Source organism: Protobothrops mucrosquamatus, unplaced genomic scaffold (genome assembly GCF_001527695.2).
Source record: "Protobothrops mucrosquamatus isolate PMUCROS unplaced genomic scaffold, P.Mucros_1.0 scaffold415, whole genome shotgun sequence".
In the NCBI taxonomy this organism is placed as follows: domain Eukaryota; kingdom Metazoa; phylum Chordata; class Lepidosauria; order Squamata; family Viperidae; genus Protobothrops; species Protobothrops mucrosquamatus.
This window is the reverse complement of record NW_015386744.1, coordinates 203731-271951: the sequence shown is the minus strand read 5'-3', so window position 1 is coordinate 271951 and position 68221 is coordinate 203731. Positions and strand designations below refer to the sequence as shown.

The following is a 68221-nucleotide window of genomic DNA, read 5'->3' as shown; positions in this document are numbered from 1 at the left end:
CAGTATTGCAAGCTTAATTCTGCCCACAGCCTGGAGTTCGATCCTGACGGGATTCAAGGTTGAACTCAGCCTTCCACCCTTCCCAGGTTGGTAAAATGAGGGCCCAGATTGTTGGGAGAAATAGGCCAATAACGCTTGGACTGTAAACCACCCAGAAATTTCTGAATTGCACTGTGGAGCGGTATATAAGTCTAAGTGCTATTGTTATTGCTATGGGTCTGGAGGCTTAGGAGGGAACTGGGGCTTCAGAAAGACTGTCCAGTCTGTAGGCCATGCAAAATATTGAGACTATCAAGCCAGGAAGACATTTCCACAGACGCACCCTTTGTCCTTGTCTGATAAACACCTCCACCGGGTATCTTTTTAAGTTCCAACTCATGTTTCCAACTTTTCTTAGGCTTTTCCCTAGAGGTAGAAAGGATTTATTTTGTGTCTGGAATCCCGCAGGGCCTCATAGCCTTTCCTGGCCTTGAAAGAGAGTGTTTTGTCTCAAAACAGGAATAAAAAACTTAATTTCAAATACAGTAATTGGTGAGGTGCTCAGAAGAGAAATTTTCTTCTTGTCTTATATCAACGTGGACAACCTGTGGGTTATTGCCCTAATGGGAGCAGCGTCTTGAAGAAAGAGGCTCAGAAAAAGGAGCAGATGTGGGCCAGTGTGAATAAAAAATGACAATAAAGCTTATCTATCTCTTCTCTTCTTCATCATCTCCTCTTTTCATCTCATCATCTCTTCTCTTCATTTCATCATCTCTTCTCTTCTCTTCTCTTCATCTCTTCTCTTCATCTCATCAACTCTTCTCTTCATCTCATCAACTCTTCTCTTCTTCATCTCATCATCTCTTCTCTTCTTCATCTCATCATCTCTTCTCTTCATCTCATCATCTCTCCATCTCATCATCTCTTCTCTTCTCTTCTCTTCTCTTCTCTTCTCTTCTCTTCTCTTCTCTTCTCTTCTCTTCTCTTCTCTTCACATCTTCCTATCCAATTTAATCTTAATCTTAATCTTAATAACTCTATGTCAGAATTTCTTTAAGCAGGCTAACCACCTATTTCCTATTCATAGCTGAATTCTTTCTACACAGGTCGAAATAGGTTTAAGGCTGCCTTTTTATTTAATCACATCTGTTCTACTAGGCTGCAGTTCCACACAGGAACAAAAAACACGGGTCGTCCTTAACTTATGACCACAATTAAACCCTAATTTCTGTTGCTAAGTGAGACAGTTGTGAAGTGAGTTTTGCCCCGTTTTACGTCCTTTCTTGGCCCAGCCGTCAAGTGAATCACTGCAGTTGTTAAGTTAGTCACAAGCTTGTGAAATGAATCCGACTTCCCCCATTGACTTGGTTTGTCAGAAGGTTGCAAAAGGGGATCGCGTGACCCTGGGACACTGCAATGGTCATCAGTGTGAAAAATGATCATAAGTCATTTTTTTCAGTGTTGTTGTTCAGTCACTAAAAGAACATTGTACAGTAAGTCAAGGGCTAGCTGTAATGAGAGTGATGTGTGTAAGGGATTTATATAATAATAATAATAATAATAATAATAATAATAATAATAATAATAATAATAATAATAATAATAATAATAATAATAAAGTTGGAAGGGACCTTGGAGGTCTTCTAGTCCAACCCCCTGCTCAGGCAGGACACCCTATACCATTTCAGACAAATGGCTGTCCAGTCTCTTCTTAAAAACTTCCAGTGTTGGAGCATTCACAACTTCTGGAGGCAGGTTGTTCCACTGGTTAATTGTTCTAACTGTCAGGAAGTTTCTCCTTAGTTCTAGGCTGCTTCTCTCCTTGATTAGTTTCTATCCATTGTCCTGTCTTCAGGTGCTTTGGAGAATAGCTTGACTCCCTCTTCTTTGTGGCAGCCCCTGAGATATTGGAATACTGCTATCATGTCACCCCTCGTCCTTCTTTTCATTTAAAATACGTTGACAGTAGCACTCTGAATATGAATGCAAATGGGTTGGTTTCTTACCTGCACAGATTGCAACTCCTATGTAAGCAATGGTGGTGATCAGAATGGCAAGCATTGTTCCTTTAGGTATGGCTTCTTGGGGATCCTGGGATATTACAGTAAAAAGATTACAATGAATGGAACTATGGCCAGAACAGAAGAGAGGGTTAGAACAAAGACAAGATTTAATGCAATTTAATTTATATCTAATTCAAATGCTTACTTGTCAGGTATTTAATTCCTGCACCCTTTAGTAGGCTTCCAATTGTAACTGGGTGGTAATTTTTAGAAGAGTTTTGGGCCAGGTGCAGAACCTTTGGTGGCCACTTATGGCATGGGGGGCAATGATTCTGCACCACTAGTATAGACATTGGACTCCGAATCCCATCATCTTTTACCATTATTATAATGGATTGGGACTCGGAGTTCAACAATGTCTGATTGTCCACAGATTCCCTACCTCTACCATCGAATCCCGACTGTTGGAAAGCAAGAACGGAATGTAAAGTAATAAATTAGGTGAAAAGATGAAAGTACATCCAGAAGGATTTCTCGGGTGGCATCTACTAATTATACACTTGACAAGTTCTTGCAAAAAGCATTTTCCAAATCAATACGAAATGTTCTCCTTGCAGAAAGGATTCTTTGAATCTCGCTCTTTGTTCCAGTGTTAAAAATATTTTTAATATTCAACTCTTCCTGCTCTTCCCCAGAAGACATGAGGTTATCTAAGGCTACATTATTGTGACAGCGTTGTGGTTTTATGGTTAACTGTTCAAATGTACACACCTCTAAGTCTCCAGAGATGTTGGCTCCTGCCAGAATGCCAGTGGCCGCTGGGAAAAAAATGGCAAACACCGAGAAAAATCCTTCATCCCCTCTGAATTCTGGCCCGAGGTTTTCTGCAAATATGGATGCTGCAAACAAACACACAAGAAGTAAGGGAAGATGTGAACTTTTCAAGTTCCAGAGATGCCAGAGATCTTAATCATTGTGACTGATTTTATATTTCTCTCCCTCTCTTCTATAGACTCCTTCACCAAAATCCATTCTAGGGAATAACAAGAGTTGGAAGGGACCTTGGAGGTTGTCTAGTCCAACCCCCCGCTCAAACAAGAGACCCTGTACCACTCCAGACAAATGGCTGTCCAGCCTCTTCTTAAAAGCCTCTAGTTGGGAGGAGTAGAACTAAGATTATTCAGTGGAAAGTTATTGGCTATTTGTCATAAAATCTTCTTGTCCAATTCTGCAAAGGTCTGAAGAAGATATCTCTGTCAAGCACGGGAAAATCAGAAAATCTGGGCGGTTCAAAAGAATGCAAAGGTTTATTGGAAGCTTATGCTCTCTATAAGAATCTGAACTACCAACGGTTAAAGCAAATTAGCAGTAGATAAGAGTCAGTGGAAATCAAGGTGGGCTGGACTTAGATCTCTTGTGAGCGCGAAGCGACTTGAGACTGATAACACATTTGACCCCTCCCACAGGCTGAACCTGGTCATCTCCTACAGCAGTGGTGGCGAACCTATGGCACAGGTGGCAGAGGCTGCATTCAGAGCCCTCTCTGTGGGCACACGTGCCATTGCCCCAGCCTTGCCTCCCCCCCATGACCCCCTCCTCACCAGCAGCCCCCCTGGAGGAGAGTCGCCCCTGAGCGTGGCCCATGCGGAGCAGCACAGCCAAGGACATGGCAGCCAGGCAGCATAGACAAGACTCTGCCCTCACACAACATCATGCACAGTTGATGCTGCAGGGTGCGGGCAGAGGGCGTGGCCGCCATGGCACTGCTGGGCTGCCTGGGCGATGGGCCCTGGAGGTGGTGAGTGGCCCTGTGGGCAGGCGGGGTGGAGGCGGAGTGGGGGCAGGGCAGGGGGTAGAGTGGGGGTGGGGGCAGTTTTTGGGCACTCAGTCTCTAAAAGGTTCGCCATCACTGTCCTACAGTATCCATCGTAACTTCGAACAGTCACTAAGCAAACGGTCGTAAGTTGAGGACTACCTGTAACGGCTTGCTTTTCTTATTGTTATTTACAGCAGCTCTCCCTTGCAAGTTGCCACTTCGTATTAATGTGAGTCTTGTTTAGCGTGACAGATTTTTGACTTCTGAAGCCCCGTAGCACTTAGAAGCACTTGCCTTGATAATTGAAAAAACCTCTCGCCCTCTTTTCTGCATTGCTAGGGATAACAGTCCCAATGAAAAAATTTACGATGGCAATCAGAAGGATAATTAGAAGAATCACCTGGGCCTGTAAGGAAAGAAAAAGAACATTTTCATAATAGATTTGTTTGGGATAATTCTTTAGTCGGGGCCTATATATCCGAGTGAAAAATAAGTGAAAAATAAATGCTCACATCCAACAATAGTCTCGCCAGAAGACAGAGTGGCTTTTTATTTGTTTTTTTTCTAAACTCTTATGCTTAAAAAAAAAATTACCTTTGCTTCCCATTCCATACCAGCCACCGAAATGCCCAATAAAAGTATAACTGTTATGACGCCAATTATCCGGATGTCATTGGTTGCATCAACCATGATGGCATTACTGTTCTGGAAAAAAAAACCAGCGAGAAAGTAATGATTAAGAATATACTTTTTGTAAGACGATTCAAGTAAGCCTCATAAAATACAAGGGAGTTTCTACATTTCATGGGTAAGGAGTCTTGGGTTTCATATCCTGCCTGGACCTCAGTTGTCAAGGTTATGGGCTGTCTATTTTGAGCCTAATTCCCTTTAGCGGTTTTTGAAACATTTACAGTACTTTCAGAAGCAAATAATAATAATAATAATAATAATAATAATAATAATAATAATAATAATAATAATAATAATAATAATAAAAACAAAACAATAAAATAAAAAAAAAGTTGGAAGGGACCTTGGAGGTCTTCTAGTCCAACCCCCTGCTCAGGCAGGAAACCCTATACCATTTCAGACAAATGGCCGTCCAGTCTCTTCTTAAAAACTTCCAGTGTTGGAACATTCACCGCTTCTGGAGGCAGGTTGTTCCACTGGTTAATTGTTCTAACTGTCAGGAAGTTTCTCCTTAGTTCTAGGTTGCTTCTCTCCTTGATGAGTTTCCACCCGTTGCTTCTTGTCCTGACTTCAGGTGCTTTGGAGAATAGCTTGACTCCCTCTTCTTTGGGGCAACCCCTGAGATATTAGAACACTACTATTGTGTCCCCCCTCGTCCTTCTCTTCACTAAACTAGACATACCCAATTCCAGCAACCGTTCCTTTCCTTTAGAACATGGGATACATTTTACCAATGGCTAGAAAAACGAGGTGGAGAGAAAGGAGTTTAATTGGTAAGCTAAATACTGAAACCCAGACAATACGTTGCTGATAAAATATTAAGGATTTGTGATTATGAAAAATTAATAAAATATTGGGGGAAAAAAGAAGAAGAAGCATTTCCTTGAAAGCAAAACTGTACGAATCAGAACAAACAACGTGGTGAAGGAACTCCGGTCTTGTCTTTTATGAGACTTCTGATCGTCGCAGTAGGCAAAGAAAAGCTACGGACCAGTTTTCCTTAAATTCAGCCGCCTCCAAACCAGGATGCTCACCTTCAGGAGTTCCACAACGGTTTCGGCAAAGCCCACCACATACATGGCCACTGCCACAGCGTTGGCAAAGGCAAAGATGAGACCGATGGAGCCCCCAAATTCAGGCCCTAAGCTCCGTGAGATCAGGTAATAAGCACCACCTGCCAGCACAATAAAAAGAAGCTTCAGCTGATGGACACACCTGCACGGGACTTTATGTTTTCCCTAGGACCGTATGCGATCCAAAGTTCTTTGCCTTAATGCAAGGGTCTTCAAACATGGCCCTTTTATGACTTGTGGACTTCAACTCCCAGAATTCCTCGTGCCTGGCTGAGGAATTCTGGGAGTTGAAGTCCACAAGTCATAAAAGGGCCAAGTTTGAAGACCCCAGGTATAAAGCTTCAGTGGACCACAGTTGTCCTGAGTGATGGAGGTCAACAACTATGGACCCATCTAATGGCAGCTACAACATAGCATTTAACAGCATCTTTTTTTTCTCATATCTTATGTCTTTGACATGCTGGCTGAGGAATTCTGGGAGTTGAAGTCCACAAGTCATAAAAGGGCCACCTTTGAAGACCCCTGCCTTAATGTGAAGTACAAGGTAGTCCTCGGCTTACAACTGTTCATTTAATGACCGTTCAAAGTTAACAACGGCACTGGAAAAAAGTGACTTCTGACCGTTTTTCACAGTTAACGACCTTTGCGGCCTCCCCAGGGTCACGCGATCCAAATTCAGACGCTCGGCAACGGATTCGTACTTACGACGGACGGCAGTGTCCCGGGGTCCCGTGATCCCCTTTTGTGACTTTCTGATGAGCAAAGTCAATGGGGGAAGCCAGATTCACTTAACAGCCGGGTGACTAACTTATCAACTGCAGTGATCCGCTTAACAACGGTGTCAAGAAAAGTCGTAAAATGGGGCAACCTTCACTTAGCTGTTTCACTTGGCAAGATCAATTTTGGGGTCGCGAGTTGATGGGCAGCCTTTTAAACCGCATGTGACTAGGATTATCCTCTGCTATGACATTACAAAGCCTTCTTTGGGGTTTTGAGATGCATCGTGGCTTCTCCTCAGAATATGCGGAAAGTTAACGAAATCTGCTCGACCTTTTAAAAGTTTTCGCTATTTTAATTTTAACGCGTTCCGTATAAAGCGTAACGAGCTTCAGATGAATGGGAACATATGTCAAAACATAGGAAAGCATTCCCCATCTGTCTTCTCAAGGTGGCTCCATAGAATTTCTGTATGTAAATTGTTCACAATCATCTCTTTATGTTCAATAGAATTACAACACTAGATTTAGGAAAGACAAAGAGATGAGATAGAAAGTAATTCTCTGCGCGTCTGCAGGAGCACAATCTCCTGTGCAAATCCTTGCATTTCAGCATGCAACAGGCCATGTCAGATTCTTTGGATTTCATAAGGTACGGTGTTGAAAAACATTTAAAGACGTAGTAGTCACTCATGATTTCAATGCTCGAGCATCTTCATGCTGGTTAAAGATAATGAGAACTAAGCCAGGGCAGCAGATAAGAAAGTAATTTAAACCTCTTCCTATACAGTACACTTCAGACAGGAGCAATTTCCCTTAATTTAATTTATTTTTCAACATATTATTCAGCTACATCATCTAAGCCTGCTTTTTTGCAATGGAAAGTAATTTCACCATTACTTTAAACAGACGTTTAAACCCTCACCGATTCAGCTCATTTAAAGATTTGGAGAGTATTCGCTGTTCTTTTTTTTTTTTTTTTTTTACTTTTTGCTTCTACAGGCCTTCTAAGTTGCCATCCTCCTCTTTATATCAGAAATGTTTCTTTATGACTCATATGGCTTTCTACTATATTTTAGTTCTGTGCCCATCTATTGGGTGATAGTTCGTCCAGAAGGAACCATAATTTCTATTCTAACAGCAAATGTACCTACCTCCTTGATGCTCTGAGCTGGGTGATTTTCTTGCAGACTTTTCAGTAGCACTGATGATGTTACCTAGTTGGGTAATAAAATGTCTGCAAGAAAACCACCAAGCTCAGAGAGCACCAAGGACCCCACAGCTCTCCTCCTCCTCCTCCTCCTCCTCCTCCTCCTCCCACTGATGATGTTACTAGTTTGCGTAATGAAATGTCTGCAAGAAAACAACCAAGCTTAGAGATCACCAAGGACCCACAGTTGTCTTCCTCCTCCTCCTCCTCCTCCTCCTCCTCTCCCTCCTAACACTGATGATGTTACCTAGTTTGGGTAATGAAACGTCTGCAAGAAAACCACCAAGCTCAGAGAGCACCAAGGACCCCTCATTTCAACCCTGAGCTACAAATATTCTCCTTTATTGGGACTTACCTCCTCTTACCACTCCATTGGTACATATGGCAGACATGGAAATACCTGTTAAGGTTGTAACAACCACACTCAGGGAAATAACGACAACTCCAAGACCTGAAAAAGTCCCAAAAGAGATCTTTGACCCAAGTACCTTGGTTATATCATTTACTTTAAAATCCACGAATAGGTTTCCTTGGATAAGAAGCCATCACTCAAGGGGAAAGGCGACTGGAGCTGACAATTAGCCGATAACACACTCTTGATTCATCAGAATTTAAAGAAATACCTGTCAAGAACTGTGGATCCTGCTTCCATCAGCGCAGACTGCCTGTGTTCTCGTGGATAGTGTATAAACAGATATTTTTTAAAAAAGCAGAAGAATGAATTAATACCTTTTAGGGAACTTGAATAAGTGTTAGCGGGAAAGGAATAATGGTCTTCGCGTCCAGTCCACTCCAGGAAATGCAACCTGTAATTTTTAAGTCTGATTTTTTTTTAAATAAAATAAAATAAATCTAGAAAAAAAAATGGATTTTGTTCTTCCATCAGTCTGAGACCTTCGTGAACTGAACCTGGCTTTGTCTTTGCAAATTAATTGTAGAAGGTTAATTGAGTTGCAGGTATGACTCACCTGTTGGTTCTAGGGATGACCGCGACCTAGGCTGCTTATTACAGCAGAGAACCTTTGACTTATATGACAATAAACAGGGAGCTAATTCAGATGTTTGTGAGCACTGTGGAAAAGGGAAAAAAACCCTAAAGAATTTATTTTATTTTTTTACCTCCACGGACAAAACCATTAGTTGCTATTGCAGAAGTTGATAAGCCAGTAATGGAAGTAACCATGGTAGCAAGAAGGATTATGATAACTCCAAGACCTGTCAGCAAGGAGAAGATGACAAAATATAATTGATGGTCTGCAACTTTTCAAAAAACGCTTCTCTGAGGGAGCAGTTTAAATGAGAAGGAATCCGCTTTTCACTCAGAAAGTATCTTTATCCCTGCTGCTGGAGGAACTCCTCTCTCGTCTTTACTGTAGATCCATTTATATCCATGTAATATAAATGTTAAATAAGCTACTGGGACAAGGATTAAGAGCCTTGATAATCTGCAAAGCGCTGGGACAGTGGGATTACATTTCTAAATTGTAATAAAAATGGGCATCTCTACACGCCAGGATATTTATATCTCTATTCATCAATTGAACCCCCTGGGTTCATTCATTCATTTCTCTCTTCCTCCAGTTCCCATCAGTTCTGACCAGCAAGGCCAATGGTTGCACTTAAAAATAATTGTAGTGTAGCCCTAGATTCTCCATCTATAAACCCTGCTCATTCATTATAAATTTCTAATCGATTTACTTCTTTCTGAAGTTACTTAACAATATATTAGAACAGAGTTTCCCCAATTCTGGGGAGGGGGGGGAAAGAGAGGCTGTAACTTTGTTGTAACTTTGAATAGTCACTAGACCAGTGGTGGCGAACCTATGGCACGGGTGCCAGAGGCGGCACTCAGAGCCTTCTCTGTGGGCACACGCGCCATCGCCCCAGTCCTAGGCCTTCAGCTGGGTTTTATAAAACCTTTTCACTTTAGGCCTCCGCTGCCATGTGCAAAAAAAAAAAAAAAAGATTCAATCAGTCAATTTCAACTTCTCGCGGGGGAAAAAAAAGATCTTGCAAAGTTGGAATTGATTGATTGAACTTTTTAGTCCCACCCAGTCTGCCGTTACCACCGCAGCCACGCCCACCCAATGGGCCACACCCAGCCAATGGGCCACACCCACCCGGCACTCGACGATGCATAAGTGGGTTTTGGGTTGCAGTTTGGGCACTCGGTCTCTAAAAGGTTCGCCATCACTGCACTAGACGAATGGTTTTAAATCAAGGACTACCTGTACTTAATATATTTATATGGTCTGAAAAGAAAAAACAACAAAAAGCTGTTTTACCTATTTTCTCCTATCCCTCCCCCCCCCCAAGAAGATGAGACTGCATTTTAAAATTTGATGACTGGCAAATCATAATTTTAGAATGAAATGTGCCGTGTTGACTCATTGCAACTGCTCTTATTACCGACTGAGGCTGAGCTCTGATTAAAGTTTAGATTAAAAACCCAGTTGCAAGGTCATTAAATAACATTTAAATGAATTACTCTTGCCCTTAGCTATTTTCATACCTAAGAACAAATTTAATGCTCCTTGATGATGGTAATAAGTTACTAAGCTACTATTCAAAAAACCAACAACCCCAGAGCCCAATTTTGCATGACACCCCAGAGCAAAGTCTTGGCAATGTTAATATGCAGAATCGCATGGCGAGGCACATACTTCTATGGATTTCCAGCAGCAAGGCTTCATTTGCTATGCATCATAAACTCCCTAAGCATCCGCTTGTCGGGCGTATTGCCAAATGTGTAGAGTTGTGTGGACGGGCAAAAGTTCCCCACTTTTCATCTGCTTATTTCCTGCCTGTTCCTTGTGCTCTAAAATGGATGGACAGCCCTTTAAACTAGCGTCCATGACTAGGGACACAGAACATTTTCAAAGACCTCTAAGAAACATTCTAGAAAATCCCTCTAAAATCTGTTTGCGAGAGAAATTAAATAGTGCTTGGATGAAATTCTGTTCATTTTAGGAGAAAATCTGTATCACTGATGCTAGTTTTTATAGTACAAGCCCATCTTAGTTAGATGCTTGGAATGAACTGTTTTTGAGGAGACCATTTTAATCTTGAATTTCGGAAAATTATGGCTCACCGAGAAGATTCTTCTTTTCTCTTTGAAAACCGGTGAGCACTGATGACAGAAAATAGGCCAGGATTTACCCAGAATTATCAGACATTTTTTATGGTAGAAAACTAATGGAAACATTCTTTACATTTCAGGAATAGTCATATCTATACCTATATATCTATATCTATGTATGTGAGAGGCATACACGATTCTACGACAGTTTTCTGTCCAATTCATTAAAAATAATTATATATATATATATATTTCAATTATATACTTTTTGCTAATATTTTACAATTCTTTTGTAGAACTTGCCCAGGCCATAAACTAGACAATATAGTAACCTCGATCCCCATGGTAGCTATTATTCAAGACTATAACATGTAAGCAATTTAAAGTAACTGTTTCTCCTGGCCATAATAAAAATTTATACCTTACTTTTTTAAAAAACAAAACAAAAAACCACCTACCAATTCCAGCTTGGCCAATGATCCAGGAAAGACGAATAAATAGCATTACACCCCAGATGTTCAACATGCATCTCACCTAAATATTAATAAAAAATAATCATATCAACATATCACCACAGAACGCAACAGGTTTAGAATGGAGAAAAAATACTTCTGTGAAAAAAGAACGAATGCCTTGAAAAGTTAAAATGCATCTCACCTAAATATTAAACAAAAAGAATTATATCGACTTATAACCGCAGAACGCAACAGGTTTAAAATGGGCAAAAATAGTCCTGTTGAAAAAAAAAGAGAATGAATGCATTAAAAATGCATTGAAAAGTTTAAAAGCTGTCACAGCTTGAAATAAAAAAGAACCCAAATTCTATAAAATATCTTTAGAATCGAATTGTTCTGATAGAACAGTCATTACCTGGTTAAAGTAGAAATTTTGATGTAAAAATTAAAATGTTAATGTTTGAACGTTGTTTTTTTTTTAAAAAAAGAAGAAGAACAGAGATGTGAAGAACTCAGTCATACGAAAGGATTACTTCAAATCACCCTCATGCATATGGATGATGTGAAAATCTCGTAACAAAAATCCCCAGTGGAAGTATCTGTCTGCTTTGTCTGCAGTGTGGAATTACCAACTTTTTTAAACTTTAAAAGCAGATGTTCTGTACTTGTACAGTCACAAGGTAAATGCTGCTGCTTACCAGAACACCCTTCATCCATCCAAATTTCACTATGCCTTTAGTTTCTTCTTCCTTGCGGCATTCAGCTTCTTCTGCGTTGCCATCTGCTTTACTGAATTTGTCCACTGAAGTCACCGTGATATTCTAATCAGACAGTTTAAAACAAAATAGCTTGTTTTACTGGGATTCAATACAAAGGGGTGGTGTTGTCTATAGGTGGGAATTCCGTAGGAGCAGAGCAACCCGCAGCATGTATCAAGTGTAAAATTATGTCTTTTCATTTTTTAAAAAAAATAATAGCTACAGGTTCAAATACATCAAGTGTAAAGAGACGAGCAGTGTCAGTTCATACGTTTGACTACCTCTCTTTGTCCCTTCTCATAAGAAGTACAGACAAAAGAAACAAGAGGAAACTAAAAAGGATATTGTGCAACTAAGACAAGATATAAAGTACAGAATGCATAAAGCCAATTTGGTCTAGTGGTTAAAGCGCCAGACTAGAAACTGGGAGATTTGCCAGTTCTAGTCTTGCCTTAGCCATGAAAACCATCTGGGTGAACTTGGGCCAATCGCTCTTTCTCAGCCCAACCCACCTCACAGGGTTGTTGAGGGGAAAATAAGAGGAGGCAGGTGCATTGGAGATGTTCGCCCCCCGGAGTTATTTGTAAAAATAATAAATAGATAAATAGAAATAGATAAATACATAGATAAATAAATAGCAAATATTTGAGGGCATTGGGGTCAGCCTCATCTCAAAGGGCAACTACAGCAGCAGGAAAGGCTACACATACATATACTGTACACATAGACACATATATATATGTTTATACACATAAAATAGAAGACCTCCAAGGTCCCTTCCAGATTCTATTCTATTCTATTCTATTCTATTCTATTCTATTCTATTCTATTCTATTCTAAAACAATGTATATGTATATATACCCATACATACACACCAACACATAATTATATAAAATGTCTATACTGAGCAGGCATATTCTAAAAATTGCTAATTCGTGTCCTGCTAAACTGGCATAACCCTACATCTCTGAATACAGAAGGCTGCAATTTTATGTGCCTCCATTTGGCAACCTTGAACAATGAGTTCCTTTTGAACAAACATGATTTCAGGAGGCAAAATGTAAATGTTTTTAACTTCCTTGTCTTGGGGCTGAATGTAGGGTGTTTTCCATAATTGATTAAGACATCACGAGGACGAACGCCAAGAGTGGGGCATCAAATACAGCAAATGTTTGGAAGAAAAAAAATCAATCTTAGATGGTTTATGTTCCATAATTATACTTGTGCAAGTTACAAGTATCCTGGAAGAAGGAACCCTTAGGTCTTTACACATTTGTAGGACTCCTAAGAATGCTTTTCCTTCTGTCTGTTTAGGGAAGGCCAACTCATGTTTTCCTTAATTTCTTTTGACATACCTTTGCCATGTGTTCGTGAATATCCATCAGACTTGGCCGGCTCATTTTGACCCCTCTGATGCTTCCAGTATTCTGGTAATAATCAATCTTGGGCACAACATCCATGGTATTATGGCCAAACGTTTTTAGATAATAGGTGTTACTTTGCGTGTCATAGGGATGAAAGCTTCCATCTGTTTTAGCAGTGTCACCATTTTGGAACAAACGGTCGTAGGTTTCTTGAGTTCCAGACTTGTAGCTGATGCGGAGTCTCTTGGTGACATCTTTAGCGAAAGAAGTCTCTTCGTAATGTGGATCGGGGTCTCCTTGAGATTGAATTGAGTTCTCATGGCTTTCATTAATGACATTCACCTGAAATCTATTCAAACGTGGGTCCAAAAATATGTTTGGAGAATTATTCATAGACATATTTTGTGGATAACTGGTCTTTACTTCGCCGATATCGCTATTCTGTGTTGTCAGATATTTTCAGCAGGCAGTTGTTGAGTTGTCTAGGTGACCCGCTGTGTTTCACTCAGGAGCCACGTCTACACACGTTCTCTGCTGTACGTGAAAATAAGCTGTTCACTCTGCCTTCAAACACAGGATATTTTTTTTTTTAAAAAGAGCTAATTTATCTCTAAACATTAAGCTAAATTATAATGGCTAACAACAATAGCAATAGTACTTAGCACTTTACAGCCCTCTCTAAGTGGTTTACAGAGTCGGCATATTGCCCCCCAAAATCCGGGTTCTCATTTTACCGACCTCGGAAGGATGGAAAGATGAGTCAACCTTGAGCCGGTCCGGATCGAACGGCTGGCAGTGAGCAGAGTTAGCCCACAATGCTGTGTTCTAAGCACTGCACCACCACGGCTCTTCCATTTTACAGTAGTAAAAGACTATGAAAAATTTTACCTGCTGACTGTTTAAAACCAAGAACTCATTTTGTACTTCTTTTACAATATGTTCTTGTTTTATAATGATAGTGAAATACGCAAAGGGGGTGATTGCACCTTGAAATACATGAAATAGAAGCCTGGATCCATTACTGATTAATGTTAGTCAACAGTTAACGAGTAGCATTCTGGTATTATAAAATTAGATGACTAGCAATTAAAATAGGAGGGGAACAGCATTTTTTTTAGAGTGCTATGATCTTCAACATTGGGTTTAGTTAATGCTTGAGCCGTTTTAATTTGAGGGGTCAGTTTATTTCTTCCAGTCCCAAAATAATTTCTAAAGCACCGTAATAATAATAAAAAAGGACAGAAGCTAAAGCTTGAATTTCTCACCCAAATATTACTTTTCATTATTTTTTTCTCCTAAGGACTTTTTTTTTTTTTGCAATAGAAACTAACTAGAAGAAATAGCATGGAGAGAAAAGGTATTTTGCATTATAGGAACGAATGTAGATTTAGGTTTAAAACAGAGAAGACAGGAAGTGCTAATTGGGGAGAATTTTTCAGTGATCGTTTGTCTAAACTACGGATGGAAACTCATCAAGGAGAGAAGCAATCTAGAACTAAGGAGAAACTTCCTGACAGAACAATTAACCAATGGAAAACCTGCCTCCAGAAGTTGTAAGTGCTCCAACATTGGAAGTTTTTAAGAAGAGACTGGACAGCCATTTGTCTGAAATGGTATAGGGTTTCCTGCCTGAGCAGGGGGTTGGACTAGATGACCTCCAAGGTCCCTTCCAACTATTATTATTATTATTATTATTATTATTATTATTATTATTATTATTATTATTATTATTATTTATATATATATATATAAATCCCTTACACACATCAGTCTCATTACAGGTAGCCCTTGACTTACAATGTTCTTTTATTACTTCCTTCCATTTTCTGTCTCAGTTTAGTGTCAAGGGGTTAGTACACATTAGTGAGTCCCACTTTGTGCTGATTGCTTCAGTCAAATGTACTCAGTCACTGAGAGCAATCTGTACCCTCCACAGTTACAACCCACGTAGATTACCTGATTATTTTTATTAAAATGATGAAACTGGTTAAGGAGGAAAGAACAGCTGTATTTTTCAGCTTCTCGCGATCTGGATGTTCCTAAATTGTACGGTAAATGCTTATGAATGAATCCGGAAGAAGTCCAAGACTTTGGGGAAGCAGTTTTAAAAATTAATTGATGTTGTTTTAACTGAATTTAAAACTGAAAGATGGTCCATTCACCTGTCCATCCAGCGTTCCCACCCTCTGTTTATCCAGACGACAGTTTCCTTGAAATTCAAATACATGTAATAATGTTGTTTTTCCCCCAAAAAAATTATTATTGACAATGTAAAACAGAGAAGATGTGATAAAGAAAGTGATGAAAGGATGTGGGTATCCATTTTTCCCACTCAAAATGAATTTAAAGAGCAAAAAACGCTGGTAGCAAATGCTGACTATCAGTTGTTCTGCACAATATTTCTACTGCTGCTCTTAATTAAAAAGAGATTTAATTTTCTTCCATACCTTCTTCTGTAAAATGAAATTTATGTCTGATTTGTAAGCTATTAAGCTGAAGACTATAAGCAACCATTGGAAACAGAAGATTGAGAAGAAAAATATAAGAGGGTATCAATCTTATATTTTAATCTGACACCCAAGCAGTGGGGGGGGGAAGGAATATAAAACTTACACTAGTTTGCTTGTTATAAACTTACTACCACACACAAATGCCCACATTCATATTTCTAGAACATGTGTGAATATTCAAACATCCAGCTTGTCTCTGAACATATGGTGCAAATTTAAACATGATAAAAATTGTACTTTAGCAACAGCCTATGCATCAGTGAAGCCATTTTCTCAAGATGTTGATTGGTATAACTTATACTAATTCAATTGTTACTAATTCAATTGTTGGGATTTTTTAAAATGCGAAAACGTGGTCTGGCTCTCCCTGTAAAAAGTTTATTTGTTATGGATGAGCTGTTTTCCCGAATAGGGAACAGATTTTCAAACATAAATTAGGAACAACTTGTAATCCTAGCTAGAAATTAAATACATTAAAAACCTTACCTCTTAACCAACTATTGGCAGAAAGTGTATTTTCAGGCGCCTGTTTGCTTCAGCTGTTCTTCTTGAAGTATATTCAAACTAGGCATAAAGTCAGTTACCATATCCAAGGTAGTTTTAGCTGCTACTGGTGCTCTGTTAAATGAAGCAGCCGTTTGTTTCTTATTTTGGGGTGAAATTTAAGCATCTTTCACTGTGGACCATATTTTACTGGTTTCTCTATAAATTAGCAAGGGAATCAGCCAATCCCGGAATTCAGAAGACATCCGTCCTAGCCCTGTTCAGAGGAATATTTCAGTTTGTTAAATATTACCTTGTAATGAACTCAATAATACTTGAATGGTAGGAGCCAAAGCTAGCATTGGTCTCTAGCTGAAAGCCAGTGGCTCTAATGAAAGTCATTTACATACTCATCAAAATCTTAACTGCCACTGTTTTAAGTTTATAAATGACAGATGAAACAGCAACAGCATATTCCCAAGCAGTCATGCGCTACTGAAATAACTTTGATGCAGCAGTGTGAAAAAGTCCTTAAATATTCATGCCAATACATTTGATTTTTATTTTTACCCTTGAAGCACAGAGCAAGGTCGTTGCTAACCATTATTCTCCAGGCTCGGTTTAGCAATGTGTTTTGAATCAAAAAATGTTTGCTTCAGTAAAAATTTGATTTTTATTTTTTTTGCAGATAATTCCAATTGGGCGTACCAATGCAATGTTAAATTCCTTCTGACAGATGGGTGACCATACACATTTGTTTAATAAATAAATGAAAAATGGACAGCAATAGAGCAAATGTTGCCTCAACAATAGGACAGAATAATTATGATTGCAAACGCTTCATATTTTGACTCTCAAATATTGCTATTGATTTGAACTTTGCTGATAAATGGCAAGTTTAAAAATGATCAAATATAACTAAATAGTTTAAATTTAGCCAGCCAGGCACCATTTAAATCATGTAATATAAAATGTTAAAAATATTTGAACAGAGATGACAGTAATTAAAAAGCAGCAGAATCAAATTTATTTTTATGGTTGTTTCAATTAGGAGATACGTCTATGGCCATCGTGACAATGCTGGATATTTATAGGTTCTTTTTAGTATCACACAAATGCAAGGTCAAATCTAGAATCAATGATCAGAAAGAGAATCATACTGCAATCCTGTGCCAGTTAATTCACTACTACAATTAGTTCAGTGACTTTTGCTCTTTAAATTCATGTGCACAAAGAATTATAACTATTATTCTTGCATTAGATTTGAAAAATAGATAGTGAAGAAGGATTTCCTGTTGCTCCAAAGTTTCATTTACAGATTATTGTCACAATTGTCTTCTGACATCTCAAATATTATGTAAAATAATTTTGTCTTATATTATAAATGTTGTGGATTCAAATCCTGAAACATAGTTCTTCAACTTAAAAAATGTGTACGAAAATGCAGTTAACTAGTTGCAAATCCACACAAAATCGTTCTTATTTGATTATTTATATATAAAAAAGATGTTTTCTAGCTCCTCCTTAAATTCTAGGTTGTTTACATTAGTTGAGAAAGATTAGACAAAACATATTCAAGGAAGTTGCTTGTCAAATGCATATATTACTAAAATCCCATTCAGAAATCTAAGCATTTGTAGGAATGGGCAGACAAATAGGTGTACATTTTGTGTGTGCTGTGAAAGAGAACCACGTTCCACTGTATCCATATTTCTGGCTTCATCTGACTCTATTTTTGGAACTATACGTTCTTCTTGGCTTTTCTTGTAAATTCTGGTTCGATTTGAGTGGCGTTTCATTTAGCTGACAGAATCACAATTGCCTTAGTGTGTCACATCTGTCTAGACTATAAAGCAAATGGCACAATATTAAATTATAGAGATGAGGAGTGATTTGTCTGAGTTGATTGGCCTTATCTGAATAGTTCTTACAGCACACTTTAACAGGGTTAAAATGAAATGTTGGTTCCAGCGGTCCTTAAAATGGAATAGAAGGGCTGTCAAAAGCGGTATTGTCACTTCTGCTCCTCATCTCTGTGAGCAAAGAGGTGACCTTGAAGTTGGACGCGTTAATGTCTCTCTGTGCCTTACTTGGAAAAAGTTGTGTCTGTCTTAACGATTCCAGAAGAGTTCTTTCTACATCTCATGCTTCTTTGTGTTTTATATTTCTTGGAAAGGATTTGTATGTTCCTATCGTGATGGGATGACTTACAACAGTCCATTTAGTGACCGTCTGAAGTTACAACAGCACTGAAAAAAGTGACTTATGACTGTTTTCACACGGTTATTGCAGCATCCCCGTGGTCACATGATCAAAATTTGTTCATTTAGCAGAGTCCTGGGGTCATCCAATCCTTTTGTGACCTTCTGACAAGCAAAGTCAACAAAGTCAGATTCACTTAACAACTGTGTTACTAATTTAATAACTGAAGGGATTCGCTTAACAACTGTGGCAAGAAAGGTCGTAAAATGGGACAAAAATCCACTTAAACAACTGTTTCACTTAGCAACAGAAATTTTGGGCTCAGTTGTGGTCGCTAAGGCGAGGACTATCGGTGTAGGCAAAGAGAATACAATCTTTTTCAGATCAAGGATCGTCTTGTTGGGTTATGTTCTGCAAAGTAAGGGCAGGAAGAAGTAGGAGAGGCTAAGTTCAAGTTAAAATGAAACTTAAACCAAATTAATCCCAGTTAATGACACACAATATGCCAAATACGATATTTGGTCCTTGACTGGCAAACCTTCGTTTAGCAACCGTTTAAAGTTACAATGGCGCTGAAAAAAGGGACTTGCAATTGTTTTTGCACTTAGGACCACTGCAGCATCCCCATGGTCATGTGATCAAAATTTGGGGGCTTGGCAACTGGAATGTGTTGCTATGGTTACAGCATCCCGGGATCCCGGGATTGCCGTTTGTGACCTTTCCATCCGGCTTCCGACTGGGAGAAGCTGGATTTGCTTAACGACTGCATGATTCACATGACGGCTGCCGTGATTCGGTTAAGACCTGTGACGAAAAACAACCAGGCACAACTCATTTCACAACTGCCTTCCTTAACAACGGAATATCTGCTCTCAATTGCGATCGTTAAGTCGATGACTACCTCTAAGGTGGAGGTGTAAGAGAAACTCTTCTGGTGACTAAATAATATTCTTCAACTAAATGGGGAGATTTGACTCTACCCAATAAAGGGTAATAAAATCAGTTGTAAGGCCTGCTTTCCATCCCTTGAGCTCTAAGCTTGGATGTGTCTTAAGAAGCAGCTCTATGCTGGAATTAAACTATTAAATTCTCCAAGGCGCCTGAAGGCAGGACAAGAAGCAACGGATGGAAACTAATTGAGGAGAGAGGCAACCTAGAACTAAGGAGAGATTTCCTGACAGTGAGAACAATTAACCAGTGGAACAACCTGCCTCTAGAAGTTATGGGTGCTTCATCCCTGATTTTTTTTATGAAGAGACTGGACAGCCACTTGTCTGGAGCAATATAGGGTTTCCTGCCTGAGCAGGGGGTTGGACTAGATGACCTCCAAGGTACCTTCCCACCCTCTTATTCTGTTAAATTCTGTTATTTTGTGTGTTTCTACTCATAGCGAATTTGCAAATGATTTCTCTTCTTCCCTTTTTGTTCTCCAAGTGAAGACCCCCCGGAACCGTCTCCCGGTCAAAAAACAAAACAAAACACATCGAATGATGTAAGAGTCTGCCACAAAGCTTTATTTAACCCAAAAAAAGGCTGCCGCCACAGCTTCCGAACATGGGTGTCAATTACAAAAGGCCTCCTGTTTCGAATTCCACCGCTTCAGAGGGGGGAAAAATAAATCAGGATTAAGGCAGGACACGCTTGGAGGGATTCTGTCTCATGCAAGAGCATATTCAAATGTCCCTTTATCCAGTCCTTCAACCTCCCCCTCCCAAGTGGAGGAGGGCATACTGCTGTAGGGGTCCAATAAGATTTTGAAACACCGGATGATCAAAAGCCCCAGAAAGATGCACAGGATCCCCACAAAGGCGAAACCGGTTTTCTGCTCCAGGGTCAGTGGGAAACCGGACACCTCGTTGACACTCATGCTCACTGAAACGTTGTTGCAGTAGCTACTGCTCATCTCCGGGCTTCACATTCTGCTGAGCCAGGATTTGCACTTCATCTGTATACAAAAACACCAAAACAACAACAAGAAGAGAACAGAGATCGTTTTGGATCTGAGGAAGGGATCTCAGAGGTCCTCTGGTCTAGCCACCCCCCACCCAGAAGGTAAGGCTAGTAGGGGCAGGCTATTTTTGAGGTGATTACATGGTCTCCTAGGATTGGGCTTGTGAGAAGGTGACGTAGGATGGGTTCACAAAATGGCCACCAAGATGTCTATGATCAGACATCTCAACATCATCCAGACACAGATGACTTCTCTTGACCCTTGTGAGTTCTTGGTGTGGCCCAAAGGCATTCTGGGAAATATATATGAAGCTAGAGACGGGTGCTTTATTTTGCAATATACTAGCTTCCATTTTTAAAAAAATGAATTTTTCTTTAACAAGTCAGATGAGGCAGGAAGTCCAGGACACACCAAGGAAGGTCTCTGAGGACCCATTATACCTCCAAGCCCATCTGCCTTCCTCCGTGTTGCAGGAACTCTGCACTTTCCACACATCTGTTCAAATCCTGCACTCCAACATGTCTGAAGGAAGCTGACATGTCTCTTCTTAATTTTATCCTCCCTCAGGTGCCTCTCAGACACATTGGTTTCCATTTCTTGTGTGGCCACTGAGGCGCCTCTGTCTTACCAACTACCCTATTCATTTTTTCCCTATATCGAAATTAGATATAAATGCTAATCCAGAATGGCATAACCCACGACAAATCTATGACAGCCCCAATGATGGAATTTGGCACTTAAGTACCAGCTGAGACCTAGCTTCAGAGTAAACTTGATCTATTGGTGGCAGCTTATTACGAGCTGCCTTCATCTCTTCAAAAATTTCATTCCTGCAATAATTTTGCTAATCTAAATCCTCTACTGGATTTCTTTCTCAAGAATGTGCTAGTTTTGCATTCTTGCTTTCTATTTTTTCCTGGAATCCTACTTTATTTTTCATTTCATCCCGAACAGGGCTCAATCCTACTGACCCATATCAAAAAAATCCTCCTCCTCCTCCTCCTCCTCCTCCTCCTCCTCCTGTTTTTTTCTTAATCATTCTTCCTTTAAGAACTGAAAGGAACGGCTTATTTGTTTTTAGCTATGAGCTAGGAGTCCCAGTTAAAGGCAGTGATTAAGCCAACTAAATGTTGATATAATAAATACTACCTGATGCATTTGTGTAAGGCACAATTCCAGAGTTTTCTGAAGTTTGAACCGCTGTAGAGACATTAAAAAAAAAAAGTACTTTAAGTGCTGAGCTGAATTCCAGATAATAATTCAATGTACAAAATGAGAGCACAATAAATGATATAAAGAGATGACACACACTGTCTCTTTCAATCAACTGTTTATGACTTTGATATTCTATTCAACTCACATACCTGTGTCCTTTCCTCTCCTCTCCTCTCCCCACCTCACCTCACCTCACCTCACCTCACCTCACTTCACCTCACCTCACCTTTCTTTACAGCTATACTTCTAACCAATCTAGCCTCCATGTTCATCTAAACCAGTGTTTCCCAACCTTGACAACTTTTAAGATATGTGGACTTCAACTCCCAGAATTCTCATGGCTGGTTGGGGAATTATGGGAGTTGATGTCCACATATCTTAAAGCTGCCAAGGTTGGGATGCACTGATATAAACATTTTAGCTGACATGTTTTTCTTCCTTCTGCCCTTCAAGTATTGTCGTTTCAAACCCATGGTGGCTAGGCTTATATGACCCAGGGGGATTCACCAAGCTGTTAATACTGAGATGGCAGAATAGGCTTGGCAGGTCTCCAGGTGCCATCTGTGGCATGTTTTTCACAGCCAAGTTGCAGATGGACCTTCTCAGAACCCCCATTTCCTTTGTCTGCCTTTTGTGGGTTCAGAATTTTCCTTTTTAGCTATATTCCTTTCTCATGATTATTCAGTTGGAATAATCCAGTCCAAATATCAAGACATTGTCTTCCACAGTGTTTTTTCTTTCCTTTGAAAAATCATAAGCAAGCATAAAAATTCTGATCTGTGTCCCCAACATCCTTTAAACTTCCAGGTTATGGTCAACTGTGTTATTGTCTTGAGAAGTTAGAATAAGAGGTTCAGAGAAGCTAGAGTGTAGTACATGTTTTTCTGAGCAATTGCTGCTCTTGTGTTTGTGTAACACACAACACACAACTGACTTTGGAGGAGGACACACAAACACACACAAACACACACACAACTGACTTTGGAGGAGGACTTTTAGACACTCATCTCTTTTGACCAGACGTTATTACTCTAATTCATAGTTTAACCTGTTGCTCCATTGTCATCTCATTCAGTTTACCACTTAATAATTAGATTTCCTTTATTAAAAAAAATGTTGAAGTATCCAATTTTGGACTTTCCCCTACAATGAATTAATCCTGCAACTTCTTTTTCTGAAAGGAAAGGAGTGTCTAAAAGATGTGGAAGTATTTCATCCTGACTTGTCTCATCTTTCATCATTACTTGAGTTTGGAAGAGTGGTTTCGAAATGAAATTGCATGACTGTGAAGGTCAAAAGCAGCCTGTACTTCTTGCTCCAGTTCATTTGTTTATTATGGCACGGTTAAAAAACAACTGTGGACATTTTGAGAGAACAAAACATGCGCACACTTTTTTTTTCCCCCTTTAGCGAAAGCAGCGAACGGATGAAAATGGCAGCTCAGCCATGAAGTAATGAATTTCAATTCTTCAGCTTTACCCGTTATCCTAGGTTGGACATAACAATTGTAACCTATAACATGGGCCTCCGTGCCAGGTTTGGTAAAGATTTCAGTGGTTCAGTAGTTAAATAAGGAATACAGGAGGATAAATCCTGCATGGATTATCTTACTGTATTCGTAAATTAATGGAATTGGATGGGATGGTGAATAGATTAGTCCTATTAGTTTTTAAAAAGCTATTTGTATTATGCTTATCAGATTTTTGTGCTGCCCTTTAATTTTTTTGAAAAATATGTATCATTTCTCTCTCTTACACACATCTGTCTGTCTATCTATCATTTCTCTATCATCTATCTCTATATCATCTCTATCATCTCTCTCTATCATCTATCTATCATCTATCTATCATCTATCATCTCTATATCTCTCTATATCTCTATCATCTCTCTATATATCATATCTATCTATCTATCTATCTATCTATATCTATCTATATCATCTCTCTATCATCTCTCTATCTCTCTATCATCTATCTCTCTATCATCTATCTATCATCTCTATCTATCATCTCTATATCTCTCTCTCTATCATCTCTCTCTATATATATATATCATCTCTACCTATGATCGATCTATCTATCTATCTATCTATCTATCTATCTATCTATCTATCTATCTATCTATCTATCTATCTATCTATCTATCATCTCTCTATCTATCATCTATCTCTCTATCATCTATCTATTATCTCTATCTATCATCTCTATATATATCTCTATCATCTCTATGTATATATATATCATTTCTACCTATGATCTATCTATCTATCTATCTATCTATCTATCTATCTATCTATCTATCTATCTATCTATCTATCTATCATCTCTCTATCTATCATCTCTCTATCTATCATCTATCGCTCTATCATCTATCTATTATCTCTATCTATCATCTCTATATATATCTCTATCATCTCTATGTATATATATATCATCTCTACCTATGATCGATCGATCTATCTATCTATCTATCTATCTATCTATCTATCTATCTATCTATCTATCTATCTATCTATCATCTCTCTATCTATCATCTATCTCTCTATCATCTATCTATTATCTCTATCTATCATCTCTATATATATCTCTATCATCTCTATGTATATATATATCATCTCTACCTATGATCTATCTATCTATCTATCTATCTATCTATCTATCTATCTATCTATCTATCTATCTATCTATCTATCATCTATCTGTCTATCATCTATCTATTATCTCTATCTATCATCTCTATATATATCTCTATCATCTCTATGTATATATATATCATCTCTACCTATGATCTATCTATCTATCTATCTATCTATCTATCTATCTATCTATCTATCTATCTATCTATCTATCTATCTATCTATCTATCTATCTATCTATCTATCTATCTATCTATCTATCTATCTATCTATCATCTATCCTCTCTATCATCTCTCTCTCACGCTTACTCACTCGCTGAAAAGGATGAATATACCTAACACTCCTGCCTCCTATTTTCCCCACCACAACAGCCCTTTGAGGTGGGTTGGATAGAGAGAGCGGCTGGCCCAAAAGTTACCCCACTTTCAAGCCTAAGAAGTCGTAGTCTTTTTAAATTGAAATATACAGAGCTATTGTGCTGTGATGCACACAGCATATCTTCAAGGCCCAAAGGACAAGCATGGTTATTTGGATACGAACCCCACTAAATACAGTGGGAATTACACAAGATTGTAAAGCCCGAGCGTGGACACAATCAGGCAGCTAGGATTCTTAACCACAATTCCAGACAATCCAAGCAAGACACTTCCTGGTGAGCAAATCATGTTTTCCCAAAAGCAGACCACTGTGCTTGGAGTGTTGGGAAAATGCAATATTTGCCACAACTCAAATGCTAACATTTGAGCAAGTAATGAATAACAATTCTCCAACTCCTGCATGGAATGAATTAGTACCGATTCTCTGAAAAAGAGTTAAGATCCCACACTAACTATCTTCTCTATTGTGTTCCCTGTTGTTAGGATGTAAATAGCCACTGTGTCTTCAAGGAAACCCACTAAGTGGCTATTGTGTTGTAAGTTCTAAGTAGTAGAAGTCTCCTTTGAGCCCAGGTCAATTCTGACATTTCCAATCAGGCAACATCCATGTTGTTTTCATGATACCATTACCAAAAGAATTTGGTATTGCCACCTTTTGGGATCTTCAATTTCTCAAGGAGAGAAGCAACCTGGAATTAAGGAGAAACTTCCTGACAGTGAGGACAATCAACCAGTGGAACAGCTTGTCTCCAGAAATCATGGACGCTCCATCACTGGAGATTTTTAAGAAGAGGCTAGACAATCACCTGCCCGAGATGGTGTAGGTTCTCCTGCCCGAGATGGTGTAGGTTCTCCTGCTTGAGCAGGGGGCTGGACTAGAAGACGCCCAGGGTCCCTTCCAGCTCTATTCTATTCTATATTCTATTCTATTCTATTCTATTCCATTCCATCTAGTTACAGTCCTAGAATGTTTGGAGGTCTCCCTTCCAAGTACTAACCAAGCCTGATCCTGCTTAGCTTCTGAGCCAAGACAAAGTCAACTTGATGCCAACTGTTGTTTGTTCATCCAAACAAAGTCCATAGAAAACCAGACATTTGCCTCTTATTAACAGGTAGCAATTCCTGAACTTTTATTCCATGAATTATTTTGCCCAGTATACTTGGGAGATGGTTATGCCCTAAAACCATCTCGCTGCACCCAGCCTGGACTTCAACGTCAATAGGCTGCGGATGAATACACCAGTGGGTGCCACATCCCGGGCAGCGTGCAAAGCCGGGGAAAAAAACAAACCAATTGTTGATTCCCACTTCAACCAGATCCCCTCCTGGGATAACGACTCTTTCACAAATGCTGCAGTCGTCACCTGCACCCACATGGGGAAAGCCTCATGGAAACCACTAGGATTGGTTTTTCAAGTAAGCCTGGCGAGGAGACGGGTGGTTAAATCTCTCTGGATCGGCAGCGGGGTACAGTAGCTCCAGCCCCTGGCATTTAAAAATGCAAATATTTCCCAGAGCGTTGGGATCTGCTCCTGGTAACCCGATCCTCTCCCCTCCCTTCTTCAGCACTGCTGTCAGAGCCTACCTGGTCAGAACCAGACAGAGGCAGTCAACCAGGAAAACAACCACGATTCGGGGTTAGCCCCAATGAAAAATAGGGTTGCCAGGTCTGCTTCCCAAAAATAGCGGACAAGCGGGGTGGTGGTGGTGGTGTTAAGTAGTAAAAAAAGTAGACTGTACAGCTTTAGATTACGTACCATTTCATCATAAAGCTTTTGAATAAAAAAAATGTCCACTATTTTGTGAAAAAAAATAGTGAACATAATGTGAAAAAAGTGGACTGTCCACTCAAATAGTGGACACCTGGCAACCCAAAGCAAGGTCAGGGCACCCTGTTGCGTGAAGCAGGGCGCTGAGCAGCGACTCCAAAGCCGACCACCCCCTTTTCCTCCTCCTGGCCCATCTGGCTCTCCAGCCCTTCTCTCCCTCCCTCCAAGCCCCCCAAGCCCACTCACCCCGGGTCCAGCCAGACATCCTGGGCGCACAGCCCCCGCTCGCCTCCCGGGCTAAGGACCCGGCCGTAGTTCCAGGGTCTCCGATCGGGCTGCGAGCCCCGGCTCTCCGCTCACCCCCGCCCAGCCGCGGGACCATCTTCGGGGTTCATCTCCTTCCTTCTCCCGGGGGGCTGGGCTCCCGCGGCCGCCCGGGGCGTGCCTTCAGCCGGGTGACACGCGTGTCTGGAGGGTGGGGTGGGGCTGGGGGTCTCCCGCTCTGTCGAAGGCAAATCCTCGGGGGTGGATTTTTTTTGGGTGGGGGGGCGCAGCGTGGGGGTGATGGGCAGCGGGGGTGGGGGCGAGGTGAAGGTGAGACCCCCCCCCTGCGTCCCGCCCCAGCCCGCTTGGGACGCCGCCCAGCCGCCTCCCCGCAATTCTTCCGGCTCGCGTGGAAAGTTCCTGGCGGAGGCTACGTGCGAGGCATTCCCAAATTCTCTGCGGCGGAGGAGGCGGCCGGCCTGGCCGGCTCGTTCCTTGCGAAAGCTTCTTGGTCTGGAAGCGGCGCCAGCCCAGCCCCGGGGAGACTCGGCTTCCCGCCGGCTTCCCTGGGGACCCCTCGGAAGGAAAGCGTGTTTATTTATTTTATTCCTTTCTTTATTCCTTTCTTTATTCCTTCCTTCTTTCCTTCTTTCCTTCCTTCCTTCCTTCCTTCCTTCCTTCATTATTTATTTATTTATTTATTTATTTATTTATTTATTTATTTATTTATTTATTTCACTCGGGGGTCTTGAACCGGCCCTGGGAAACCCCCCCCCCCCGCCTTTGATTGGGGCTGCCGAGCCAAGAAGGTGAGGGAGGGGCTGAAACAGGGAGCCCCCCCCCGGGGGGGCTTAGTAGGGACGGTCGAAGGGGCTCGATTAGCCCCCCCCTCCCCCGGCCCTGCATCCCTGTGCTGGGAATGGCCGAGCTGGCTTTTGAAGCCACCTGGGATTCTTTACAGGTAGTTTTTCTCTGGAGGCTAAAACATACAAGGAACGGTTGCTGGAATTGGGTCTGTCTAGTTTAACGAAGAGAAGGACGAGGGGGGACATGATAGCAGCCTTCCAGTATCTCAGGGGCTGCCCCAAAGAAGAGGGAGTCAAGCTATTCTCCAAAGCACCGGAAGACAGGACAAGAAGCAAGGGATGGAAACTAACCAAGGAGAGAAACAACCTAGAACTAAGGAGAAACTTCCTGACAATGAGAACAATTAACCAGTGGAACAACCTGCCTCCAGAAGCGGTGAATGCTCCAACACTGGAAGTTTTTAAACAGAGACTGGACAGCCATTTGTCTGAAATGGTATAGGGTTTCCTGCCTGAGCAGGGGGTTGGACTAGATGACCTCCAAGGTCCCTTCCAACTTTATTATTATTATTGTTGTTGTTGTTATAACCGTCCGTTTAGTGACTGCTCAACAGCGGCTGTGAAAAAAGTGACTTATGACCCTTTTTCACACTTAACGACCCTTGCGCATCCCCCTGGCCACCGATTCAAAATCCAGCCCCCTTGGCAGCTGACTCGTATTTACCACGGGGGTCAGGTGATTATTCCCCTTTTGCAACCTCCCGACAAGCAAAGTCAATGGGGAAGCCCGATTCGCTTAGGAACCGTGTTACTAACTTAACAACGGCAGTGATTCACTTAACAACCGTGGAAAGAAAGGTTGTAAAATGAGGCAAAAATGGACTTAACCACTGCCTTGTTTAGCAACACAAATTTGGGGCTCTGTTGTGGTCGTAAATCAAAGATTACCTGTATTCCCATGAAAAGTTTGATATCAAAGCTTCATATCAAAGCTTCATCTCCCTTTAGGTTGGATTCTGATGTTCCAGTCCAGGGTGCAGCTGACCTGCGTTGTTTTGAATTTGGGCAAAGGTGCTGCCAGTATTTGATACTGCTGCCAGTATCAAATCTTTCCTGCACCTCCTTTCAATGGATGTTGTTTTCCTGCTTCCATTCTTTCCCTTGCAGGCCTATTTCCTTCCAGGAATTTAGGAACATAATAGTTGGGTTCCTACCAGGTTGGGTGCCGTTGCCAAGAAGAAACATTATTCCTGTAATAGACATTCATTGTCGGCTTATTTTGATGTTGCTATGTCCAGGGAATCAATGGGGATAGCTGAAAAAAGCAAAGTTAAACTTCATTAAGCCAGTTGTTGATTTGGATAACCCTCAGATTGGGTTTTATACCTTCACCCAATTTTCAGAGCGGCTTAGTAGTTAAACCACCCCCTGAGGACCTATTTGGGATGCTGCAAATGTCCAAGATCAGGGTTGGCAACCTTGGCTCTTTTATGACTCGTGGACTTCAATTCCCAGAATTCCTGAGCCAGCATAGCTCGGCATGGAAACCTCTCCCTTTCCCCTCAGCATGACTGGCTCAGGAATTCTGGGAGTTGAAGTCCACGAGTCATAAAAGAGCCAAGGTTGCCTACCCCTGTCCTAGATGAAATAAAAGATCTGGACTTTATGTCTATGGAGATTTTCAATCATCCAGGTCATGGTTGTCCCAAAGGTGCTTCTGAAAAAGCAATTGGACTTTCTTGGGTTTTTTTTTCCTTTGGAAGATGTTTCACTTTCTCATCCAAGCAGCTTCTTCACTTCACTTTACTTCACTTTACTTCACTTTACTTCACTTCACTGAAGAAGCTTCTTGGATGGGAAGTGAAACATCTTCAAACAAAAAAAATCCCAAGACAATCCAGTTATCGTCCTTTAGTGCTCTCTTCTCCTTTTGGCTGAGTGTTTCATTGTGTCTGTTGCGTTGGACGTTGGGGATGGTTCTTTGCCTGGTGTCTTCTTGTGTTTCTTGGTCCAGGTGGTTTCTTTTTTGGAATGGATTTGAGATTGGCCGGGAATTCAGTGGGATCAGGATCTTTGGGGTTGAAATTGAGGCCGTGTGTGACGACGGTCCTTTTGTCATCTGACATCAGAGGTCACCTGGATAGGTTTTTGATCCATAGTTCTGAGGCGTTGTCTCAATTAAACCTTGGGCATCAACCAATTGCTGGCCCTTGTATTCAAGATGGACAGTGATTAATGTTTATATGTTACTTATATGTAAGGGTGTAGGTCTATACATATGTTGTATAGAGTATGTTTTTAAATGTGTGTTATGTATATGTACACTGGAGAGCAAGCTACTAAATTTCATTTTTATTGTGTGCCAATGTGCCCACTGTAAAAATGACAATAAAGGTTTATCTATCTATCTATCTATCTATCTATCTATCTATCTATCTATCTATCTATCTATCTATCTATCTATCTATCTATCTATCTATCTATCTATCTATCTATCTATCTATCTATCTATCTATCTAAACATTCAAACTGGGAAGGGTGGTTAAAATGGAAATTTCCACTCTTTGTAGACCTTCTGATTAACTTGGTATTTGTGGGCAAATAGTGTAGGTTTTTTTTAAAAAAACATTTAGCTGCTGATACCTAAACTGTTTTTTTAATCAGAGTGGAATCAAATTGATCATGGTCTATGCATAATGGTTATCTCCATGGTTCCTGTTTGATGGTGAACATTTGTAATGTTCTCCGAGCCTTAGATAATAACTCATCAATAGGAGGAGGATAATTTCTGACTCAAATCATTTCTCCCAAATAATCAATGCTATCAATTTTCAGGAAAAAAACCCAGTTTTCTATCTCAGTGTATTGAAATTCAAGGGTCCCAAATGATTCATTCTGAACTATAGATCCACCTTATAGGAACCTTTTCTTACTATATTTTTGGTTGCCCTTTTATTTATTTGTTAAATTTGTTTGCCACCTATCTCACTGCGGGGCTACTCTAGGAAGCTTACAACAGTAAAAATAGAGAAATGAAAAGAAGTGTAAATGTAAGAGTTAGCAAGGTGATGGACCAATAGCATAAACAATGAAAAAGTAAACAGTGAGACTACAGCCATATGAGAGGGTGTGGAAGCAGGGCTCATATCTAAGAAATAGATAAATAAATAACTCTAGGAGGAGGAAACCAAGAAAATAATGCCCCAACCAGCATCACACCTCCTTTTGTTATGTATTCAAGATGGACAGTGATTAATATTTATGTTACTTATATGTAAGGGTGTAGGCAACCTTGGCTCTTTTATGACTCGTGGACTTCAACTCCCAGAATTCCTGAGCCAGCCATGGTGGCTCAGGAATTCTGGGAGTTGAAGTCCTCGAGTCATAAAAGAGCCAAGGTTGCCTACCCCTGGTGTAGGTCTATACATATGTTGTATAGAGTTATGTTTTTAAATGTGTGTTATGGAGAGCAAGCAACTAAATTTCATTTTTTAATGTGTGCCGTGCCCACAGGAAAAAAAATGACAATAAAGGTTATCATTATCTTGTGTGAGAAGGCCGGCCGTGTAAATGTAATAAATAAATAAAATAAATGCCCATCTTGAGGGTGGACGTGATAACCACCACACGGATGCGGGCCCTGAGTCCTCTATGTGTGTGACCTGGGCGGCTATGTAAATTGGTTTAATAAATAAAAATAAATTAATGAAATGGAGGGAGTGTGATCAGGGAATCGAACAGCTGACGACGCGAGGCACTCCCTCTTCTTCAAGGCGGGAGATGGCTGAAAGAGTCCTTGTCGCCATAGTAACGGGGTAGGCCCCGTCTCGCTCCCTGGCAGCCGGGCTCCTCTTCCCCGTTCCCGCGGTGTTTCCGTTCTCGCGAGAGCACGGCGCAGTCGCTGCGGAGCGAGCGAGCGGGCGGCTGAGGGGCTGAAAGGAGGAGGAGGAGGCGGTCTGTCTCTGCCCGCGTCCCGCTTTCATACACGGCTGAGGAAATGGCGGAGGATGACAAGTACGAGGCCGGCTCGGCCGCGCCGCCGCCGATAGGAGAGGCCGAGGAGGCCGCCGTCAACGACCACGACCGGCAGCAGGAGGAAGAAGCGGGCCTGGCCGAGAGCGGCGGCGAGGGCGGCGGGAGCACAAACGGNCAGCGGTAAATATTTGTTTTTAATTGGTTTTTATTGGGGATAATGCTTTGGTACTGTTTTAATATGCTGTGAGCCGCCCTGAGTCCTGTGGGGAGAAGGGCGGCATATAAGTCTAATAAATAATAATAATAATAATAATAATAATAATAATAATAATAATAATAATAATAATAATAATAATAATAATAATAATAATAATTCCTGAGCCAGCCATGGTGGCTCAGGAATTCTGGGAGTTGAAGTCCTCGAGTCATAAAAGAGCCAAGGTTGCCTACCCCTGTAGGTCTATACATATGTTGTATAGAGTTATGTTTTTAAATGTGTGTTATGTATGTGTACACTGGAGAGCAAGCAACTAAATTTCATTTTTTAATGTGTGCCGTGCCCACAGGAAAAAAAATGACAATAAAGGTTATCATTATCGTGTGTGAGAACGCCGGCCGTGTAAATGCAATAAATAAATAAAATAAATGCCCATCTCGATGGTGGACGTGATCACCACCACAGGGATGCGGGCCCTGAGTCCTCTATGTGTGTGAGCTGGGCGGCTATATATTCTAATATATTAATAAAATACATATATTATTTTAATAAATAAAAATAAATTAATGAAATGGAGGGAGGGTGATCAGGGATTCGAACAGCTGACGGCGCGAGGCACTCCCTCTTCTTCAAGGCGGGAGATGGCTGAAAGAGTCCTTGTCGCCATAGTAACGGGGCAGGCCCCGTCTCGCTCCCTGGCAGCCGGGTTTCTCTTCCCCGTTCCCGCGGTGTTTCCGTTCTCGCGAGAGCACGGCGCAGTCGCTGCGGAGCGAGCGAGCGGGCGGCTGAGGGGCTGAAAGGAGGAGGAGGAGGCGGCGGTCTGTCTCTGCCCGCGTCCCGCTTTCATACACGGCTGAGGAAATGGCGGAGGATGACAAGTACGAGGCCGGCTCGGCCGCGCCGCCGCCGATAGGAGAGGCCGAGGAGGCCGCCGTCAACGACCACGACCGGCAGCAGGAGGAAGAAGCGGGCCTGGCCGAGAGCGGCGGCGAGGGCGGCGGGAGCACAAACGGGGTGAAAATGTACGCGCGCGCCCGCCGAGCGGGGAGGGGGGGAGGAGGGGAGAGAGAGAGAGAGAGAGATTCGCGCATGCGCATGCGCAGACGCACTCGCTCGCGCTCCGCGGGTCTTGGCCGGGAAGGGGGCGTGGCGCCGGGCCCGAAGCCGCTACTTGAGGACGGGGATGCGGCGGGCCGCCTAGGCCGCGCGGCGAGGGGTTGGAGGAGCGGAGCTCTGCCGGTTCCCCCCCCCTCCCGCCCCGGAGGAGGCTGAGGGCAGGCGCCTGGATTTTTCCTCTTAATTCGCCTGTGTGGGGGGGGGGAGGGAGTTTCTTCGTGGTGGGAGAAGACAGGCAAGGCAGGCTGCTTTTAAAAAAGGGGCCATCGTGGTGAGGAAGCCTCTTCGGGGGCTGCCCTAAGCGGAGGAAAGAGGGACAGTCCCGATTCAGACGTGGGGGCCTGTTACCGGGCAGCCTTTGGCACCCTTGAAAGGGGAGTCAAGTTTATTGAGCTTATAGAAGGGGGGGGGAGCTTATAGAATAGAATGTCTTTATTGTCATTGTATAATGCACAGTGAAATTAAGTGCTGTGCACACTACACACAAGTATAATGCACAGTGAAATTAAGTGCTGTGCACACTACACACAAGTATAATGCACAGTGAAATTAAGTGCTGTGCACAGTACACACAAATAAGAACATTATATACACACATCCTTCACATTCTGTTCACCATTGCGCTGCCCCTTGGTCCTTGGCCCTCCTGAGTTGATAAGGGCTCAGCCAACCTGCCTAGCCTCTTAAAACGGGGGGGGGGGGTAGAGATTGGAGCAAAAATGCTGGAGGGCCACAGCGCCTCCCCTCCTCCTCCTGATCCTGCCATTGTTTGCAGACTCAAGTAGATTGTAAAAAGCAGCAAGGAAAAAAAAATTGCATACCCTGTGGCCATTGCTCTACAGCCCAGGACTTGCCCTATGGAAGAAGCAGCCTGATCGTCCATGATAGCCCCGGTTGAACCAGCCTGCAGTGGGATAGTGTTGACTGACTGGTCTTAATTAAAACTGTGTAGAAGGTTGCAGATTGTAAACCAAAATATTTACCTTTTTCAGCCTCTTTTATTTTTATTTTGGCAGAAGCTTTAACCTCCTGCCATTGTTTTTCAGCCTTATTCTGGATGGATTCCCACAGGTAACAAAGCAAGCCACCCTGCCCTTAGAAGGGTCTGAAGGAACTTGCACATGTCCAATTGATGCAGGATTGTTATAATTAGGTAGAATGTGGATATCTGCGTCCTTTTGACCTCCCCATTCCCTATCTCACTGGATAATCATGAATAGTAAAGGGTTTTGTCTTCTCACTTCTATAATGTCAACATTTTTCTGCAGTGCAACTGATCAGCAGTACAGTACAAAGAAAACAAGTGGCATTTTATCCATCAATAATTAGATGGCATTCAGTATTATAAGATGCAAGTAGCCATTTGAATTACAAGATATTCCTGTGATAGCTGTATCAAACATCTGATACAATTATAGTACATAACTCCATCTTTCCGTCGTTCTTGTAAGCTTCCTATCTGATGAGCTGCTGTGAAAAACTCTGGGCTATAGGACCATTTGTAGGAGTCTTGTGCTAATTAATACATTTGTTGTTGTAAAAGGGTGTTTGCAGCTCTCCAGTCTATTGGAAAGCAAAGCAATTATCTGACTATCTGCATAGTTCCTAGGAGAACTATGTTTTCTACCTAGTTTTGGCAATAACTCTGTCCCTCAGCTTGCTCTTAGAGTGATAGTTTCATAGAAGATAATTTAGCTTTGCAAACAACTCATTTGATCTTTTAAAACAAGTAAGGATGCATCTGAGCATGTCAGCCTCTGATATTTAGACATATACTTTGGTTTTGCTTCATGTGTTTTCATATGTTTCATACATTCATGTGCAGTTACAATCTGGATTCATTAATGTGGCAGCTCTTCATAAAAACATAAGAGAGTGCAGATACAAATACATCTGGTAGAATTTCAAGTATCTGACCTTAAGAGGCACTGCATTCATATGAAAAATGGAAAATTGCATCCTTGTATACATCTATCATTTAAGTCTTGTTCGTGTTGAGTGAGAAGATTCAAAGAGGACTTATATGACCACTTGGTGCAGTATAACTGGAACGCAGCAGGGTCTCATAGTTCTGAGAATTTTGTTCATGTTTAGGGGGTTTATGCAGGCACCTTAAAGGTAGCAAGGTTGAGAAAGCAAGCATCCTACATTCCAAAGCCAACATAACGTTTTGTTCTTTTCAAATGCAGGGAAAATGATGAAGCAGGAAAAGATGAGACCCTACCAGCGAAAGCAAAGTATATTTCAAAACCAAAGGCAATCCCATCTCTTGGACACAGGAATAGATTTCATCCATATACAAAGGAAAAGAGTGCAGGCACCGGGGAAAAGAAGACTGTTAATCACAATAGAGTATTCATTAGCAACATCCCATATGACATGAAATGGCAGTCCATTAAAGATCTTATGAGAGAAAAAGGTAACTTACTTCTTGCCATCTTCTTCCACAAAAAAGGGACAATCATAAGTATCTGAAATATTATAAAATCATGCAAATTTGGTGTGTCCTTTCCAACTTCTGCTTCATATGTCTGTTTCCCCCTTTTTTCTTTCACTGGAGACACTTGCATTGCAGGACAGTCTGGTAAATGAACGACTCCACTCTCCTATACTAGTACAACAGCAGACAGTGTAGTGAATATGCCAATTCTCATGAACTTTTAAAGGGAGTGTGTTATGTCTCGCTATAGTTCTGAATACAAGCACTACTTAGTGTGTTCCTAAGTATGAAAGATAAAGGATACCTCTCAAAAAGATTTCTCAGTATTTTTCCTTGGTGGAATCTGGCTGTGGAATTATTTCTGTCTGCCTTGTCACTTCTGCCATGACTTGTCTGTCTGGAGCTCTCTATCAAGTGTGTGACTACTGTTGTAGTTTTGACAGAACTATTTGAATTTCTCAAACTTCTTGCCACGGGCAGGTCTGGGACAGGTGAAATCTCAACTCACGAAATGTCAAAAGCTAGTTTTTGTATTTAATCTGGGAAAATACGATTGCTTCAAAATCATGCCAAGAATATTTTGGTTTCTAGGTATTTTAATCAAAACAAACCTTTAATTGTGCTAGGTGTATCTGTTGTAAGGTGACGTGACTATATGATTGGTTTTATGCAATGAAACTTTTATTTTAGAAAGTGTGTGGCTTGCTGTGAAATTCTTTGACTCTTGTAAATTGGTTATTCTATTGAAGGCAACCTCTTTACTATTTGAAGTTATTCAGGGAGAAAGTCACCTTAAAACAGCTGTTGTTAGCAGGATGACAAATGTCACTGAAAAGTGTTTATTGTTGATGTTCTAATTGATAGGTGAAGGGACTATCTGTATATCTGAACTTGTTCACCAACCATATCATACTGGCCAAAATATGATCTATAGTATGAATTAGGTTAAACATAGTTGTTTTTTCTAGCTTTTGAGAATGTGGCTGTTGCATATTCCTGAAAATTAGCTAAATTATTTAGCCCTTGACAGGAGGTATGTTGGTCTGGTTTTGATTGTTGGTGAATAATAGGTGTTTCTTTGTAGAGTTGTGCACAGGGACACAGCAAAGAAAGACACTGGTGTTTAAATGCATTGTCTCTTGGTATTTTCCCTTTGTATGTCTTATGTAGTTGGTGAGGTTACATACGTGGAGCTGTTTAAGGATGCAGAAGGAAAATCAAGGGTAAGTGCCGTGGGCAAACATCTGCTAGAGGTTTAAAGTTCCTCAGCAGTTTTACTTTTGTATAATACTTGTACCAGTAACTGGAAAGTAAGTTTCATTTTTTTTAATATTGATATTACAGACAGAGGTTTCTGTATCAGATAACAGTTTGTCAACCTTTATTTAAATTTTGCGTAGTTGGATGCAAGGGACAAGCCCTTTTAACATGTGTTTTAAATAAATGGCATTTACCTAATTAATTTAAAACAGCAGCTCACTTTAGGATTTCTGTTGTGTTCAGTGTGTTTAAGTTGAAGACTGGAAAAAACCCAAATGATAAATTAAGAGTAGCATTCTAACTAGAGGCTGGGTATAAACTTTGATGAGCCTAAAGAGCGCAGGACTATTTTGGATTATTGAACTTGTCTAGGTTTTAAAAAAAACTTGGAAGAAGTTGGCTGTTAGGTAGGAGATACCTGCAACAAGGGAGACAATTTTGTGCAGAGAATGTTTAAAGCTGCTTTGTGTCTTTCTTCTTAAAAGGGTCAAACGTTCCAACTATAGTAAGTCTGAGCCTGCTCTGTGAATATGAGTAATGCAGGTTCCAATGTAATTGAAAAAAACCTGTTTGGTGTTTGATTATTTCTCCCCCTTAAGATTTTTATTTAACTGTAATTTTCATTTGACCCTTGGGAATTTTTATTAAATAATAAATAAAACCAAAACTGGTTAAAGAGTAACTTTTTAAAAATCAAATGTTTCTTTTTAAATAAGGCAAAAATACCCACAATTGTTAATAATTGCCAACATGTTTTGGAAAATTTGAATATTATTCCTCAAGATAACAGTCCAGGGATAGTATTGGATATCCTCTGTTTTTGTGTGGATAAAGCTGTCTATGTGCCATTTCCACATTCTATATATATGATTTGACTTGAGAGAATCCTAGTAGAAAGAATCTGAAATAAAACAAATCGAATGTACACCTTCTTTTCCTTTCAAATTAACTAAAATGTTTTGAGTAAATGGAGGTAGGATAAATTCTAGTTAAAACTGCCCTTCCCACTCCAAAATTTCTGTTCTTTATTCAGACTTTATTCTTCATTTTATCTAAACTCTTAGTATAACAATGACATTTACTAATTGATTTTTCATTTATTTCTGTTCTTTCCTGCATTGACAAACCTCATGGATATAGGGCTGTGGGTAAGTATATTTTATGTTTTTTTTCTTAATATTTATGATATTAAGAAAAGTAAACAAATAAATAAGCATTTAATTTCTTTTAATCCAGTGTGGTTGAATTCAAAGATGAAGAATTTGTAAAGAAAGCACTAGAGACTATGAATAAATATGATCTTAATGGAAGACCACTTAACATAAAAGAGGTATGTTTGTATTTTTACTGCAGAATACTAAGAGCATAGTGGGTTTCTTCTAAAATAAATAAAACTGGAATAGAGTTACAGATTTTGCGAAATAATAAACTTCTGCAAACAAGCAATAGATGTCAAAAAGTGCAAATTCTCTTTTAAAATTGCAAATATATATGAGACCTGTTCTCATTTCTCTTCTCTTTGAAAAATGGTAATGCAATATGTTCTAGCCTTATTAAGATTTCATAAGAAAATTCTCAGGCCCCTGAATAACGAAACTTGCAAGTTCCAGCACCACTGATTTTCTTCTGTAAGATTTGAAATATATCTACTTACTTACAAGCTTTAAATCTAGAGTTGGTTGAATGATGGTTTTAAACAGTATATGACTTGAATTTGTGTATCTTTTGACTGCCTAATTGTGAACCAGGGTGGAAATGAATATGGTGTCACTATCTTCAGTGAATGAATTCTGCCTTCATGAAATATGTCTTCTACAGATGATATTAGCAGATGCTAAAACACTGAATTTGATGTTTGGAAGAAACATATTAAGTTGACTTACCTACTTTGGGTGTTCTTTGGGCTAAGTAACACAATAAGAAGTGACAGTGGATGATGTATCTTTCAAGGCTACTTAAAGAAGTGAGGGAACTAGGTCTATCAACATGAATTATTTGTTTCTTCCGCTGCTCCTGCTAAGGAGGCTATCTGCTTTGTGAAGGTTTCATGGAATTTAAAATGGTCTTAATATTTATTACTACTGATAGGGGATCAATTGATGCCTATTTTCTTTGTTATCTATTTTGTAGGATCTGGATGGTGAGCATGCCCGCAGGGCACTGCAGCGTGGCAGTGGGCCATTTACAGGAAGTCATGGTCCAGATATCGCACCTGGCTTAATGAATTTGCCGCCTTCCATCCTTAATAACCCAAACATTCCTCCTGAGATTATCAGCAACCTACAAGCTGGCAGGCTTGGCTCCACCATTTTTGTTGCCAATGTGAGTATAGAAAAGCAGTAGAATTTCTAGGCAATTGTTATAGTACGTTATCATTAAGTGAGGGAAGCCATGCTGATTTTAATGGGATGTTAACCATTGATGGATATCGTTTGATGCTGTCTTTGTATGTCTTGACTTTCTCCCAAGTTCTAAGATTTTAGTTACTATCTTTTTAAAAAGAATTTTTAGCTCCGTGTTTTTGTAATCTGCTTTCAAAATTCACGAATTGCTCATGCGGACGTCGTAACCAATGGGAAATGAATAATGGGGTTTTTAATACTTATTTGCATTTTTAATAACTTTTCCTTGGGAAGTGAGGGGTGTTGCTTCTTTTGTTCATCAGCCTGTTGAAAAAAACGAAAGAACAGGTGCAGTTGCGTTGAGAGCATGAACAGAATGATGAACAACCGTTCTCTTTAGGAGAGGCAAAATTGTGTTCGTGTCTCATATGGAAGCGTTGTCTTTTTAAGCTTGACTTTAAGGTTGGCTGGAAGAAATTAAAAGAAGTGTTCAGCATTGCTGGAACTGTAAAACGTGCAGATATCAAAGAAGACAAAGACGGCAAAAGTCGGGGGATGGGAACCGTGACTTTCGAGCAGTCCATTGAAGCTGTTCAGGCAGTATGTATCCTCACAAGTGAATCTGATCAAAGAGCGATGTTGTCAAATTTAGTCTGTGTAAGCAAGTTGTTTCTACCATATTTGACTTCAGAGAGTGCTTGGTTGCGTGTAAACTCTGCCAGCTATTTGTCTTTTTGACAGAGAGCATGCTTTTGTACAGTAATTGAAGTTATAGTATTGATTCTATATTCTGGAGGGTATCTGTTGTTGGCAGTATTGGTGTAGGGGTAGATTGGCAGCTATTAAGAGATTCTAGTAGTTTGTAGTGGCTTAGAAACTGTGTATTTTCTCTTCTGGAATTGTATAGATGGGGACCGGTGACTCACCAGCATCCCTCATTGTTGGCCATGCTATCTGAAGTCCTGGTTCAATACCATCTTGAAATTCCAAACTCCTGCACTTTTGGAATGGATCACTGTTTTAGAGAGGGATTCTGATACTTGATCTGAGCAGATAATTAGATTTCCAGTTTAATCATAATTGGTAATGTACCCTGAATTAATACCTGATCATTTTCCGAGCATTGGCAAGCAGGGAGATTGAGAGTTGGTTTGGCTTGGGAAAAACTTAATCATCTGAGTAAAACAAAGAAGCCCAGGGTATTAATTCCAGCTACTTCGCTAATCCAACTGTAAAAGCTGTTTATTAGTGATTTAATTAATTCTTTCGCTATGCCCTGGTGGTAGCAATTACTACCTTTTTGAAAAAAAGAACAGAAGAGTTGGCAAAAGTAGGAAGATGATGCGGAAAATAAATAGAATTTATGATGTTCACAAGCTATTGTTTCAATGGGCCACTGCTGTATATAAGAAAAGTGTTCTGGTAATACTTCTCTTAAACTATGGTTGAAGGAGACTTAATCAGTGACGTAGTTGGTACCCAAATTGCTTTGTTCTTTGATAATTAGTTTTCAGATAACTATTTTCTGTTAGGTGAAAGTGTTTGTAGTCAGACGGGATGCGACGCTGCTTGCATTATGAAATGTAGGGAAGCTGACAATGAAACTCAGAATTCCCAACTTTCCTTCACATCTTCCCCCCCCCCCCCCCCCAAAAAAATAGCTTTTATAAACACCGGGGTTGAAATTTAGTGCTTTCCTGCAGTTGAAGAAACTGCACAAGTGGTGCACTGCCTTGATTTGAATTAGTGCTTGAAAAAAAGGTGGCTTTATTTAATCAGCAAACAGGCACCATTTTAAAAAGGCGTTAACCTGCTCTTGTGCCATCGATAGGAATTCTCAATGTTTACATGCAGTTCAGTGCTTCCTACTGGCCTGAAATTTGCATATGCAACAGCGCGCAGATTGAATCGTTAAATTAGACGAGAGGTGGACAGTCTGCCCCCCCCCCAAGAACTACTGAAAACATAATTTTAAATAAGAAAAAAGCAACTATTAATGAAATGCATGGTGGCAGAATCTTATTAGCTATATTTAATTATTTATAAATGTTAATGAAATCAAATCTAGTTTTTCCCTTGCTCTGCCCACCCCTGTAGTGCCATTTGATGCTAATGAACGTACCAGTGATTGGTGATAGCTCATGTATATTATGTACCACAGTGTAAATATGAGAGAAAGATGGCTTTCGGTTGAATATCTCTCACTTTTAAAAGCAAGGATCCTTGACGGTGCGCTCAGCAATGTTCAATAGGCAGTTCCTCTTTGACAGACCCATGCATGTGAAAATGGTGAGTTGTGCCTTTCTGCTTTTCCCACGGGGGGCTCCCAGCCATGGAACCGTTACTCAAAAGCCTTGGCTTGCTTTTAGGATGACAAATCCATTCCTCATGATGATTTCCGTGCAGCAGATAGCAAGACACCTCAGTTACCCCGTGAGTATGGTCCTTTTCTTTGCTGTTTACTAATATGTCTTTGGATACCAATTCACTCTTCAGAAAGTAGCTTTGTCTTCAAGTCTATGTGGCTACAGTACCATCCTGGAGCAATCATAAGCCCTTAAAATTAACGGAGATATTTTTTTTTTTGCTTTTGAAGGTGGACTCGGAGGGATCGGAATGGGACTTGGTCCTGGGGGACAGCCAATAAGTGCCACCCAACTGAGCATGGGGAGTGGAATGGGGAACGTGACTCCAGGAGGTTAGTAAACTTCCTCTTTTTGATCTTGAGACAAGCAGGGAACTATCTGGACTTTTATAGAAGGTGCTAAATGTAGACTCATGAGCTTAAATAGATTCCAGAAGAGGGTAGAGGACAGGAAGGCCTGGAGGAACGTTGTCCATGGGGTCGCGATGGGTCGGACACGACTTCGCAACTAACAACAAATGTAGACTGATGTGTTAGGTCTCTTAACTTAGAGGAAGGTAAAAGGGAAAAAAGTAGATGCTGACACCTTTTATGGTACTCTTCCCCCTCAAATAGCTATAATCTTCCCAATTCTATGCTTTGGACATCCAGCTTTTAAAATTCAATATCAATCTAGATTAACAGTTACTTTATTGCCAGTTAATAGAGACGGAGGGAGGAAGAGAGGAAGGAAAGAGATATATCTATTTGCTACATTATAAATTCCTGTTGACCTATGCTAAATAAAGAAAAAAAAGCTGTAGTTCTGCAACGATTCCTTTCATCTATTTTAAGGAATGGGCGTCGATGGACCAGGTTTTGGAGGAATGAATAGAATGAGTGGAGGTAGGTACGTTCACCTGTTCTTTATTTCTGTGTAAATGTTAATGGCATTCATAAAGAGCTCTTCACTTACGGTTCAGGTGTTGGTGGATTTGGTGGCATGAAAGGCATGGCGAACATGGGAGGATTTGGTGGAGTCAGCCGCCTGGGAGGTAGGTAAACATTTATTCATTACAATACAAAATGTTAAGCTATCGGGCGATATTGTTAAAGGTAAAATCTTCCTAGGAATGGGAAGCGTAGATGACTTCAGAGGGAACATTGCTAGCGGAATGAGTGGCGGCATGGGAACAGGCATGGCTGCTGGGATGGGAGGTAAGTTTAGCTTTGTTTTACATGCTATTCTTCCAGCCTATTCAACCAGCCTATTCTTCAAAGTAAACTTTTTTTAAAAAATGGGCTATTATGGCTTCTTCTTCTTCTGGTGCCATATCCGTTATCGGACGTTGGCGATCCTGTTTTTATCAGCAGCCGCACGAAAAAGTGCTGCTGAGTTTTGTCCAATAAACGATATAAAAGTGGGCTGCCTTCTTAATTAAAAAAATTCTGTGAAAAATAAGCTTCAGTAATCCTCTTACAGAGCTGTCCGATGTTTGAGAGGTTTCTCATTCACATTGATTGATTGATTCGTTCATTCATTCATTCATTCATTCATTTTCTATAGCTGTCCATCTCAATGACTGGGCGGCTTACAATTTCACAAGAACAATTAAAGCAATAAAAACCATTTTAAAAACAAAACATCCAAAATAAATATACACAGCAGCTGAGTTCCTTAGCCATTTTACAGTAGTCAGCTAATTAGTTTTTCATTCTCCCAGCGACCAGCTCTGAAGAGCGATTCGTACTATCGGAGCATCTGAACTGTGATTTGTGCGTATCTCAGGGATCAAAGAAGCACTGAATGCTGTTTTTTCCTTGCAGAAATGTTCCGTGGTGGCATGGGAGGAACCCTTGACAGAGACTTTGGCCGAAGCGATATGGCCTTGAGTCGTGGTTTTGGAGACACTTTTGGGAGAATGGGTATGGCTTTGGGCAACCAATCCCCCCCCCAAGAATGTAATATCCAGCATGGAGCAAGCAAGTCATTTTCACAAATGAGCATGATGCCACTTCATACTCAAAATCTTTCTTTTATCTCTCTTCTCAGTATAGTTTTCTTACCAAAAAAATAAAATTGTGCTTTCATTCCAGAGAGGGACACGATGCAGGATCTCATTTGTACCATATTTTTGAAACAATGCAACTAAGACAGAAGCCTGATTTTTTTTAATCTTAGGAGGTGCTTTTGCTGCTTAACAGCCTCACAGACTATTTAATTGATATGTCAGAATAATTGTAGCGGATCTTCTCTTGTGGTATTTCCCCAATTTTTAAAAAAACTTAGATCTATTTGAATAATATACTCAGACAAAGTATGTGGACGCTTATAAGACCCCCCAGAAGTTTGGAAAAATTCCCTAGCTTTTAAGTGAAATGGATTTATGTAACTTCATTTTCTTCTATCCTCATTTAGGTGGTGCAATGGTTGGTGGTTTTGCAGGAGGCATGGGAGCTTCTAATATGGGCCCAGTAGGATCTGGAATGAGTAGGTTGATCCCTTCCAACAAAGCATAAATCCAGTTGTAGAAAGGCTTCTTAGCATTTAAGGTGGATCTAGGGAAAAAAAAAATATTCTAGCTGTATGATACTTCAGATATAAATGTAATTAAATAAATAAAATAAATAAATAAATAAATAAATAGATGCATCTAAATTACATGGGAGGCTTATATTTGTAAAAGGAAGATTCACTGAGTTGTCATTGTATGGCTGTTCGATAAATGAAATGGCTGTGCGTTAATGCGTTGCGCTGCAGTTGTGATTGTGTGCCGTCACCCGTGCTGGAAATACTCTCGTTCTCTTTCCTTGAGGGCTTTATGTATTGACAGCTCCATGCTCATGAGAACCATTATGCTTTATTTTTGGAAAACCTGTGCTTTTTCATAAAAAAAGGACAAAGGAACCTGGCTTTATATCTAACCAGATGTTAGAGATTGAATCTGAGACTTTTACATCTGGATCTTAGAGATTGAATCTGAGACTTTTACATCTGGATCTTAGAGATTGAATCTGAAGGCTGTGCAGTTTCACTAAGATACGGTCCTTTCCTGCATTGAGCAAATAGCAGGCACCCAGACGGAGAGGCTTAAATTATAGTATGCATTTTTAGCATGCTGTGATGATGTCTGACCCCCAGCTGCAGAACAACTAGAATATCTGGAAGGCTGCTGTAAGCTAAGTAATAACATCCTATGGAGTGAGCCTCTTTTCTGGAATCGGTAGATTGTTGTATGATTTAATGAGTTTATAATAAAGTTGCGGCTTTCACTAGCTATATAGAGCAATGACAATTGAAATTATTCCTAATCATGGACCAGTAGAGACAGATTGGGTTGAGATTCAACCTTGCAGTGTTTGGCAACTTCCATTTCCCTGGGCCACGCACTGATGGCAGCCAACTAGAAAGATGGAATGGAAGGTGGGAGGTAGGGAATTGATAAGGTTGGCCTCTCTATGTGTAGCAGGATCTGTCTGACATTTCTAGAGAACCAATTTGGTGTAATGGTTAAGGCAGTAGGCTAGAATTCTAATCCCGTCGTGGATACAAAGCCAGCTGGGTGATATTGAGCCAGTCAGTTTCTCTCCGTCCTAAGGAAGGAGGTGATGGCAATCACTTCTGAAAACCCTTTTCCAGAAAACTGCAGGGGCTTGTTAAGGAAGTCTCTTGAGAATCAGACATAATTGAATAATAATAGAAAAAGCCCTAGAACAGTGGTTCTCAACCTTTTTAATGCCGCGACCCCAACCGGTCGTAAGTCGAGGACTAAACCGGTCGTAAGTTGAGGACTAAACCGGTCGTAAGTCGAGGACTTTCCCTGCCCGGGAGCGCCGCGCATGCGTGGTTCCGCCCCCTGCGCTGGCCGAGGCGTAGCTGGCAAGCGGCAGAGACAAAACAGGCCGACCACCAGCTGGCCCAGCCCAAGGGAGGTAAGGCACCCACCGGAAAAGGGGAAAAAAATGGCGGACAAAAAAAATGGCGGACAGCCTTGCTTGGTGACCCCCCGTGAAATGGTCGATCGACCCCAAATGGGGTCCCGACCCACAGGTTGAGAACCACTGCCCTAGAAGTACTATTCGTTAGTGCAATTGACAAGAACTACTTAGCTCCCTCTACTGACATGCCTCTGCTTTCCCCGTTGCAAAAAAAAAACCCCAATCAATTCCACTTAATTCCCCCCCCCCCCCCCCCCCCCCCCCCCNGCTTTTAAGTGAAATGGATTTATGTAACTTCATTTTCTTCTATCCTCATTTAGGTGGTGCAATGGTTGGTGGTTTTGCAGGAGGCATGGGAGCTTCTAATATGGGCCCAGTAGGATCTGGAATGAGTAGGTTGATCCCTTCCAACAAAGCATAAATCCAGTTGTAGAAAGGCTTCTTAGCATTTAAGGTGGATCTAGGGGGGAAAAAAAATATTCTAGCTGTATGATACTTCAGATGCATCTAAATTACATGGGAGGCTTATATTTGTAAAAGGAAGATTCACTGAGTTGTCATTGTATGGCTGTTCGATAAATGAAATGGCTGTGCGTTAATGCGTTGCGCTGCAGTTGTGATTGTGTGCCGTCACCCGTGCTGGAAATACTCTCGTTCTCTTTCCTTGAGGGCTTTATGTATTGACAGCTCCATGCTCATGAGAACCATTATGCTTTATTTTTGGAAAACCCGTGCTTTTTCATAAAAAAAAGGACAAAGGGACCTGGCTTTATGTCTAACCAGATGTTAGAGATTGAATCTGAGACATTTACATCTGGATCTTAGAGATTGAATCTGAGACTTTTACATCTGGATCTTAGAGATTGAATCTGAAGGCTGTGCAGTTTCACTAAGATACGGTCCTTTCCTGCATTGAGCAAATAGCAGGCACCCAGACTGAGAGGCCTAAATTATAGTATGCATTTTTAGCATGCTGTGATGATGTCTGACCCCCAGCTGCAGAACAACTAGAATATCTGGAAGGCTGCTGTAAGCTAAGTAATAACATCCTATGGCAGTGGTGGCGAACCTATGGCACGGGTGCCAGAGGCGGCACTCGGAGCCCTCTCTGTGGGCACACGCGCTGTCGCCCCAGTCCTAGGCCTTCAGCTGGGTTTTATAAACCTTTTTCGCTTTAGGCCTCCACCGCCATGTGCCAAAAAAAAAAAAAAAGATTCATCAGTCAATTTCAACTTCTTGTGGGGAAAAAAAAAGGTCTTGCAAAGTTGGAATTGATTGATTGAACTTTTTAGTCCCACCCAGTCTGCTGTTACCACTTCAGCCACACCCACCCAATGGGCCACGCCCACTCAATGGGTCACACTCACCTGGCACTCGACGATGCATAAGTGGGTTTTGGGTTGCAGTTTGGGCACTCAGTCTCTAAAAGGTTCGCCATCACTGTCGTATGGAGTGAGCCTCTTTTCTGGAATTGGTAGATTGTTGTATGATTTAATGAGTTTATAATAAAGCTGCGGCTTTCACTAGCTAGAGAGCAATGACAATTGAAATTATTCCTAATCATGGACCAGTAGAGACAGATTGGGTTGAGATTCAACCTTGCCGTGTTTGGCAACTTCCATTTCCTTGGGCCACGCACTGATGGCAGCCAACTAGAAAGATGGAATGGAAGGTGGGAGGTAGGGAATTGATAAGGTTGGCCTCTCTACGTGTAGCAGGATCTGCCTGACATCTCTATAGAGAACCAATTTGGTGTAATGGTTAAGGCAGCAGGCTAGAATTCTAATCCCGTCGTGGATACAAAGCCAGCTGGGTGATATTGAGCCAGTCAGTTTCTCTCCGTCCTAAGGAAGGAGGTGATGGCAGGGGCTTGTTCAGGAAGTCTCTTGAGAATCAGACATAATTGAATAATAATAGAAAAACCAATAGAAGGTACTATTCACTAGTCAGTGCAATTGACAAGAACTACTTAGCTCCCTCTACTGAAATGCCTCTGCCTTTCCCTTTGCAAAAAAAACAAAACAAAAACCAATCAATTCCACTTGATTTTTCTCTCCCCCCCCCCCCCGAGATTCTAGAAGACTCACTCTTCCTCCCTCTGTTCTTCTCTGTCTTTGCAGGTAGCGGAATAAGTGGCATGAATAGCATGACCGGTGGAATGGGGATGGGGATGGGGATGGATCGGATGAGTACCAGTTTCGATCGGATGGGACCCACCATGGGAAGCGGCCTGGAGAGAAACATTGATATGGATCGAGGATTTGTGCCTGGCCCCATGGGAAGTGGTGTGAGAGACCGAGTAGGCACCAAAGGCAACCAAATATTTGTCAGAAATGTAAGCCTCTGAATTCAAACCAATGAGCAGCATAATTCTCCCGCTTTTTCTCCTGAAGGTTACTACTCTATGCTTATCTTCATTTCAGCTTCCTTTTGACTTGACCTGGCAGAAGCTTAAGGAAAAATTCAGCCAGTGTGGTAAGTATTAGGCACAAATAAGGCTGCCTCTCAGAAATAACAAGCCACAGCAAATGTGTGCATCGGTGGCTTTCTGATCCATTCCTCTCTTCTCTTCTGTGGAGCCTCTTGATGTCTGCCTTGATGCTGGAAAAAAAAAATGAGGGCCCATGCGCGGGCATCTTGGGATGTTGTCTTCCCTTGAAGTGCATGTTTGAGAAGAACTGTCCCTCTTGAAAAGCTTTGAATCCCTTTCTGATATTTGAGGAACAGGGACTTGGAAGACGCAACACAAGATTCCTTTAGGCCATGAATTATGGGCCAGATGTATTTGCAGAGATCAGGCCCTGGGCTATCACTGTGATTTCAAAGGGTAGTACAGTACCCTAAATTATAGTTTGTTGATCCAGATGTGATTGCCCAAACTGAGGTTTTTCAAACTATGATTCAGACTTTGACTGGGTTTAGTTACATTGCAATAATCCATAGTACTTGAAATACCGTAAATATGTTTCATGGATAATGCTAATCTATAGCATGGTTTGTTTTTTGCATAGCATAGTATGCAAATTATGCTGTTAATGGCTTATTTATAAATTAGTTAGGTTTAAAACTTTATTAGCTTAGTGGTGGCTGTAAATGCAGTTGGATGCCATGGAAAAACCTTACATTTGATAAGACCTTTTTTAGATACATCTGAATATTGTAACAATTTAGCTTTTGACATGAAATACAAACATCTGGTGGGAAAAACTTTGGGAGGGGGCATAATCTTTTTATGTTCCGTTCAATAGATAAGTTAACATTTATTTAGTTTTAAATTGAATTCAGGTTCAGAACAAATACTGTTTTTTAATTTTAAAGGGGGTAGGGGTTCTCTTACTTTTTTTCTCAAAAGGTCAGGGTTTTTTGTATGGTTTGAAAACTTGCACAAAGAGAAAAATGATTTTGCAATTTCTGCCAAAAGACTTAACATGCAATTTATTTACTTATTAAAGAGGTCTGCTTTCTTCAATATGTTGTAACCTGTAGCTAAAAACTTGTTTTGGTATATATATATAAACACGAATAGCTTTAAATACGTTTATTTTATATTTAGTAGCATTTTACTAGAAAAATATGTTATCTGTTCGTTCTAAAACCTTAAAAAGCAAAAAAGTCACTATGTCCTTTGTATTCTGCAGTAAAAATATAAAAAGCAAGATTTTTCACATGTGTTCTTCATAAGGTGATATTTGTATATAGTTTTAAGACATGCTTTCTGTTTTTTTTTTAAACCTGGTTTCTGTTTTTCTTTCTTAATGTGAATGGGGGCTTAACTAGATCAACTAAAAGTGCCCCAAGAGGGCCTGTTTTACCTTGTTCTTATTTTATTTATAAGCAGTGCCTTAAATTCTGGCTCACAATATTGAAAAGTATTTAACATTACTCAAACCTAAATTTAGTTCAGCAAATCCATAGGTGTTATTATTTAGATGTACCCCAGTGACCGAAACATTAAAGAGCCTTAATGTGAACTAAAATATTTCAGCTCCATTTTACTTAAAAAAGTAAAAAGTCCCAAGTGTACAACCAAAATCTATTATCAACTGCATAACAAACTAACTGTAGAAACAATATTTGCTTTGAAGTGAAGAATCCAGGGAAGATAAAGAGGAAATATGGAGCCAATCAAAAGGGATGGGGGGATTAAAGGAGGTGGCATGAGCAAGACTTGAGGTATACTGTAAGCATTGGCAATCCTTCAGTGTGACTACACTGTCTCATATACTATGGCATAACAAAAGCTGTTAGATAATTTAATCTTGTCTGCATAGTTTAACCCTTTGCGTCAATAACCCTAACTTTCCCAGAGTGGGTAAACTCGATTTTTTTTTAAAAAAAAATAATAATAATTGATGGTAATAGGACTTCTATCTGCACATGGTTGGCTAAACTGAGCTTTAACTTTTCAGGTCATGTAATGTTTGCAGAAATAAAAATGGAGAATGGAAAATCGAAAGGCTGTGGAACAGTCAGATTTGACTCGCCAGAAACGGCAGAAAAAGCCTGTAGAATAATGAACGGCATAAAAATCAGTGGCAGAGAAATTGACGTACGTTTGGATCGCATTGCGTAATTTATAAGTACATTCCTTTAGACAGTTTCCTGTAGCTCCTTCCTTTTTCCCCGTTCCCAGTAAGTCATTTTTAGTAACACTGTCTGCTTTATTTGAGTTGAAGAAAACAATACTTTTAAAACAACCCTTCACCCTCACCCCCTCAGCCTTTAACAGTATAGTGTTTAATATACTGTGTGAACTTGTTAATTCTTAACTACATTTTGATTTTTAAGAGAAACTTTCCTGACTTGTTCAGTGGCCTAAACCGCCCCATCTTCTCTTGTAACTCAGAAGTTGTGGCTGTTTCATGCCTCTTTAAAAATCATGCTAAGTGTTTCTAGTCATTCAGTTTAAATGAATGGTTCTACTGTTTTTAATAAAACAAGCCATTTTCTCTGTTTAATAAAAGTCTGTATAGTGGAATTTGTTTTTTGTCAAGCTTTGCCTGTCTTGCGATTGTAAAGCCTTGCGGGTTTTTCATTTCTCTTCTCATCCATTTGTTTTACAAGCTTTGATAGTTGTTGCTGCTCTTATTAATTCCTGATCGCATTCAGCATTAACTGTGGTTTTCTTTTTCTTCTAAATGTCATGATGTGGATTTTTCCTCTAAATAATTTTTGCAGCCCACGGAGATGTTGGAGTTTTTATTTCTTGGTGAAACAAAGAGACTGGCCCTTTCAGTTCCTTATCTGTATCTCCCATTCTCGTGAATTTATACAAAACCAAAAGCCAAACTTAATTAGTTGCCACAATTCTTTATAGGATTGTTCCCTATGATTCCAAGTTCATACAGAATTGATAATGTGACAAAGGCTAAGTACATCAGAAGGGAAATGGCTCCTAGCTTTTTGTCTAATTTCCAGCCATTCAGGTGAATAGCCAGGAATATAAAAGCAACGGAGCAAATGAGAGAAATGGCGGTATAAGTCAGTCCAGTGCTGTTCACTAGCACAGGACCAGATGGGTCAACAAAGGCGGTTTTTATAAACCAAGGTAATCCCAAACACAACAAATCAAACACATTCGATCCTACAATGTTCGACATGGCCATATCTCCTTTCCCTGCAAGATAAAACATATTAAATACGTCAACCTTAAGAAATTTCTTGTAGTAGTTTATTTATTAATCAAATTTAGATGGTCTCCCATCTCACAGAAAGCGACTCCCGGCACGTACAGCAATCCGTTTTTATGCTTAAAAGACACTTGCTACATCTTGTCCATAATCTTATGTCAGTGATGGCGAACCTTTTAGAGACCGAGTGCCCAAAAACTGCCCCTGCCTCCCACCCACCCACAGGGCCACCCATCGCCTCCACAGCCCGCCGCAGATTGCCCAGGCAGCCCAGCAGCGCCATGGCAGCCACACCCTCTGCCCGTGTCCTGCAGCATCATCTGCGCACGATGGGGCATGAGTGCAGTGTCTTGTCCCCGCTGCCCGGCTGCCATGTCCTTGGTGATTCTTCTCCAGGGGGGCTGCTGGTGAGGAGGGGGCCGTGGGGGGGAGGTGGGGCTGGGGCGATGGCACGTGTGCCCACAGAGAGGGCTCTGAGTGCCGCCTCTGGCACGCGTGCCATAGGTTCGCCACCACTGATCTATGGCCTTAACAAGTTTGAGAATACCTTCTGATCAATGTTAAGAATGACACTGCCAGACTCATCCAAAATAGAATGAAATTAGTATTTTGTCTTTTAATTTTTGTCTTTCTACCGGCTTCCCAAGTAGAACAAAAGGCAGTAGTCTCATCCCAGTACATTAGGTAAAAGAATTGGAAGAACCACTTGCAGTTCTGAATGTAGCCAGCTTATTAATTTAGTGAATGTGGGTATCTAGATGTCAAAAACTGGAAAAAAATGTCATATGGTTACCAGCTTGGCCATGATAGCTTAACAGATGCAAAGGGCTTACCTCTTTTAGCCACAAGAACACTAGCAATGGTGTCTGGAATGCTGGTTCCAGCTGCTAGTAGCGTAAGGCCCATTACAGTTTCAGGAATATGCAGGGTTTCCCCTGTAATCAGAAACATCCAAATCAAACAGCTCATTTCTTTGAGCTTGAATTAGGAAGAGATCACAGTAATGTTTTAGAGAATCACATTTTAATATCAAAATGACCTGATTGGAATACAGCAGCCCAGGAGCTAATAAATGAAGCTATAATTTTAACAGACAATCCCTCAACTGCATGAGTTGAACAGAGGTAGCTTTTTAGCTTTGAAAAACCTGGTCACTGAATACAAGAAAGGCCATATAACCTCTCCTTCTGCTATTCTTGACAACCACAACCCTTTGGAATAGCTTCAACCAGCCTAATCCCTTCAGTTACTCTGGCATCTTTATCACATGAGCTGTTTGAAGTCATATGAGGCACTAACCTCTCTCAATAATCTACTCTTGGGAAAAAATACTTGCGTTCTCAGAGGCGGAGGGGCTTGGAGTCTGCTGATAATCCTTGCTCTCTAAAAACTAAATTCAGATAAAAAAAATAAGGGAGACATTTGGTTTGTAGAAAGTGGTGATTTTTTTCCTGCTGTAAAATATCTTTTAATGTGAGGCACAATTTTTTACTTGGGTTTCCTGAGCTTAAAAATAAATAGAGCCAATAATTGCTCACTTTTTTAAGGCAAAAATCTGGATTTATTACTCAACACTTGTTTCAAATTTATTTAACTTGTAGTGATAGATGAGAAACAATCTAAAGGATGTTTTGAAGTCCTTCAAGAGGTTTCTTCTAGATAATGTAATTGCAGGCAAATGTTGGGTCTTTGGGCCGAGGACTGCAGCCCAGTGCTGTAGGGCATCTGATATATGGAAAGACTCTAGTTCCTATTTTTGAACATACAGGGGAAAAACATTAAATGGGGGGTTATGGAAAAGAGTCTATCACAATGTCAGCTTTTTTTTATTTATTTCTGTAACCCAGCCTTGTGGCTTATTCAGGAATGCAGTCAAAATATGCCACAGTCTGATATTTTGCAAGTCAGTTTCTTTACTAGTTTAAAAACATTTCTTGTCCAGATTAGCTCTTTTATAGACCGTACTACTTATCAGTCTGAGGGTTCTAGGTTTCGTTTCCTTTTACATAATCCTTGTATTAGAATGATTTTACCTTAAGCAGGTGACCATGCCTGCAGTGTTTTGCATTAGATGCTTAGGTAAAACCTTTCAGAGTCTGGAGGTGTAGGTTACCTTCGCCAGGAGCTACACATTTAAACGTGTCATACACTTTGGGACATTAAGGCTGGCTTAGCACAACCCTCAAGTGATTTCTAAGAAACATACCCTTGGCTGTTCTAGACCGCCCTCAATAAGTATTGTAGGCAATAAACTCTAATCTGCAATCTTGCATGTGATCACTGCAGAAGTATCACCTGAAATCATGCTTGGTATTACTGTGTTGGTTAGAGCAGACAGGCTAATAAAGCTAGGCTGTAAACCTACCCACTATGGTCACCATCCATACCAGAATGTACGTAAAAGCAGAAATCCACACTGCCGACATGAAGAAGGCAAGCATGAACCATTTTTTCCAAAAGAGTTTCCTGCAGTCTGGAATTGTCAGATATAGCACAGTAATGATGGGAAGGGCGAGCACCCACAGGATTCTCTTCAGATCTGCTTCAGGCATGGTAAACACGCTTGGAGGATCTGTCCGATGAAAAGAATCATTTAAGAAATGAGATCCTGAATGCTTAAAAATAGGCAGTTTTCCTGGTAATGTAGCTCTCTTAGTTCTTTACAAACCTGTCTTTATTATAAATATGTAGAGCATCATCATTTCTCTATTTTTTTCTCTAGATATAAAAATCCGAAAATTTGAAGCGATTCCTGACGTAAAGTTAAAGGTGTCTTAGAAATTAAACAACAAAAAGCAAAAACTAGATATTTGTCCTTGGCTTGCCCCACGGATATCTCGGGAGCCATCTGGGGAGTTCTATACTTGATCACAAACTTTTTGCAAACTAGTCATGACATAGTCTTGACATACTTATCAGATGTTTAGGTACCTTGGTATCTAAATTTTTACTACCAGCATTTGAAAAATATGAAGAATTAAAAAGATACTACATGGCTCATAATTTGGGGGTTAGGATTCGAAAAATATATATCTTAGCAGTTCTTGCAATAGTTTTTAAAGAGGCTCTTGGTAAAAAAATACCTTCAGAAATGGTATCGAGTCCGTGTAAGCTTGCTGAAAGTTGAGCGTAATCAGAGTCATGGAAAATGTCGTCAGGTCTTGATTGTCGCCGAACTAGAGGTTGCGTCTCGTCCCTCCATCCAGACAGTGGCTGGTCTTCAGCCTCTTCTGTGGTCACCAAGAGACAGGTACAGCAAGGACTAAACTTGCTCATGAAATATTGGTTGATTTTAATGTCAAAGCAGAGTACTAAAATATAGACTCCATATATTAACAGGAGCGAAGCACATTCATACCTAAGACAAAGTAAAAACTTTGCGTCAATGTGGGCTTAGCAAGCTGTGTGAAACCACCCACTTTGGTTTGATGTGGCAGGCAAACCTAGCCAGCTTGTCCAATCACCAACCGTGACAAGACTGGGTGAAGCAAGTCTGTACCTTGCATTTTCCATCGCGCTAGCAATTGTTCTTGAGTTCAGTACAGGAGTGTTTTCCAGCTGTTCCTGCAGATTGTACGGTTTGAATCTGGGACCTTTTCATGGCAATACATATGCTCTACATTGAACAAAATTTTCTAGGTCTGACTAGCTCCACTTGCAGACTTTGTGCTTGAAAAGTGAGTGACCAGAAGAAATCAAATCGTATCAGGTTCTATCTAGTCGGCATCAAAAACAGGCAGATTTCACTAGAACATCTGCTCTGCACTTTCACGAGATCTCCAAGGTCCACCATGCATGACCCAAATGCAAGAGATAACACAGGTTGCATCTGTGGTTGAAGAATAACTCTTGGTGGCAATGAATTCCTCTCACACAAAAACCATTCAAGATAATTCAGGCCCTCAACTGCGGAGCTGTGGCATGAAAAAATGAAGGCTCCATATCTTCTCTTGCTAAAATGTCTGGTTGAATAAGGAGCTGGCAACTTCCGCATAGCATTGTGACGCTGCCTGCTTGGGAGTGGCTGTCCACATGATCTAGAGCTCATATTCACTCCACATGCTGGATTGCTAGTTCAAAGCAATGAATTCCAGGACTTGGGAGCAATTTTCGTTTTGTCTCTAATGAACATAAGCAGCTTAATAATGCTTGAAAAGTGTTCCCTTGCAGAAATTAATTAAATTATTCAATGCATATGCTGCCCACTCACTGTAATATTTCAGAATCGCCTCCCCCAAATATTTAAAGTGGGTCTTTAAGCAACCAGTCAATCCACTTTTTAAATCAACCAACCATGCACCTAAAAGTTAGGGTGGAAAGGCAAAACAAAAAAACGCGACAAACCTCTCTAGAAGATCTGCAATGCATATACGAGCAGCCAGTTCTTTCTGTGCTGTTTCACCTGAACAAAATAAGCGGGAGCGGTACTTTCAGGGATCACTTACCAATAAACTTGGTTGTCGACAATCATGGCCAGAACTGCCCCAGCACTAATAATGTAAGCCAAGCAATCTCTGAACAATGGCCAGCAAGACAGGTGTGAAACCTAGATGGTATAATTCAGACAACAGGACTTTTGGATTTCACAAGCTTTTTCAAGTCTTCATAACAAATGGGTGCTTCAAGAACATAAGAAGTGCCTTGTTGGATTGGACCTTGACCCATCTAGTCCAGCTGTTCGTTCTTCCAGGGACCAACTAAGTACACATGGAAGCCTACCATCTCCCAGCAGATGGCCTTCAGAGGCTGTCCCACTACCATGAAGACTAATAGCCATTGATCTACCATCAACCATACTTTGGTTGACGTGTCCCAAATTTCATCTGAGAATGGCCTAAAAATGTCAAGACACCCAGTAAGCAACTTCATTCTACTTAATCTAAGACATGTCCATCTGCAGTAAAATTACTGGATACAACTTGTTACAGGATGTATGTTCCTCACTATCAACTTTCTAAAAGTACCAAGATCTCAGTAACTATTATGATAAACATTTTTTGTTACCCCCAATTGATAACAACCTACCTGGGAAATGCTGTCAATTGGCCCCAAATTAATTTCCCTTTGCAGTTAAATGGAAGGCAGAATCATAAAAGAGAGCACGCACCATGCCAGATAAGAGTCCACAGGCTGCACAGATGCCGAGAAGATTGTAGATGGCGGAGCCAAGGATGGTGCTGACTCCAATATCTCCCTTTGTGACAAAAACACCTAAAAATGAAGCATTGGTTGATAGGGCCCATTTTTGCTATTGCAAAGACTGAACTGTGTGCTGGTTAAAGGGGTGGGGGGCTTACCAAGAAAGGCGGTGACTAATTCGGGGGCAGAACTGCCAGCTGCCATGAAGGTTGCTCCTGCAACATCCTGAGAGAGGCCAAGAGCTGGAGGAAGGATCAATGGGGACAGGAGAAAAGATGCATGCAACCATCAGGGCTGAATAAAAATCAAGGAATAACATCTTCACTTCTCCTTTTATTTTTCTTACTTCTACATATCTCTCTCCACGTCGAGTCGCTCCGAACAACTTACAAGACATTGATGTAATAGGACTAAAAATGTCCATGAATGATAATTATACTTTATATAAATTAGATGATAGATATAAATAGCAATAGCACTTACACTTATATACCGCTTCATAATGCTTTACAGCTCTCTCTAAGTGGTTTACAGAGTCAGCATATTTGCCCCCAACAATCTGGGTCCTCATTTTACCGACCTCGGAAGGATGGAAGGTTGAGTCAACCTTGAGCCGGTCAGGATCGAACTCCTGGCAGTGAGTTGAATTAGCCTGCAATACTGCATTCTAACCACTGCGCCCCCACAGATCCTCAGATAGATGATAGATAGATGATACCGTAGATAGATAGATGATAGATTGATAGGAGAGAGAAAGAGAGAGAGAGGAGAGAGAGGCATAAAGGCCCTTCATTGGAGGAAGGGAAAACTACTCAATAACTATGGTTGAAAAACCATGATTTAGCTCAGAGTACACTCAGTTGTGTAAAGCAACAAGAAGGGAGATGGGCAGGGATATTGACGAAGAGTGTGTGTGTCAAAAAAGATGGCAATGTGCAGTCGAAGCATCTTAGATTTGGCTTAGTGTTTGGTGTGAATTAACTCCCTGTGATCTGTAAACATATGGATCAATACGTTACATGGATCCGGCTTACTCTTCAATAGGTTGTGTTTAAACCATTTTAGAGTAAGCCGAGATTTCTGCTCCACAGCTGGCCAGTTCTCCTAGCCAGAAATGGCAACTTACCCTAACAGCCCATTGGTTAGTGAAGAAAAGATTGGAATTTTAATTCTTAGTGTCAACCACAGTTTAGCCTAGCACGTTGCGAGAGCCAGCTCCATGGGTTTAACATATTGGCCATTGTGTATACGAACCTGGTGAGTTGGGAGGAAACTTCATTAACCATGGTTTTTATATTGTTTTTATTTAATTTTTTTAAGTGTGGTAAAGTGCCCAGAGTTATACATGTATTTGAAGCGGGTGGCCATATAAGTTGAAATAACGAAGAAAGGAGTTAGCCCTGGCTCAACCCATTATGTGGGTGCTGCCAATATTCTCTCAAAAATTTGACTTTGGTCCGCAACACATTTCATAGCTACTTTCCCAAATCCTTTTTATCTGCCGAGGAGACGAATATGCCCCCAGCACTCTGACTCTACAAAGGAGGCTGTTTGTTCAGTTCTGATCAAGCCCAAGAAATAATCCTTGAATTCTTTGCCAGCCATAATGCTCCTCGCTTCAGATCCTTTTCCTATAACGTAGGAAATATAATAAGCCACAAAACACTGCATAACTTTTCCTAAACCGCAGAAGCAATTGTGCACAGAACTGTCTCGAACAGCAATTGGGTTTTCTGCGAAGGGGATAAGATAGCCCAGGGCAGACCCACATCAGGGACTTACTGTGACTGATCATCTCCAAAGCTGGGAGGAAGTAGTCATCACAGACAATGGACACTGCCAGGAACATGTAAAAAATGATGATGAAATAGATCACGATGCCGCCTTCGGCTCGTTCTTGCGGAGTGAAAAACCCGTCAGGGAATTCCGACGATGGGGAGAGAACACACCGGCTTTTGTTTTCTGCAAAGCAAATTTCACAGGAAGCACATCTCGGCTGCCTTAGTACAGTGGTGGCGAACCTATGGCACGGGTGCCAGAGGCGGCACTCAGAGCCCTCTCTGTGGGCATGCTCGCCGTCGCTCCAGTCCTAGGCCTTCAGCTGGGTTTTATAAAACCTTTTCGCTTTAGGCCTCCGCCGCCGTGTGCAAAAAAAAAAAAAAAAGATTCAATCAGTCAATTTCAACTTCTTGTGGGAAAAAAAATCTTGCAAAGTTGGAATTGATTGATTGAACTTTTTAGTCCCACTGCTCTAAACACCGCAATCATGCCCACCCAATGGGTCACGCCCACCCAATGGGCCACACCCACCCAATGGGCCACACCCACCCGGCACTTGACGATGTATAAGTGGGTTGCAGTTTGGGCACTCGGTCTCTAAAACGTTCGCCATCACTGCCTTGGTAGATTTACTTTGAAGAACCGGAGGGCAATGCAGAAGTTACAAGGATGGTCTTCCTATTTTCTGGGAGAAATAGCTTAAAAAAAACCCCTTAGCTTAAAAAATATAAAATACATGGCTCTCGCTAAATGTACTTATCCTTACTATTCTCATCTAATTCTTCAAAATGTCTATGGAGATTCTCAGTCATATCCAGGTCATGGTTGTCCCAAAGGTGCTTTTTTCCAAAAGGCTACTAGACTTCTATGATTTTTTCCTTGAAAACATTTGGCTGCACTTGCCAGAAGCGTCTTCAGTTCTGAAGAAGCAGCTTTTTGGATATGGAGCGAAACGTTTTCAAGGGAAAAAAACCAAGAAAGTCCCGTTGCCTTTTGGAAAAAGCATCTTTGGGGCAACCCCCCAAAATGTTTTCTGCTCTTGGAAGAAGAGGCTGCTGGGATCTCTACCCCCATCATCCCTGCAGGTGTGGTCCTCTTCCTAGTCATTTCCCACCTATTAGCAGAAATGTCCCAAAGGTGCTTTTTCAAAAGGCAACTGGACTTTGTTTCCCCTTGAAGATGTTTCGCTTCTCGTCCAAGAAGCTTCTTCAGAACTGCTGAAGCTAAGACAAACTTGGAGCTTCTTCAAGGAAACGTCTTCTAGGAAAAACAAAGTCCAGTTGTCTTTAGAAAAAGCACCTTTGGGACACAACCACAACCTGAATGACTGAGAATCTCCGTAGACTATTAGCAGAAAACTTCTTCTTCTTCTTGTGCCATATCCATTATCGGACGTTGGCAATCATGTTGGCGATCCTGTTTTTATCAGCAGCCGCACGAAAAAGTGCTGCTGAGTTTTGTCCAAACCAGTCCCTTAGATTTTGAAGCCACGATGTTCTTCTTCTGCCTGGACCTCGTTTGCCTTCCATCTTTCCCTGGAGGATTAAATGGAGTATGCCGTGTTTTTCTGGGTGCCGCATCACATATCCGAAATATTCTAATTTTTGTTTTTTAATTGTTTTGATGATTTCCCTTGGCTTTCCCAGGCGGCAGAAAACATGGAGCAGCCTAAAAGTCCCTCGTGACATCCCCAAACAAGACTAAACTTTTCCAGGCAGAGCCCCTTCTGCAGACACCAAGCCCTTCCATTTCATGAAGATTGCTGAGCTGGGAAGGACCACTACAGTCTACACAATGACCGCAAAGCACTCTCTAGAATGCCAGCTCTGAACTCACAACCTTGAGACCATCTTATCCCTCAAAACATGCTCATTATTCATTTGGCTGCCGCGGGTCCCATGAATTTAAACCAGAATGCACGCGTTTTTACCATCCTCATCCTCATCTTTCATTGCCTGCGCCTGCAAGGATTTATCTGAGAGCAAGCTGGCTGCACCGGGTACAACTTTCTCACAAGTAGACGAGTCCAGAAGAGGGGGGAAAGCGCCCCAACTTCCTAAGGACCCCGTTTCCCGGGATAGGTGCGCGCAGGACACGGAGCGGCAGCTGCAAAAGCCCGGCCTTACCTGGATCCTCGCGGAGGGGTTGAGGGCTCGGCCCCGGCGTAGGAAGCCCCCCTGCAAAGCCTCCGGTCCCCCACAGCAGCCCCAGAGCCACGGCGACCGCGCAGGGCGCCCGGCGGCTTCTCGGCTGATCCTGAGTCAGATGCATCTTGCAAGACTGGAGGCGCGCACTTGCAAGACTGGAGCGCGCGGGCAAGCAGGCAGGCAGGCGACCGGGCTTGGGGGGCTGCGGGGGCATCATGTGAGTCCGCTAGGAAGGCCTTGTCCGGCTTGGGGCCCAAGGCAGGGAGGGAGGGATGGAGGGAGGCTTAAAAGTCCTGGGAAGAAAAGACTTTGGGAAGCGGCGCGGATCAGCCGACCAGGGCTGGCGGCGGCGGAATTTGGCGCAGGGAACCAAACTCTGCAAGCTTTCGGGTCCTTCAGAGGGCTTCGTCGGGGGAAGAGAAGCATTGCGAAGCTAGAGGGGATTCAGCTGGCTTAAAGAGCTTTTGTTGTGGTTGGAATTCGGGCGCCTTTGACCGCGACTTGCGTCGTTGTTGGTTGGTTTGCTATGCCACGGTTCTTTGAAGCCTGAAAACTTCGGTGATGTTGCAGCAGATCAACTCAGGGTGCAAAACTGTAACGTTTGAGTTGGGTAGACAGGGAAGGCAGGAATGTCCACGGGGCACGGTCAAAAAAAAGTCAAGGTGGTGGCCCTTTTGAAAAACAGGGAAAGGGGAATTCTTTGGGATGGCCTCTACCTCCCCCAGCTCTGCTTTGATGGGGGAGAAGGGGTAGGAAAAAAGATGCTCATGTATTCATTTCTTTTATTGATGAAACACATTTATATAGGCACCCATGGGTGAGTCCCACAACTCCCACATAGGTGATTCCAGGCGAAGAGTACAAAATTCAATTGAAACGTTTAAAAAAATAATAATTTTTTTTATCCAAGTGAGAAAAAACAAACTGGCAGTGTGTGAACAACAAAACCCCCTTTGCTATTTCTTCACCAGTTATTTCAGATGCCCTTTGTCAACAAGGCAACTTACCCATGTAATTAAGGATTAAATGCTAATACACTCGCCTCTTTCAAGACACAGACTTTATCTGTCTAGGAATAATGACGAGCTATTGAAAGGCAAAATGCCAAGTTACGGCTCTGTTGAATTATTTGGCTTGCTGGCTTTCGTAAATATTTTCCTATCAATTTTGCACACTTGTATTTTGATACTGTTAAGCAATGGTGTATTGAAGTCTGGCTTATCATTTGTATGGAGATAGTTGGGCCTGCTAGTTGCCCTGAATAAGAAGACGGATGGAAGGATCACCAGTTGCTTCTTGAATTCTAACTCCTGCGGATAAAAAATTACACTATGTCTATGGGTCAGTTGTGGGGGCTATGCTTCACACACACACACACACACACACACACACACACACACACACACACACACACACCAGTCCTCCAGGCCGATTTGTTCCACGTAGGAAGGTCTACGGCTGCTGAAACAGAGGCTGGACATTTTAAGTTGATCTGCCTAACATTAACTATCCTAAAGGGAACCAACCCTGACTGTTCTTTGGAAGGACAGATACTGAGGATGAAGCTCAAGTACTTTGGACACCAAAGGAGAAGAGAGGCAAAAGAAATAGGGGACTATAGATGATGAGATGGTTAGGTAGTGCCATTGATGGAACGAACGTGAATTTGGGCCAACTGGGAGACAGTGGTGGACAGGGGGGAACTGGCGTGCTGTGCTCCATGGGGTCGCAAAGAGTCGGACAAGACTTAGCGACTGAACTACAACGTTAGCAAACCCTATCTTCATATTCTCTGTTAGGAGTATGAATTTCCGTGTTCTCAAGAAAAACCAAAAGTACACATATAGATTGGGTGAAACCAGGCTTATTAGCAGCAACTGCGAAAGAGATCTTGGAGTCTTAGTGGACAATTCATTAAATCTGAGTCAACAGTGTGCGGTGGCAGCCAAAAAAGCTAATGCAATCCTAAGTTGCATTAACAGAGGGATTCAATCAAGATGACGTGGTACTAATACCACTCTATAAAGCCTTAGTAAGACCACACCTAGAATACTGCAATCAGTTTTGGTCACCACACTATTAAAAAGATGTTGAGACTCTAGAAAAAGTGCAGAGAACTATCCAAAACCAAGCAAAATTTAAAAAAAAAACGCACTCCCCGTTAAATTAGGTTGTATCAATTCCATTTTTTAAAAAAAATGGAGCATGTTTGTGGTTCCCCTCAACGTTGCCTCTTCAGTGATATCATTCCTGATGGTTTTACTCATATATATATATATATTTGGATACCCCCCCTTCCATTCAGAAATCTTTATAGATTTTACTGTTAACAAAGCAGAACATCAATTACAGGGTAGTACACAAAGACATCTAATATTATCCTGCCATTTTGTAAATAGCCAGGAACATGATAACGTGTCAAAACCAGCCTTTCCTTTAGCAACTAAATTAAACAAGATGGATGGTTGTATGCCATTTTTACATGGAACTGGTATTTTAGATAATTATGGATAGAGTGCCTGGGAATTAGCCATTTGCGCTTGAAAAGTTGGGCCCGGCCAGTCTGTGATTACTTCTCAGGGTCTTGGCTATGCCAGCGAGCGGGGTGGCATTATCAGATTTGTTGTGTTTCTCCTCTGAGACAAAGCAAAGGCTTCAGGCTCGGAAGGGGAAATCTGTTGATAAATGCCAGGTTTTGGGAAGCATTGTGGGCTAGTTCTTTTCAGAAAGAGAGAAGGACACGTGCTGAGAACAGTCACGGATTATGTGTCCAGAAAGTGGGGACGACACATCTCAAATGTTTATGGAGATGCTCAATCATCCATGGGTCACGCTTGTCCCAAAGGTGCTTTTTCCAAAAGGCAACTGGACTTTCTTGTTTTGTTTTTTTCTTCCTGGAAAATGTTTCGCTTCTCATTCAAAATGCTTCTTAGTTGTGAAGAAGCTTCTTGGCGGAGAAGCGAAATGTTTTCAAGAAGGAAAAAAAGTCCAGTTGCCTTTTGGACAAGCACTTTTGGTACATACCTCATGCTTTGGGGAATGTTTTACCTTCAGAGATAATAATAATAATAATAATAATAATGATGATGATGATGATGATGATGATGATGATGATGATGATGATGATGATGATGATGATGATGATGATGATGATGTTGGAAGGGACCTTGGAGGTCATCTAGTCCAACCCCCTGCTCAGGCAGGAAACCCTATACCAGGGGTAGGCAACCTTGGCTCTTTTACGACTCGTGGACTTCAACTCCCAGAATTCCTGAGCCAGCCATGCTGAGGAGAAAGGGAGAGGTTTCCAAGCTGAGCCATACTGGCTCAGGACATCTGGGAGTTGAAGTCCACGAGTCATGAAGGGGCCATAGTTCCCCCATGCTGGCTCAGGAATTCTGGGAGTTGAAGTCCACGAGTCATAAAAGAGCCAAGGTTGCCTACCCCTGCCCTATATCATTTCAGACAAATGGTTGTCCAGTCTCTTCTTAAAAACTTCCAGTGTTGGAGCATTCACCGCTTCTGGAGGCAGGTTCTTCCACTGGTTAATTGTTCTAAGTGTCAGGAAGTTTCTCCTTAGTTCTAGGTTGCTTCTCTCCTTGATTAGTTTCCATCCGTTGCTTCTTGTCCTGCCTTCAGGCGCTTTGGAAAATAGATTGACTCCCTCTTCTTTGTGGCAGCCCCTGAGATACTGGAGGACTGCTACCATGTCCCTCCTCGTCCTTCTCTTCATTATACTAGACATACCCAATTCCAGCAGCCTTTCCTTATGTTTTAACCTCCAGTCCCCTAATCATCTTTGTTGCTCTTCTCTATACTCTTTCTAGAATCTCAGCATCTTTTTTACATCGTGGTGACCTTCATTCCCTTTTTCTTGGAGAAGGAAAAAGGATCCCGTAGCCACTTTTTTCCCCCCTACAGGAATCTGTTCTATAAAATTACTGTCGACTGATGGAACTGTGAGCCTATTTCTATGCAAATTAGATCACTGCTATCAGTTGGTACCAGCTCCTTATCAATTCACAAAGGGCTTTCTTTTTAAGAAACCAAAGGAGGAGTTGAATTTCTATTTTCAGTTGTGGCTTGACCAAATTCCATTAGGAGTTGGTGATGGAGCTAAGCGGTCCATTCTGGTTCTGTTCTTTTGACAGGTGTGAAACGGTTGGAAGGGAAAGAGAAAATGGAGCATCACTCACATTAGCTACACTAAAATGTCTCCTTTGTCATGTTCATTGCTATCCTGGCTTGATTGTTAAGGACCGGGATATTTCTGTTGTTGTCTTCTGCTAACAAGCAGAAGTATGGTCAGGATTTTCATCGTTGGGGGAGGAGGAGGAAGAGGAAGAGGAGTAGGAGATTACTTTCCAAAGTTGAATTTTTGAGGAGAAATGTATGGATAGACACATGGTGAGTGAAGTATAGGACAAAAAGTCTACAGCTTCTGTGCAGATGTAGATGGAAAATGGAGGAATATTTTAACCCTCTCTCAAATAATTGTTGATATTCTTGATACTACACCAACGTTCAACAGGTGGACATTTCTTAAAACTTAGCTACAATGTGGAATCCGAAATCAACGACGTGTTTGTACCGTTCTGTTAAAATCCATTTATCTATCCTGCACTTTATCCACCCGTAATTTTGAAACATCATGCGTTGATGATTTGGAAAATATGAATTAACTGAATGAACCATCCAGTTCAATCTTTTTCAACTGTCTCCCCTTGAAATTAGACCTGTGATGCTTTTATTTATAGATAACGTGCTTGTCTGATTTTGTTATAGCAAGCAATCTCCGAGAGCTGATGCAGAAAAGCTGAAACGGGGGCTAAATTTAGCAACAGATGGAGCAGTGTACGGACCCCCCTCCCTTCTTCTTCTTCTGGCTGTGTACCATTTGTTGAATTTTGGCCGGCAAACAGATTTGCCACTAATATATCATGATTTAAAACTACGAAGACAGCAGCTGCGGCTTTGATTCGGTTCATGCTTTTGCTGGGCTGTTCTTGAGAACTTTAAACACCCCAATTGCTTCTGAAGGAGACAAGAGCTTTGTCCCCCCCCCCCCAAAATGATATTGTGTGGATTTTGCCATGATTGGAAAAGAGACATCCAGGGCTAATGGTTGAAGTGGAAGATTTTGCTCAGGAAAATTTCATTCTGCTAGATCAGGGGCCTTCAAACTTGGCAACTCTTAAGACTTGTGGACTTCAACTCCCAGAATTCCCCAGCCAGCAGGTTGCCAAGTTTGGAGACCTCTATGTTAGATGGAGGTAGTGACAGATTTTATCTTCCTGAGCTCCAAGATCACCGCAGATGGGGACTGCAGCTAAGAAATTAAAAGACGCTTGCTCCTGGGGAGGAAAACTATGGCAAATCTAGACAGCATACTAAAAAGCAGAGACATCACCCTGCCAACAAAAGTACATATAGTCAAGGCCATGGTTTTCCCAGTTGCAATGCATGGCTGTGAAAGTTGGACCGTAAGAAAGGCTGAGCGACAAAGAATGGAGGCCTTTGAACTCTGGTGCTGGAGAAGACTCCTGCGAGTCCCCTGGACTGCAAGGCGATCAAACCGGTCAGTCCTAGAGGAGATCAACCCTGACTGCTCTTTAGAAGGCCAGATCCTGAAGTTGAAACTCAAGTACTTTGGCCTCCTAATGAGAAGGAAGGACTCGCTGGAGAAGAGCCTGATGCTGGGAAAGATTGAGGGCAATAGAAGAAGGGGATGACAGAGAAGGAGGTGGCTGGATGGAGTCACTGAAGCAGGAGGCATGAGCTTAAATGGACTCCAGAAGATGGTAGAGGACAGGAAGGCCTGGAGGAACGTTGTCCATGGGTTCACGATGGGTCGGACACGACTTCGCAACTAACAACAACATGTTAGATAATCATCACCCTTTAAATGCCAGCCTTTTCAATGGATAATTTTGATTTCCTAACATTGCTTTTCCATTGTTGCTTTGGGATTTTCATATGTACTAAGCAGAGGCCAATATTTTAAATCACTTAAGTTGGGAGACAGAAATCTGGGAAGAAAGTAGAATAAAGTAAGAGCGATGCTTGGCATCTGGGACTGAGCGTGTAGATTTTCAGGCTTTTGAAAACGTAAAGTTTTGGAAGTGGGATTCCTAAGAGGAATGTCTTTATATCTCAGAGGTATCCATAGGGAGAGTTGAAATAATCAAAGTGGTGGTTGCAACCACACAATTGAAGCCCTGCCCCTTTTCATGTGTTAACAGATTGACATTTTAATTTGTACGAGACAGTCCCTTGTATATAAAAAGCTGTCAGTTTTGAAGTGATGGTTAGGAGAATATTTCCATTTGTGCTCAGGTGTGAGTGTTGTGTGTTCTCACCTTATTCTCCAGAGATGGGTCTATCTTTCATATAAACTTGAACAATCTTGTATGATTCTTTTCGAAGGTAGGCATGTGCCTAGTTATGTTTTAATCTTCAGGAGTGGGCTGGCATTTGATGTATAACACAAATCACACTCCCCTTTTTTGGGCAGCTGCCATTCTTCTCTCTTTACTCTCCTCCATCACAGCTGCAGCTTTCAGATAAGAAAGGATTTTTTATTTTTTTTAAAAAAAATATTGTGTCATATCCATTCTATAACTGCAGGATGTTTTGTATGCCGTGAAATAATTATTATGTTACGTCTTCCATAAAAATAAAAAGAACTTTGATGCTTTTTAATTTCAGTGTTGGAAAAGATTCCTGAGAATACCACGGGTAGTCAAGAAACCAAATCAAGGAGTCATCTAATCAATCAATCTAGACTTCTCCCCGGAGAATGGATGACCAAGGTAAATTTAATATGTCTTGCTCACCTTATGTGAAGAGATAGCTCTCTGGAAAAGATCAAAACAAGATCTACAACACTGAGACTAGATTAATAGGTCCCCTGATGAGTGATTGAATCTAGAGGATAAGAAATTATTGGGTAAGTTTTGGTCCTAGGGTGTTGTGGCCTGTCAGCCACTGGAGAACCAGAACTTGCCCAACAATTTCTTATCCTCTAGAAGATTCAATCACTCATCAGGGGACTTATTAATCTACTCTCAGTGTTGTAGATCTTATTTTGATTGATAGATGACACGCCATCAAATCGGTGTCATCTCTTAACCATCACATACTGTAGAGCTACCCTTCATGTCTTCCAACGGTATCTTCATCACCACTGTAACTGAATCCATCCATCTTGCTGGTGGTCATCTCCTCGTTCTCGTTTCTTCCACCTCCCCACCGTGGCGGACTTCTCCAGAGAGCTAGCTCTTCGCATAAGGTCAGAATATAAGGTTCATTGGAACCAACATCGAATGTTTTTAGCTTAGATGCGGTGCAAAATGTACAATCCTCTTTAACTTCTGGGCTTGGCCACTGGAAGGCTTGATGATTACCCAGTATAATTGGGTAATCTAGAATGTCTAGAATACAACAGTTGCTGTAGCAGGGACATCTGTGGGCAGAGGTAAAAAAAAAAGGTCAACATGGCAACTACAACTGCATAAGCAAAGTCCTGCAAGTTTTAAAGGCGTCCTGCAATAACTCTTTTTAGCACCCTATTTAGGGTAGAGTCGGGGAGACTGGATGGAACTGAGCATTTACTAGCCAGATGCCCTTCCTGACACCTATGCGGAGTTCACAGCAGATATTTTTTTTTCTTTGCATCCTGGGAGAGAAATCTCCGCCACTACCTAGGATGGAACTCTCAACCTTCTGAGTGGGAGGTGAGTGTCTTCACCACTAGGCTACCACGCCGTTCTAAGGGTGCCCTGTAATGCATGTAAAAAAAAGGAGGGAGGGGGCTTTAATCACACCTCATGGCTATCATTTTGATATATATATATATTTTTTAAAAAAACTCCTTTCTGGGATGTGTAGCCCATCCAAAATCACTTTTTTTCCTTGGCTTATTGGATTAGATCTTAGTGGGATGCTGAGTCTTTTCTTCTGTCTGCATAAATACATTTATTCATTTTTCAACATGTCTCTCTCCCTTCTCCCTCAAGAGGTCTCCCAGGGCAGCTTATAAATATCTGCATAAGAGGTTCCTTGACCTTAGCTTTATAATCTTTAAAAATGTGATGCGTAGGGAAAAACAGATGAAGAGAAAGGGGGAAAAAAAGAGCTTTTCTCTCATGCTCGGCTCAGACAGAAACAATTGGGGAACATAGCTGCCCTCTGTTCATTAAACTAGAAGGGCACAGAAGCCCCAGTAATTAATTAATGGATTGATTAAGAAAAGGTCAAAGGCAATTGATCTTGGCGTAGAGAGGATGAATGAGTTCGTTGTTTCTTTTCTCCCTCTGGGATAGCTGTATTTTGTTTTATTTTGTTTTATTTTCTTTTCTTTTCTTTTCTTTTATTATTTTATTATTTTATTATTTTATTATTTTATTATTTTATTTTATTTTATTATTTTATTTTATTTTATTTTATTTTATTTTATTTATTTTATTTTATTTTATTTTATTTTATTTTATTTTATTTTTTTTTTTTATTTTTTTTTTTTTTTTTTTTTTTTTTT

General features: G+C 41.1%; 4 protein-coding genes across 4 annotated transcripts in view; 1 reads left to right on the top strand and 3 right to left on the bottom strand.

Annotated features, from left to right (window-relative positions):
* SLC12A1 (solute carrier family 12 member 1) overlaps nt 1-13543 on the bottom strand; it is a 38645-nt gene extending 25102 nt beyond the window's left edge. The window contains exons 1-10 of the mRNA XM_015816221.1: nt 13136-13543; nt 11720-11842; nt 11025-11100; nt 8607-8702; nt 5523-5662; nt 4393-4503; nt 4093-4204; nt 2754-2881; nt 1986-2070; nt 323-405 (exon numbers count right to left, since the gene is read on the bottom strand). Of these exons, the coding sequence (XP_015671707.1) occupies nt 323-405; nt 1986-2070; nt 2754-2881; nt 4093-4204; nt 4393-4503; nt 5523-5662; nt 8607-8702; nt 11025-11100; nt 11720-11842; nt 13136-13543 (1362 nt within the window). The remainder of the gene's footprint in view (nt 1-322; nt 406-1985; nt 2071-2753; nt 2882-4092; nt 4205-4392; nt 4504-5522; nt 5663-8606; nt 8703-11024; nt 11101-11719; nt 11843-13135) is intronic.
* A 6453-nt stretch (nt 13544-19996) lies between these two features.
* On the bottom strand, nt 19997-20242 carry CTXN2 (cortexin 2). The gene has a single exon (XM_015816226.1). The coding sequence runs from the start codon at nt 20240-20242 to the stop codon at nt 19997-19999; it is 246 nt and encodes an 81-aa protein (XP_015671712.1).
* Nucleotides 20243-32410: 12168 nt separating this feature from the next.
* Nucleotides 32411-49964, top strand: MYEF2 (myelin expression factor 2). Its single transcript, XM_015816210.2, has 18 exons — nt 32411-32571; nt 34855-35084; nt 36276-36328; nt 37506-37513; nt 37602-37695; nt 38496-38687; nt 39158-39311; nt 40947-40996; nt 41077-41140; nt 41304-41405; nt 41907-41957; nt 42035-42106; nt 42183-42269; nt 42879-42977; nt 43471-43542; nt 47111-47325; nt 47414-47465; nt 49400-49964. The coding sequence occupies exons 1-18, from the start codon at nt 32411-32413 to the stop codon at nt 49561-49563; spliced, it is 1920 nt and encodes a 639-aa protein (XP_015671696.2). The 3' UTR covers nt 49564-49964.
* Nucleotides 49965-50278: 314 nt separating this feature from the next.
* SLC24A5 (solute carrier family 24 member 5) lies at nt 50279-57713 on the bottom strand. Its single transcript, XM_015816225.1, has 8 exons — nt 57542-57713; nt 55918-56001; nt 55728-55831; nt 55066-55166; nt 53704-53978; nt 52986-53192; nt 51454-51555; nt 50279-50607 (listed from the first exon to the last, which is right to left on the bottom strand). Exons 1-8 carry the CDS (start codon nt 57606-57608, stop codon nt 50285-50287), a joined length of 1263 nt encoding a protein of 420 aa, XP_015671711.1. The 5' UTR covers nt 57609-57713; the 3' UTR covers nt 50279-50284.
* Between the last annotated feature and the right edge of the window lie 10508 nt (nt 57714-68221).

Excerpts from the sequence above, each read along its gene's own strand:
- SLC24A5 (XM_015816225.1), bottom strand. The coding sequence starts at position 57,608 with ATGTTCCTGGCAGTGTCCATTGTCTGTGATGACTACTTCCTCCCAGCT. Across the intron at positions 53,979-55,065 it reads GTCGACAACCAAGTTTATTG|GTATGAATGTGCTTCGCTCC; the intron begins GTAAGTGATCCC and ends ACTTTGTCTTAG. Across the intron at positions 51,556-52,985 it reads ATGGATGGTGACCATAGTGG|GGGAAACCCTGCATATTCCT; the intron begins GTAGGTTTACAG and ends TTCTGATTACAG.
- MYEF2 (XM_015816210.2), top strand. The coding sequence starts at position 32,411 with ATGGCGGAGGATGACAAGTACGAGGCCGGCTCGGCCGCGCCGCCGCCG. Across the intron at positions 35,085-36,275 it reads AGATCTTATGAGAGAAAAAG|TTGGTGAGGTTACATACGTG; the intron begins GTAACTTACTTC and ends TGTCTTATGTAG. Across the intron at positions 42,978-43,470 it reads AGACACTTTTGGGAGAATGG|GTGGTGCAATGGTTGGTGGT; the intron begins GTATGGCTTTGG and ends ATCCTCATTTAG.
- CTXN2 (XM_015816226.1), bottom strand. The coding sequence starts at position 20,242 with ATGAGCAGTAGCTACTGCAACAACGTTTCAGTGAGCATGAGTGTCAAC.